Source organism: Mytilus edulis, chromosome 7 (assembly GCF_963676685.1).
Source record: "Mytilus edulis chromosome 7, xbMytEdul2.2, whole genome shotgun sequence".
NCBI classification, from domain to species: domain Eukaryota; kingdom Metazoa; phylum Mollusca; class Bivalvia; order Mytilida; family Mytilidae; genus Mytilus; species Mytilus edulis.
The window spans coordinates 65,061,025-65,133,113 of NC_092350.1; the positions used below are offsets into that span (position 1 = coordinate 65,061,025).

General features: G+C 32.6%; 3 protein-coding genes across 3 annotated transcripts; all 3 read left to right on the plus strand.

Annotated features, from left to right (window-relative positions):
- Nucleotides 1-31,215: 31,215 nt before the first annotated feature.
- LOC139481996 (uncharacterized) lies at nt 31,216-38,042 on the plus strand. Its single transcript, XM_071265625.1, has 2 exons — nt 31,216-31,282; nt 31,689-38,042. The coding sequence occupies exon 2, from the start codon at nt 35,492-35,494 to the stop codon at nt 36,596-36,598; it is 1,107 nt and encodes a 368-aa protein (XP_071121726.1). The 5' UTR covers nt 31,216-31,282; nt 31,689-35,491; the 3' UTR covers nt 36,599-38,042.
- Nucleotides 34,884-35,456, plus strand: LOC139483329 (uncharacterized). Its single transcript, XM_071267354.1, has one exon. The coding sequence runs from the start codon at nt 34,884-34,886 to the stop codon at nt 35,454-35,456; it is 573 nt and encodes a 190-aa protein (XP_071123455.1).
- On the plus strand, nt 37,028-38,002 carry LOC139483330 (uncharacterized). The gene has a single exon (XM_071267355.1). The coding sequence runs from the start codon at nt 37,028-37,030 to the stop codon at nt 38,000-38,002; it is 975 nt and encodes a 324-aa protein (XP_071123456.1).
- Nucleotides 38,043-72,089: the final 34,047 nt, after the last annotated feature.

Here is a 72,089-nt window from a genome sequence, read left to right on the forward strand (position 1 = left end):
CAGTTTTTTTTATATACAACAGGCTTGCTTTGTACTCTTTTCATAAGTGTTATTTTTGTTAGAGTAAACTTAATGTGTTATTGTTTTCGCTCAATCGATTTATGACTATTGGACAGCGGTATACTACTGTTGTCTTTATTTATTGAGTGTGATGTTCAAATCTCTTTAAATGTATTTGCAGGCCATTTTTGGCGTTTTAGCATACGCCTGGTGTCCTGAAGTAATTTCGATGCAGATGTCTGGATATCAGGAGCAGCTGTATCCCTTAGACATGTTAGAGTTCTTTTCTCCGGAAAACACGACGACTGGAAACATTACCGATTTAACAGCTTCAGGCAAATTCGTTGAAGATTATTCTGATTTACCGGTACCAAATAGAACAGTTCCCGCAGACAGATATGCAGATGGCTATGTAGATATGGTGAACAAGTATTGCGACTCGATGTTTCAAAGTGAATACCACAAAATTGCTTACATAGTAATGTATATTTCCTTCAGTATGCTTATATGTATTGGTAACATATTGGTTTTAATCTTACCTTCGATTTCGAAAGCATTTAGGTCTCCAATGTTTTCCACACTTTTAAGTTTTTCTGTCATATCAATGATTCGTGGAATCGACCTGTTATTCTACAGTCTGGCGCATTGTTCGCTGATGTTTAGTTTCATTTTAAAGTCAGCATTTGAGTGCATTATATTTAGCTGTGTTAAGGGATTTATTGCAAATGTAATTAGCTTACATCTATGTCTACTGGCTTGTCAACGTATCTATATATCTCTATTTCCCCTCAAGGCACATGTACATCACACAAAGACAAATGTTCGTCGATGCATTTTCTGTATTTACATTTCATGTGTTTTAATTGAACTGTTTATGGGAGTTCAAGGTTCACGGAATTGCGTTGTCAGTAGCTATGGTAATGATGTGTCAACTATTTTTAAGACCAGTGCAGATTTCATTGTTTTTAACCTGATAGTAGTAGTTTTATTATCAGCCGGTATGCTATTAGGGATAGTGCAGAGGTATGTATCGCCAAGATTAACACAGTCTGCATCACAAAGAACTCAATCTCGAATAGCTTCAATAGTTATAGTTTTATATCTCAGTTTCTACTGTCCATTTAAGATTGTGGGTCTGGTTCTACAGTTCACATGTGCAGATCCGACGTACGTAGGACCAATTGCATTTACTGCTTCTGCGGCACAATTCCTGATCGGTGCATTAAATCCTATTATGTTGTGTCTTAGGGTTCCAGAAGCAAAAAAGGCTTTGAAGGACAAATGTTGTAGTTGCATCGCTAATCATCAAAAGAATCGGACGTAGAAATGTTTTTTCCTACTTATGGAAAACAATATTGCAAAAACAGTTGTCTATAATAAAATATTTAAAATTCAGCTGCCGAAATATGCTGTTTATGTAAGCAATTAGTAAACAACAGTTCTCTAAGAAAGTTGCTTATATATACTTCTAGCAACCTGAATTGAATATCCCTTGGTATTTTCTGGAACATGTACAAGCTGGTGTATTAATACAGGTTTTGTTGTAATCTCTTATCAGAATGGCTTTTTATTTAAATTTCTGCAATACAAATTAGACATGGTTTATCGTATTACCTGCAAAACCAATCAGACCTGTAGTTAGTCACCACTTCGGTTTTATCATGTATATCTATTATATAGTCATTTTATAAAATTTACTGTTTGCAAAAGTATGAATTATTCTAAATGATAAGGATTTTCTTATCCCAGGCAGAAAACCCTAGCCGTATTGGGCACAATTTTTTGGAACTTTTGGTCCTCAGTGCTCTTCAACTTTGTACTTGTTTTTGGGTTTCGAACTTTTTTCATCTGAGCGTCACTGATTAGTCTTGTCTGGACGAAACGCGCGTCTGGCGTATTGAAATTTAAACCTTGTGCCTTTTGTTAGCTATTATTCGTGTGTTTCTCTGTCCTATATGTTCTCCCATTTATTTGTATTGTAGTCCTGTCATGTAATGTTGTCATTTTAATGTTATATTTAACATTGCTATAAAAGCAGGAAGTTTGGCATGCCACAAAACCAGGTTTTCCCTCAGTTTTAGTTTGTAACCCGGATTTGTTTTTTTTTTTCTCAATCGATTCATGAGTTTCGAACAGCGGTATACTACTGTTGCCTTTATAGAATAGACTGCATAACCAATCACACATGACATTGATCATCATATACCACAATGTACTAATAACCATACCATGCATTACATAGCCTTCATAACCAATCAAACCAGACATAACAGTTAAGCATATTTTTCTACAAGTTGTATGTTCTTTATGTTTGGAAATAAGGACTAAAATTGAAAAAAAGAACCTGCACAAGGTGGTGTACTGATACAAGTCATGTTGTAATTATTTTTGTTTAAAAGAGATGCGAGTTAGACAGCTCAGCATACTTTGCTATAAATGTATGCTCTTTAGTTTTGGAAATTATGATAAAAAATATCGCAGAGCAAAAAAAAACTGTACAAACCCGGGTATTGACACATGTTTTGTTGTAATTTTGTTTTGTTTCATATCGTGTTTTTTTTTTGTTCTGTATAGAATCGTGCTACAATGTCACCTTTTCCTATATAAATGTAAAATCAACCACTTAAGGTGGTACCCAACACTTTCACTAAAATTAATTTGGCTCGTTTAATTTTCATAAAATTTTGTCAAAGTATTTACTTTAACCCTTTAACAAAAATATGAAAATTTAAAAAATTTTGAACCAACCGTTTTGTCTGAAAAATTACACTGGTTATATAGCAGTTTGACAAAGACCAATTTTGATCATTGAGAAGCTTAATATTCCTTTTACAACACAACGTAATTAAAACGTTTAGCTGACTTTACAGAGTTATCTCCCTGTAGTGTTAGGTACCACCTTAAGATAATTGATCTGATACACTGATACAAGTATAATTATTATGACTATTATTCTTCAAAAACTCAATTTTAATCATTTAATGCATACATGTAAATAGTGACTTTTTCATGTGCATTCCAACATACTTACTATAAATAGTTTTATATATCGTGACTTTTTTTGTGACTTTTTTATTGTGACTTTTTTCCTGTAACTTTTTTTCCTGTGACTTTTTTTCCTGTGACCCTATTCCTGTGACTTTTTTCCGATTACCTTATGTACATTGATTATAACTTTATATGATCAGAAACTTGGAATCGATACTGATACGCAGTAGATACAATCATGAAATGAGTGTGAGCTTCTTGCTAAAATCGATTCACTTTAAAATTTCCTTTTACATTTAAGCCACTTGTGATATTTTGTTTTAATTTTGGAAGTGTTTTTTACAAAGACTATCATTGCATGAACTAACCACACATTTTGAATAGTCATCATGGTTTTGCATTGATATAGTCTGCCTGCCAGATATGCAACTTGCATAAACATGCATATTGGGGAGGGGCATCAGTCCCGATATGCGGACAGCTTTAGTTTCGATTCATAACTAACTAGCTTATTAAGGTCACCTTTGATAATGGGACGAATACTTTTATCCATTAGGGACAAAATGACATTGATATTAAAAAAGATAGTAAAAATCGGAAATGTGACTAGATATATTTAGACACAGCGTTTGTTACCTTTTCATGATTAATTTTTTTATGGGAAAATATTCTTTCATATTTCAACTTATTTAGAGTCTTCTAACTCGTATCAATACATTTTAACAATAACGGGAATTATATGTTGCCCCTCTATCCTTATTTTTCGTCTGTGTGGGAAGTTATACAATGCTAGTTGTTTCAGACTTTGCGTAAAATATAAGAAAGAAGTGTAAGATATTCCCTTAATTTAAACACGAATCATATAAATCTCCCCATAAATTATAAGCATAGACTTAATCTTGTTGTTAAAGGTAAAATTGCTTTATATTTTTAAAAGATACGAACCCCGATCAACATTTGTGTAATATGTACTTGTCGTTTACACATTTTCAAGAATTACGTTCAAACAAATAAACTTTGGCATATCAATTTTGTCACTTATTTTACCTTCGATCTTGTTTCAGTGTTATTTCAACTGAAATGTGTGCAACGTGTATATATGCAATTAATGCAAAAACAAAATTCGTATTTGAATTATAAAAAAAGGACATACGATTCTAGTACAAATGAAAGCTGTAAATTTTTATGACAAGATAGGAGATACATGAGACATCGAATGAGTGATAGTTCGATAACCTATTTTGGTTTGCCATGGAAGTTTTATATCTAAATCAACAGAATCAAGACAATTTATATATCATAAAGAAATGATTTGTTATGTTGATGGATAGTGATACTAGCTGAGGTCTTATATTGATATTTTCGGACCAGCTGTTTCTGAAAAAGGGGAAAATTGTTACACTTAACTGCTTATAAACCCCGTCGATCGTAGGAGGGGTGACATCCCGTTGATGGAATTACATAATCTATCAATTCTGTTTGATTTCATTTGTAAATTGTGTGTCAATTATGACACGTGACTCACTGGTTCTTTGCTAGTAATTTTTATTTTGCACACACAAGCATGTTTTTGCAGAGGACACTTCACGAAGAACACCGAGTTCAACATCTCTTGACTGGACTTAACGGATAAGGAAAACAAATATTCGTCAATAGATTACAACGTTAATATATGTGTGCAATCTAGCCGATTCTTTAAAAAAAACAAACGCTCAAAATATGTTTTGTGTCAAATATTTTGTGGCAACCAATCTACCATGTCTACCGATGAACAAATATTTCTTGACTATTCCAGAAACTTAAACTTTTAAAAACGTGAGAAACCGCTCGATTACCTTCGGAAAGCTATCGATTTAAAATGTTGATACTGAGGCGGCATAATAAGTCTGGCTTAGGCTTTGTATATGTGTATTGTTTCTATCAGTAATACATAATACTTATTGTAGTATATGTTTCTTTTTCTATATATACATTCTATTCACAGAATGAATTATGACTCGTGCATTTCAAAAATGAGATACTCAAACTGAACGATCGTTTCCTGATATGCATATTATACATCATAACTGCATAACTGTGTATAGGAAACATTTCATGAATATAAAACATTGATGGAAAAATAATTTCACGCAGTACATCAAACAAAGAAGAGGTCAAAAACAGATTGTATTGAACCGAAACAGATTTCTATTAAAACGAAATTATTAAAATATAGTAATATTACCAATATGCCAAACCCACTCCCAAAAGCAGTTGTATTTGTTGTATAATAGCTTGACCAGTAAAGCTATTGAAATATTTGTCCATATAATCTGCACCTTTCAAATTTATCAGCAAATTAAAAGCAAAAATAAATATTTACCACACATTTCTAGCTGTCTGAAATACATTTTTTTTAATCATGTCTTTGCATATACATGTATATTCAAAGTTTCATATGCCCAACATATTTATACATATTATTGATTTGATCATTTGACCACATTTATCAATTAAGCAAATTGTCTGCAATTCTATGTATTTAACATTCATTTAGGAATATGTACAAAGCTTATGATATGTTCTGATTTGACATACATTTCAGCAAACCTGAACGATTGACAAAAATATTCCTTTACAATACACAGGTTTTGAGATTGTCATAAATATATGTAAATTCTAAACTTTTAAAAGGTTTGATTAGACGTTAAAATATTTTATAAACATCGGTCTCTCATAACCGACCATACGAGGGTGAAGCAAAAAAAATGTTGATTTTTACTACATGTACAAACAAGATAAACTATAGGCAGCGGTTTGTTAATATATGTAAATGTCGGTCTCTGAGACCATTCACATAACATTTGCATACCTCCTTAAAACTGAGATTTAGTGTAGTGAAGGTAGTTGTAATATGCAATATGATACTAAAATTAACATGCTGTAGGACACAGAAATCCATTACAATTTCAAACACACATTTGTATTACAATTAAACGTTTTTTGGTTGTTTGTCCATCGTTCTGTTGTTATTCATTCACGTTTTACAAAATGATCCTAGTATTCGTAAAAAAAAACCAAACAGATCGTTATTCCGGACTTTTAAAAATCTGTTGAATCACACTTACAACCAATATTTAAACATATGTATACATGTATGTTTGTCCTACTTCTGTATTATTTATAGTTTCAACGTAAGACTGTGCCATATTGTATTGTAAACGCTTGAGTTTTAATCCATATTTTGAAAGAAGACCTGAAACTACACCACCAGGTACAAATGAAGTATTTTATTTCCACTAACGTTATCTGTGAAGAAGAGAAGCAATGATAGTTAATTGTCTAATAAGTTTATCTCCTTGTGGGTTGAACTATCATTGGTTGGACATTATACATTGGCTAGAGGCATAGGGGGATGGTTGAGATCTCATTAAACATTTTTAATCCCGCGCATGTGTGCGCCTGTCCCAAGTCAGGAGCCTCTGGCCTTTGTAAGTCTTGTAGGTTTTGTTAATTCTAGTTCATTTATATGTTTTTGAGTATGACGTCCATTTTCACTGAACAAGCACACATTTTTGTGTAGGGGCCAACTGAAGCACGCCTCTTGGTGCGCAGATTTTCTAGCTGTGTGTTGAAGACCATTGGTGGCCCTCGGCTGTTTTCTGCTGATTGATCGGGTTGTTGTCTCTTTGACACATTCCCCATTACCATTCTCATTTTTACTTGGTACTTAAAATAAAAAAAAAAAAAAACATAAACAAAAATTACTATATTATTCCCTGAGTCAAAATTGAAAGTGAAAATGTTCGTTGCGTGTGAGATATGATATATGTATATGGAAGTGTTAGTAAACAATGTTTTAATTGTCATATTGTAATAAATAATGTAAATTTGTGTTGTATAATATATGTTATAATAATATCTGCATAATCAATACTAGTATTCCATTTACTAGATATAGGAAGATGTGGTGTGAGTGCCAATGAGACAACTCTCCATACAAATAACAATTTAAAAAGTAAACCATTATAGGTTAAAGTACGGTCTTCAACACGGAGCCTTGGCTCACACCGAACAACAACTGCACATTAAATATCTAACAGTTCTTTAACCATTGTATTTGTTAAATAAAAAAATTTCAGGTTTTTCAGTCTTTCCCTTTTTTAACCACATTTCAGAGTCGTCTTCAACGAATTTTACATGGCAGGTGCAGATACAGGATTTTTTATTCAAGGCATATAACTTGTATGAATGGTATTGTCAATCGTGTTTATTTTTTAGTAAAACCTATTTTAGCCTAATATTTATGATAAGTAACTTTACTGGGTCGATTTCACTGTTGGTTAATGTTAACCTCACGATGGTATCCCTAGTCCAGTGGTCAGTAGTTTTATGTTGGCATTACTTAGCGTTGATAATGTTCTACGTATCAATTGACTGTTAACGAAACTAGGCCAAGGATTTTCTACTCCAGGAACAGATTACCTATTCTGTATTTGACAATACCTTTTTGGATTATGGATCTTCAATGCTCTTCAATGTTGTACTTTGTTTGGCCTTTATCAGTTTTCATTCAGTGTCACTGATGATATAAATAAGAAGATGTGGTATGAATGCCAATGAGACAACTCTCCATCCATGTCACAATGTATAAAAAGTTCACTATTATAAGTCAAAGTAAGGCCTTCAACACGGAGCCTTGGCTCCCACCAAACAGCAAGCTATAGAGGGCCTCAAAAATACAAGTGTAAAAAAGAAAAAAACAACGGTCTATATAAAAACAAGAAACGAGAACAAAACCAACAAACGGCAACCACTGAAAACAGGTTCCTGACTTAGAATAGGTGCAAACAAATGCAGCGGGTTTAAATGATTTAACAGGTGCCAACATTCACCCTATCTTGAGACAGTAGTGTGACATTACAACATAAAAAAAAAACACATTACAAAATATCAATTGAAATGGCTTATTAATAACTCAAAAGTAAAAATTTAAACAGAAAACAAGTAGGCTAGAGGTATAGGGGGAGGGTTGAGATCTCACAAACATGTTTAACCCCGCCGCATTTTTGCGCCTGTCCCAAGTTAGGAGCCTCTGGCCTTTGTTAGTCTTGTATTATTTTAATTTTAGTTTCTTGTGTACAATTTGGAAATTATTATGGCGTTCATTATCACTGAACTAGTATATATTTGTTTAGGAGCCAGCTGAAGGACGCCTCCGGGGGCGGGAGTTTCTCGCTACATTGGAGACCTGTTGGTGACCTTCTGCTGTTGTTTTTTTTCTATGGTCGGGTTGTTGTCTCTTTGACACATTCCCCATTTCCATTCTCAATTATAAACATACACTGAACGAATAAGCTTGATCTATGACACAATATACAAACAAAAATAAAACATAATTGCCTTGATAACGCAGACGTAGGTGATAAAAAAAAATGAACGAAAAGTATCAAAAAGACAACTCTTACCTGGGACTAAATAAATAGATAAATGTGTTGTTGTACAGATGTGAAAATGTATCTTCATACTATTATGACTTATTACTCATCAAAGCTAGTACACATTCAAAATAGTTTGACGAAATACAACACAGAAAAAGTCAACATTGGATTACAAAAATGGATTACAAATTGTGTCAACAGGTCAAATTAACACGAAGTACTATTTGAAAGTACTCGCAGTTACAAGGTTTTACCCAATATTTTCTACTTAAAAAAAATGCTTGTACCAAGTCGGGAATATGACAGTTGTTGTCCATTCGTTTTGGTGTGTTTGAGCTTTTGATTTTGCCATTTGATTACGGACATTTTGTTTTGAATTTTCCTCGGAGTTCGGTATTTTTATTATTTTGATACTGATAGCTTGTTAAAAGCTAAATACAATTAACAATAAAAAATCATGCACCAGAGACTATTGCCAATCAAAACACATTTCAAATATTTAGTGGTTTAACGTCATGGACAGTCAAAAAAGACATGACTTGTGCAATGCCAAAAATATATCGACAGGCAGTAGGATCGTTAGGATTTTAATAAATATGTATCATGTTATATATGGATAAAGCAATATCTAAGTAGAAAATAAACGTGGATGTGTATTTATACATCCCTAAAACCATTCGAAAAGAATACAAATTTAGTCATGTTTTAATTTGTTGATGAACAAATCGATGTTAGTTCCAATGTAAACAATATTCAAAGATCTTCTTACAATTTTTACAAGTTTTTTAAAGGTGGGTGAGTCTATTGTAGACGAAAGGACGTCTGACTTACACAATTTTAATCCTGGTATTCATGGTATATATGATGTGTTTATTCAAATGGTTTATAAAGAAGTCCCCTATTCCCAATTGATTGGAAACCGAATAAACATTTTTCTGTTGCTGATCAAAGTTTTGGTAAGCTTAAACATTGAAAAGAATGTTTAAGCCCATCCTGGAAACATCCCTACCACACTTGCTGTATTAACTTTTCACAACCTGACTTGGAACGTACACAAGTAAGTCAAGTGCAATTTTTATCATCGAGGTTTCAATATATAGCTGTGTAAAACGTATTTCTTATACAACACAAGTTAAAGTACAAGCTAACAAACATGGAAATAAAAACATTCGGAATTGAATAAGTGAGACCAGTTAACTCAATAAAGTAAACATATCATGCTAGGCAGCATTTTCCATACGATGCCATAATCATACAATATATATCAGAATAATGCTAGATTCCTAACATTCTTAATTAGAAACTCCTTTATGAAATATGTTTCATATGATTAGCGGAACAAGCTGGCATAAAGAGGAGAAAAGTTGGTTTGCGTAGGATTCCCGATTGTCTGGTGAAAACACGTCCTCCAACCCAAAATGCAATGTTATAAAAATTTCAGACTTTACTTATGCATTAATAACATAAACGGTACCATTTTTTTCTGCACCAGATGCGCATCTCGACAATCAATGTCTCTTCAGTGATTATCGAGGCCAATATATTTGAAAATCCAAAGCTTATTTAAAGGATGAAGAGCTATCAACTAAAAAGAACAAAAAGTATAGCCAAAGCCGGGCAAGGAATCAGAGCTTTGCATGAGGGAGATACATTCCTTAATTTTGAATAATTTCAAAAATTAACAGATCATACCAAACAGATCATACGAACATCAACAGATCATACGAAAAAATCAAATTAAACATGATGCGATAAGGGCCTTACTTTAAAGTAAAATCTGAACATTTAGTTGATGTTGTACTTGTCTATTAAAAAGTGAGGCAACATCTACCAAAAGGGACATTCTAACTCAGAAGTCAAATAAAATAATTACAACGCCATGGCAATAACAGAAAATGACTTAAAGACAAACAACAGTATACAAAACACAAGTAAGAACACTTAACAACACGAACCAGACTAAAAACTTGGTCTCTCTTCACATGTTAATTATAACAAATAATCCACTGGACGTTAAGCAACCAACAATCAATCAATAACAAATAATGTAATTAGTATAATTCAGTAAGTCACATTCGGGGAAAAGGGGTTCGGATTGTTGTTACTACAATTGAAACATATCCGTCTTCATCTGTGAAACAGATATTCGATAACGGTACCTGCCTCGTCATGGCATCCGTAAACACGGCGAAATAATGATTTACAATGTACTAGTTGGAACACTTGGTTTAATAGCTTCCGTGTGAGGAGCAACCCTTTATCTAGAAAATCGTTATAGAAAATATAAGCCCTGCACAAGTATTAATTTCTTGGAAAATTAAACAAGCATATTATTTTTACAATGATGGCGCAACACATGTTAAGTAGACGTCATGAAAAACTACGTGTTAACGAGTTCACAGACATAGATTTACCCCGCATTAGCAGCAATATATCAACGTCACCTGATTATAGAGTACATCTCAACTCATACGTTATTCAAGAACCGACAATTACTACACACTTTGTAAAACGTCATTGATGTTTGAAAAAAAAACACACATAAGCCAGGATTTTGTCAAAAAACGTATCGTCCTCCTTCATAAACATTCTTCGGAAAGTACCAAGACCTGATTGATAAATATTCAGTTTCTACATGTATCAACCAACCGAAAGAATGGAAAACTTCTGTCCTATATCTGACTTTTTACAGGCATTTGTAAAGAATACGGTGAATAGAAAAAGAGGCGAAGATACCAAAGGAATAGTAAAACTCATAGTCGCACATAAATTGACAACACAACAAAAAAAGAAGAAAATAACTGTACACGAAACATAACATGCATAACAAAGAGAACTACAGACTGAGCAACACAAACTCTTACAAAACAACAAAAAAAGAAGAAAATAACTGTACACGAAACATAACATACATAACAAAGAGAACTACAGACTGAGCAACACCAACTCTTACAAAAACAGGAGGTGATCTCATGTCCTCCGGAAGTGTATGCAGGTCCTTCTACTCATGTATAGCTAAACCACCGACATGTAAGGCAGTTGTTTATAGCTCCGTTATATTGGTAAATTGTATAATCTACCTGAACATACATAACAGGTGCATGTAACAAAAAAGTGTAAATACACATTTCTTGTATACAACACAACTGACTAAAACCAACAAACGACTAAATCTAACTAAGACGACAACTAGTACGTTTTGTAGTTGGTCATATATACAGTATAGACATGTACTGTACACTTTTCAGCGTTTAAGTTTTACAAAAACTTGAAAACCAAGCTTCTTATTAATGCGTTATTCGTGTGTGAAGATACTCTGCTATTAAAAACGAGTTTTATAAAGTGACATTTGCGTGCATAGGAACATGTTGATGTGCCTTGTGGCATTTACGTGCATGTTGAAATGTTAAAGTTCCTTACAAATAATTTGCTATCTGTTTGTTTTCCAATCAGATTGTGAATATTTCTTTACTTTATAAACCATATTCATAAACATATGAATACCAGAATTCAAAATTGTGTCTGCCAGACGTCCTTTTCGTCTACAATAGATAAGTTCATGCCAACACAAAACTACTGATTACTAAACTATGAATATCATCTTGAAGAAACAATTAACCAGAAGTTGCATCGACCCAGTAAAATTACTCATCATAAATACCTGGCTAACAGAGGTTTTTATAAAAACTAAACGCAATTGACAATACCATTGATAAACGTTTTTTGCCATGGATAAAAAGACCTGTATCTTCGCATGCTACCAGTATAGTTTGGTGAAGACAATCTTAAATGTGTGTTAAAAAGACGAATAGACTTGAGCCTGGAATTTTTTTTTTTTTTTTTTGTATAATTAACAAATACAATGATTAAAGAATTGTAACATATTTAAGGAACAGTAAATGCAATATTGATTATTCAAATTTTATTATAATATATATTATACAACGCAAATTTTACAATATTTATAACAATATGACATTCAAAACATTGTTTACTCACACTTAAATATACATATATAGCATACAGTATCACACACGCAACGAACATGTTCACTTAAAGTTTTGACGCAGGGTATTAAATGTTGTTTTTTTTTTTAATTTCGACTAGATGTTTCAGAGCAAAGTAATGTCGAAACAATGATAATTCCATTGCATGCAATGAGTTCAACAAAAAAGGGGGTTGACGCAGTAGAAAATTTACTATACGTGCTTCTTGTCTTCATATACATTGTTAGCAGAACTGAAATACTTGCTGCTGAGGTTTCAGGTCTTCATTCAAAATATAGATGAACACATCAGTGTCGACAATTTAATATGACACAGCCTTACTACGAAACTATAATACAGAAGACAAACAGACATACTTGTATACACCTTTTAATATATTAATTTGAAGTATGATTCAACAGATTTTTAAAAACTCTAATATCGATCTGTTTGGTTTTTCGTTATGAATGCTAATATCAATTTGTAAAACATGATACAATAACAACGAAACGACGGAAAAACAACCAAAACATAGAAGAAACCGATAATTGTTCTTTAAATTTGTGTTTGATATTGTTATTGATTTCTGTGTGCTTACTTTAGTAATATAATGCATATCAGGAGTTTTCCTTCTTGATTACATAAGTTAGTTTGAAATACGTATGATGCAGTATGCTTTTAAAACAACCTTTGTTGGTGAAACCATGATTGGTTTTCTTGTGTGAAGAGATAAACTCATCATAGATACAATGATTTGATTATTGTACACACGACACGAGTATCGTCTTTAAAAAGTCATGAATGACGCTCGAGCAAAAAAATGAAAATGCCAAATAAAGTTAAGGAGCATGAGGACCTAAAATTATATCATACAATAATGTACGATCTGATATTGTGTCTCAGGCACAATACTCGATACAGTTTTTATGACTTATTAAGAAGGGATATAATTACGATACTGTTGTCAAGTCATTAAAGATTGCATATTTTGGCGTTAGTATTGAGTCATTGATAAGGTCTTTGCATCGGAACTAAACACATTTATTCTAAAAACAGTTGTTGGCATGACACGAGTTATGTTCTTCTCATATATGTTATGATGGTATGATACTAAACCCCTAACGGGAAGGATTGTGCCTGATGTTCATATGATGAAATCATAATCTTTCAGTCAGTTTAGTTGCAGTCTGGAGCTGGCATGTCAGTTAACTGCTAGTAGTCTGTTGTTATTTATGTATTATTGTCATTTTGTTTATTTTCTTTGGTTACATCTTCTGACATCAGACTCGGATTTCTCTTGAACTGAATTTTAATGTGCGTATTGTTATGCGTTTACTTTACTACATTGGTTAGAGGTATAGGGGGAGGGTTGAGATCTCACAAACATGTTTAACCCCGCCGCATTTTTGCGCCTGTCCCAAGTCAGGATTATGTCTTGTATTATTCTAATTTTAGTTTCTTGTGTACAATTTGGAAATTAGTATGGCGTTCATTATCACTGGACTAGTATATATTTGTTTAGGGGCCAGCTGAAGGACGCCTCCGGGTGCGGGAATTTCTCGCTACATTGAAGACCTGTTGGTGACCCTCTGCTGTTGTTTTTTTATTTGGGCGGGTTGTTGTCTCTTTGACACATTCCCCATTTCCATTCTCAATTTTATTTATGACACATTTACTAATGGCTATTTGTAGTATCTGGTCTGATTGGTTATGAAGGCTAAGTAATGTATCGTATGATTAGTAGTACAGGATAAGTTATGTCATGTGTTATTGGTTATGAAGGCTACGTCATGCATGGTATGATTAGTAGTACAGGATAAGTTATGTCCTGTGTTATTGATTATGAAGGCTACGTCATGCATGGTATGATTAGTAGTACAGAATAAGTTATGTCATGTGTTATTGGTTATGAAGGCTACGTCATGCATGGTGTGATTAGTAGTACAGGATAAGTTATGTCCTGTGTTATTGATTATGAAGGCTACGTCATGCATGGTATGATTAGTAGTACAGAATAAGTTATGTCATGTGTTATTGGTTATGAAGGCTACGTCATGCATGGTATGATTAGTAGTACAGGATAAGTTATGTCATGTGTTATTGGTTATGAAGGCTACGTCATGCATGGTATGATTAGTAGTACAGGATAAGCTATGTCATGTGTTATTGGTTATGAAGGCTAAGTCATGCATGGTATGATTAGTAGTACAGGATAATTTATGTCCTGTGTTATTGGTTATGAAGGCTAAGTCATGCATGGTATGATTAGTAGTATAGGATAAGTTATGCCATGTGTTATTGGTTATGAAGGCTAAGTCATGCATGGTATGATTAGTAGTACGGGATAACTTATGTCCTGTGTTATTGGTTATGAAGCCTACGTCATGCATGGTATGATTAGTAGTACAGGATAAGTTATGTCATGTGTTATTGGTTGTGAAGTCTAAGTCATGCATGGTATGATTAGTAGTACGGGATAACTTATGTCCTGTGTTATTGGTTATGAAGCCTACGTCATGCATGGTATGATTAGTAGTACAGGATAAGTTATGTCATGTGTTATTGGTTATGAAGGCTAAGTAATGTCATGTCTGATTTGTTTTGCAGGCTATGTAATGTCAGGTCAGATTGGTTATGCAGTCTATGTGATGTCAGGTCTGATTGGTTATGCAGTCTATGTAATGTCAGGTATGAATGGTTTTGCAGGCTATATAATGTCAGGTATGATTGGTTATGCAGTATACGATATAACACGTCTGATAATTAATGCAGAAATTTATTTAAATTGTCATTCTGATAAAAGATTTTAAAGGTAAAAATCAAAATGATTTGGAAATAAATCTAATGTCGTTAAAAAGACACATTGCGCAATGTATAAATTGTCCTTTTTCGAGAGTATGTGAGTCAGTACTTTGATAGTTAACTACATGAAAGAAATAGAGGCGGAAGATACCAAAGGGATATTCAATTCAATTTGCTGGAAGTATACTTCTGATTTTTTTTTGTGATTGGCGATGCAACTACAACATCTGTCCTTCAAGGCCTTTTTTGCTTCTGGAACCCTTAGACACAACATGATAGGATTTAATGCACCGAGCATAAATTGTGCCGTAGATGCAGTAAACGCAATTGGTACTACGTACGACGGATCAAAACATGTGAAGTGTAGAGCAATACCCATAATCTTAAGTGGACAGTAGAAACTGAGATATAAAACTATAACTATAGAAGCAATGCGAGATTGTGTTCTTTGAGTGACAGACTGAGTAAGTCTTGACGATGCATACCTCTGAACTATCCCTGATAGCATACCGGCTGATAATAAAACAACTGCTATAAGATTGAAAACAATGAAATCTGCATATGTCTTGAAAATAGTTGACAAATCATTACCTAATCTACTGGCAGCGCAATCCCGTAAACCTTGAACCCCCATAATCATTTCAATTAAAACACATGAAATGTAAATACAGAAAATACATCGACGAACATTTGTCTTTGTGTGATTTACATGTGCCTTGAGGGGAAATAGAGATATATAGATACGTTGACAAGCCAGTAGACATAAATGTAAGCTAATTACATTTGCAATAAATCCCTTAACACAGCTGACTAGCATGCACTCTAATGCTGAATTGAATCTGTAACTAAACACCAGCGAACATTGTACCAGACTATTTAATAACAGGTCGATTCCACGAATCAACGATATGAGAGAAAAACTTAAAAGTGTGGAAAATATTGGTGACCTAAATGCTTTCGAAGTTGAAGGTAAAATTAAAACCAATATGTTACCAATAAATAAAAGCATACTGAAGAAAATAGACATTCCTATGTAAGCATTTTCGTGGTATATGCTTCGAAACATCGATTTGCAATACTTGTTATTCATGTTTACATAAGACTTAACAAGACTTTGTGGGGGAATTGTTCTATTTGGTAACGGTAAATCATCATAATAATCTCCAAAGAATGTGCCCGAAACTATTAAATCGGTACTGTTCCCAGTCATGTTACCAACAGAAAAACTCTTAAAAAGGTCTAGCAAATCCATAGGTATTGGAAGTCTTTCAGGACACCAGGCGTATGCTAAAAAACCGGAAATTGCCTGCAAAGACATTAAAATAGAATTGGACATCACTATGAACAACATATTTTTTTAACTCTAATAAAAAAAACTCATATGAACACAGTAAAAATTAAACTATATATACTGTATATACAAAAATGTGGTTCTGCTTAACAGACTAGATAGACATGGTTTATTTCACAGATTTATAATGCCAACAAATGAACGTGTGTTATCTTGGTATTTTTCTGTTTAACTCCTCTATATACCATTATTTTTGCTCTTCTTATAGTTATTATCACTATCATTATCATTATCTTATTTTATAATATTAAAAGTTTTAATTTCATTATTCTTCTTTATTTACCTTTCAGTATTAGCATGGTTTTTATTATTGTATTTTTTGTTCTATATTTTTTTTATTTGAATATTATTGTTGTGGTATTAAATTCAAAACAAGTGGATAACTATTCCCGGTATGCGCGTAATCTGCATAGTTTTTTTTTTTAAATCCGTAATTATCCATGTAATGTACTAGTACTTCAAACAAAAAGTTAATGATAAATATGTTTCTAATGCGCGGCCTTTAGTTACAGTAGTTATCAAAGGTACCAGGCTTATAGTTTAATACGCCAGACGCTCGTTTCGTCTACATAAAAGTCATTAATAACGCTCAAATCATAATAGTTATAAGGCGAAACAAGTACAAAATTGAAGAGCATTGAGGATCCGAAATTCTAAAAAGTTGTGCCAAATACGACTAAGGTAATATATGCCTGGGATAAGAAAATCCTTCGTATTTTGAAAAAAATCAAACTTTTGTAACCAGGAAATTTATAAAAAAAAATGACCATATAATTGATATTCATGTCAACACCGAAGTGCTGACTACTGGACTGGTGATACCCTCGGGGACGAAACGTCCACCAGCAGTGGCATCGACAGAACAGATATATCATTTTCTGAATTAGTCTTTTTTGCAAATATTCCTCGTAAAATGACATATCTGTTTATTTCAATATTTATGCACAAACAATGACGGAATTGAGACTAAACAATTGGAATAACTATTTAAGGATATATGTGACACCAACATTTCAGAATGATACTGAATTTATTCCGATGGGTAAGTTAACAAAAAATTACGGAAATGTTAACACGACTTCTCTAAATTTTGTGCTATTTTCACATTTCTTAATCGGTGTGAGACAAATGTTTCTCCTCACTGGTGAAATATCTGTTCTCGGCAAATGATTGGTCGAAATTTAATTGTGACGACAAATTTTCTTGTTTTCTTGTTTTCGTTTGAATTTTCCTATTGTGACGTCATGAAAAAAAGCGACCATGCCTGATGACGTCACATAAAAAGTACACAACTTTCTTCAAATCTTTGAAAAGGGAAAATAAAAATCATGAGAGAAACAGATTTCTCCACTATAACTCATGTATTACGATATTTCTTATCTCAAAAGTTAAATTTTAATTATTTAAAAAGCTTGGCAAGCAATTTAAATTTAACTGTCTCGAGTGTAGAAATATCGTTACACACTTACTGCAGAGGTGGAATCTATATTTAATCATTTGTTGTTCGGACTTTTTTTAAATCATGGTGAGGTGCATCAGCGGTATAATTGTCCTCAGATAAAATTTTCTGGCATTTTGAAAAAAAAGTATATGTTATTATGTTTTTTTTTAATTTAAAACATGATAAAAAATATGGGTTGTCGTGCTATTTTTCAAGCTACAAGTCTTGAAAAAATGCCAAATTTGCATAGATAATTCATGGAAAAGCGTGTCATTTGTGAATAGCAAGAAATCTATGAGATTTAAATTTTAAAATAAAGTATGAGAACATATGTTTTATATAATGATTTAAGATAATTACAAAAATGGTGTCATCGATTTTATTTTCTTGCTAAATGTAATTTTCAAATGTAACGTTGACTAGCCAAAAGATAAATGGCATTGTAAATCTGTTTACTGTTATATGGCATATGTTCTTGGTAAACGCAATATTTTTCGAGTATGAAAACAGACGATCACACAATTTGTGTATTCCATTTTGACCTAAATCCTGATTTGCAAGAGTGCTGAAAAAAGTATATTATACGGTGTGTGCATGTGTGTGTGTTACGCTTGAATACCCGAAATTATATAAATACCATAGAATATGAGGCAAAATGCTTTAAGTTGCTTTTTTCATCAAACATGTCAAAAGGGTTATTATCCATCATACCTTGATCAGTAAAATTCATGACTGGAATATAAAAAACAAATACAAGATATTACAAAACAATTAACTGACGATCGATCATTACATATATTGTAACTTCTCCTGTGTTTCATAGTGTATGCAATGGTATAAGATTATCAAAACATTGGTTTGATTTATAAAACAAATGTCCAATAGATCTGTTGAATGCTTTTAACAATCATGTTCTTTTCTAAAAATATTAATTTACAGTCATTCATTAATTCATTTACACTAATATTGTACATTTTGTTTTTTCTTAAAGGTAGGTATCCCAAACATTACACACATGTCAATCATGACTGTGTAGCGTAAACAATGTGTACTGACAAATACATTTGTCGTAAAAGGAAGGTAGGATTAGTATAGGGCACATTTTTAATACGAAATCTCACTAACGAGGGTTTGATCAAATGAAAATAATCAAAAATAACGGATAAAAATACATTCCACACAATACGATGAAAAAGAAACAAAAGAACACCGCACACGAAACATAAAATGGTAATGTGTACGCCAAAGTATGCATAAAACACAGCACTGTATGTGATATCCGTTATTTCAAGTTAAATAATACTGTTGCAATCAAACATAATACCTAAATAGTGATACATCAAGTAAATAAAAACAAAGACTTCAATGCATTGAACAACCAAATAACGTATCACAAATATTTTAACGACAAAAAAGACTAATATGCCCTGCAAACTTTTCCTTTACAACAAAATGCTAAGGTTGATTGCATATTAAATTATGTCAATTATTGTGAGTCGAACTCTATTTGCATTCGTTAGTTCCTGTTATTAGTTTTACTAGAAACAAAATGCACTAATCCATATATTCTGAGCATACAAACCCAGCTGAGGCCCACTTCCGGTTGCGGGATTTTTTGCTGCGTTGAAGGCCCATTGGTGGCCTTCGGCTGTTATCTGATCTTTGGTCTCTTTGACAGATTCCCCATTTCCATTCTCAATGTAATCGTTTATCCAAAAGGAATGTCGGATATATTCTTTTCGGTCGTATTGCTATGGTACATATGTAAATATGTTGAACGATAACTCCACAGTTTTATATGATTACTAGTAGAGATTTTCATGAATATTATGTACATAGGTTGTTTCAGTTAATATACATACATCAATAAGGTATCTAGTCCTATGTTTGCTTCCAATTTTGTCTTGCTTCTGTTCTAATCAGTAATCTTCAAAGACGTATTAATGAATATTTAGCACAAAAAATAAATTAACATGAATTTTAAATACATCTATGAACTACCAGGATAAATAGACACTTTTAATTGTACAAATAACGATAAATTCTTGAAACAACTTTATGTTTTAATTTTCCGATTGAACTCACTGACAATGCCTAGTTGCAATGTTAATCATTGTTAATGATGGATAATGAATGAATCAATGTGTGACAAGGGCACACTCTGGAATTCATATACAACTAAAGAACTAAGTTTTGACCAATGCTCTAGGTACCTTAAGAGAAAATCAGAGCTCGGTTAATTGTTCCATATAATAAAGCCTCAACCTCACGGTACTTTAAATGAACGAAGTCATATATTTTAGAAGAAGTAGGAAATCAACTTGACTAGTTGAACTAAACAAGAAAATTGAAAGACAAAACATATTTTTTCTCTTTTATTTTCTAAAATATATCCGAATTAATCTTATTTAAAAAGATGCACATATGCATATCAAGCACATTAACACGGCAATTCAACATTCTTACATTTGTGGTAAAATCACCAAGTATTCAATAACCAATTCAAAAGTTTTTTAGTATAATTATTTTTTTGTATACATTAGTGTCTGTTGTAATAATGTAAAATAGAAATATTGTCACTGCCGTAATTTTTCGGTATATATCATCAAACATATGTTCTAAGTGAAAGAATTACAACAGAACGGCAAAATAAACATAACGTCACCGCTATGTAAGCCTCAAATCTTACATGATTTACATTTTTCACTACCATTTAGCATATTGCCACCATAAACAAAGTCGGTGACCTGTATCAACCAAACGCAAATTTGTGTAATAATATTTTATCGATTCTAAAAAAAAATAATTGCATTTTCAATAAGAAATTATGTTATTTAGGAGTAAGGTTTCGACAATTTAATATGCTTTCTTTTCAAATTTGCACACGTATCTAAGGAATTTATTGGTAAAGTGTCAGAGAAAAAAACAATCAGCGCACTATTTTTTAGCAAACATTTCAAGTTAAACATACAAAAGCTTTATGCTATATTTCATTGAAAAATTCAGTGACATGACCAATTCACTAGAACTTGAATATTTTTGATAAGATTTTGAAAAGTTTCAAATATTGTTGCCTGAATTTTGTAAAAACTGATATGAATCATTGTAGACGTTAAAGTAGTTTAATAATTGAAGCTGAAACACGTTGAGTAATATGATATAAAAACTTACGTTGGTGTAATTTTTCTTTTACATTTGCAAGGATTCCTTTTTGGTAAACGCCGTACTACATATCCTTTTATGCAATGGCCTTAGCGAAGAAAAATAATGCTGACTTCTTATTCGTCTTTAGTTTTTAATAATTATAGACATAATATCTGTGTACTTTTCCATAATATGTTTGACTGAGGAATAAACTCAGCTATACACGTTTCTTATTGAGTCAAAACATCGTAATACAACGATTGATCGTAAATAATACTGACATATTTGGTGTTTTTGTAAAAAAAAAATATATTCATGAAATTATGAAAATCTACACGTCTTCTGGTAAGAACCATTCACAACTTACTAAATGGAATAACATTGAAAGCTTATATAAAACAAAACACAAAACAAGTAGTTCCTAATTTTTTTTACAGGAACACATGAAACAAAATCAACGCAATCACTTTCGTTATATTTTCTTTTTCCCAAATAAAAGAAATCACCCAAACCTAACATTAAAGAGTCAATTATAAATCTTAAACATTTTAGTACATATGTCTTCTTTTTCACAACTTTAACTAATACGATGCATGCATGGTATTCAGTGCGTGAAAAAAACCTGACGTGTTTTATGCACATGTACTCATTAGTTTTCTAATTACATAGATTGAAATACTTTTATCAATACTCTTCAATAATATTTATAAAACTAGTAACGCAAAAGATGGAGAAAAATATGTATGGCAAGAATAAAGTGCGAACTTTACAGGATTTAAAATGCTACACTGCAAGCACTCCATGCAAATGATAACAACATCTATTGATATAATGAAAGTTGGTATCGAACTATAATCGATGACAAGTTGATTTTTGATTGCCCAAAATCAAAATTAGGTTTACTGTGATATTCAAAAAAGATTCACCAGTACTGAAATTACAGGAATTGTTGTTTATTTTCATATGATTAAGACAAATTATTTCAATCAGTTCTGGAGCTGAAATGTGAGTAACTGCTTGTAGTGCTTTGATAATATATGTTTATCATTGTCAGTTTGCTTAGTGTTGTATGTTACTTATTCTTACACCGGAATTGGACTTTATTATGATGAGTTTTACTGTGCGATTTACTGTATGTTTGTGTATTCAAAATTAGCCAGAAGCCAGAAGGGAGGTTTAAGACTTCATAAAACATATTTAACCTCGCCGTATTTTTGCGCCTGCTTTTAGCCAGGAATCTCTTGCATGTCTAGTTAGTTCGGTAAGGGCTGCATTTGAGTCTGATTATCAAGATGAAAAATGGTATAAATTGATAAAAAAACATGTAAAGTTAAATATAACTATTTTCTAAGTTTTATTGCAAGCCTTTGATTAATAAATAAAAAAAAGACCAAACATAGCAGTTTCGGAGTTTAACCAAAATTAGGTCTATGAAACATACCACAAAATCGTGGACAAACTTACTCATTTGTTAATATTCAAGCGATATGTTTTAAATGTTATAACACACACTACACAAACTATGCTCAATTGTTAACACATACACCTAAATTTAAAAAAAATAATAATAGAAAATTTACCCGTTTTCATAAAAATCAATTTGAGTGCTTTTTGGGAAGTCGTGCATATAACGCGAGTACATATTTCTAGAAAAAATACAATACTATATGTAAGATTTTTGTGTTTGTATTTGCTGATAAAACAATCAGTAATGTTTATTGCTTTTAAGTTAAACCGGTTTAAACATGAAAAACATTCTACAATACTCAACATTGAAATTATAATTTCGAATACGCTCATAACTATCTAACATTTTTTTCGAGATGAATACGTTCAACTACAACTGAACAGAAATCTGCTACCTCATTCCTGATGGATAGAAAACTTTAACGCATTTTCGCATACCTTAATAGCGATATCAACTTTTTCTTGTACAGTTTGGAAGTATTTGGATACGATAATCCCATTTAAGAATCAACTTGTCTTCGTTGCAATTTATGATTTTTTTTTTAATTTGTATAGTTTATGCGATCCCTATAAAAAATATCTGACAATGTACGGTTTACATTTAGGTAACATATTCGTTGTTACTTATTGTATATTTGATTACGTAGTTTGAATTACACTTATTATTGGATTTTCAAGCAGTCTTTCGATCAATGTGTTTACTTATCGATTGCAGTAAATTTTTATGCTTTCAGTTATCTCGCTTGAAATTAAAATACTATTCAGAAGCTTTTCAGACTATTCAGTATGTATCATATGTGAACAGGTATATTTCACCTATCAAACAGTCTTTTCATAGTCTAAACTAATCTCGATTGACTGGTCAGTACTGAATTAACCGCAGTGGATAAATCTGAATATTGACTGAAAGATTAAAAAGAGTTTATGATTTATTGCAGTTCAACATGACCATTTCAGATCAAATTTGGTTTCCAAATATAAAGAATGCATAGAAGTCTATCAACAAATTTGAAATAGCTATAATTTATATCTTACATATTAACAATCCTGGTTTCTCAGGTTATATCAATGTGTGTGACTTGCTTGGTCCCTTTTTTAATAGACGTACATAACTATCCCACAAATACTTATGTGTATGCACTAAGCCAAGCATAACAGAGGGCCAGATACTAAAGATACTAATGTAATATTCAAAGTCCATGACAAACTGTAAACGCAATAGCTTAAAAGAAATTAAAATATAAAAAAACACCAGTATACAAAATACTACCAAGACAACTAATATACAACTGGGGTGACCTCAGATACTCTGAAAGGATTTGCAGCTCCACTTGAGACATGTGACACCTGCAGTTGTCCAGAATGTTTTACATTAGTTAGTCAACTAACGAAAAAATATTCGGAAATAATTAGCAGGGTGTGCTGCCAGACGTACAATGCCCAAGCAGAGTTTTAAGGTAGAGAGACTGAAATCCACATAACATTAGTTTGACAGACACTTTCACAAACTGGTTGACCAGTAGGAAGCCTTTTCGTGACATATGCTTGCGGTTTTCGATCTTATATAACAATACCGTAATCTGATCAGTAATTTTACCGAATGTGTCTTAATATTTTTACTGCATGCAAGTTCGCAGTGTGTGATGCATGCATAGTAGGAGACACATGTAAAATGTCATGTTGATGCACCAGGTCTCGCTCTTTTTGGAGTGCTTGCGAGTCTCTCCGTTTTTTGTTTGATACTTTGATGTTTTCTTGTTTTAACTAGTTTACGATACTTGAAATTTGGTCAGCTATTGTGTCTCAATTGAAAAGGGTAAGATAACATGATGGATAGTATTATTTTGTAATCAACCTAAAATTGGAATTCGAAACATTTAAGCATCATTGCAGTTTAAGTCTTAACGAATATAGTAAATTCTTCAGACTGGTTAAATTTGTATTGTCAGTGTCACCTCAACAAGACTTTTATTTATGAAAAATATACATTTATCGCTTCTTACAAAAAGACAGTATTGAATAGTTAAAAAACAAAACTTCAAAATGAAAGTCCAGAAGAACTGACATTATCAACCTCTATCAATCAAAGGAATAATTGAGAAATACTTTATCGAAGAAAATGGTGACTTACACCTGATGTAAGGGCTAGTTTAGCCTCCTGCTTGTAAGGACTTTGCTTATAACTTCGTTAAATTCGTTAATTAATAAAATTGGGAAGACACACATACATATAACACATAACTGACTAAAATAGTCAAACAAAATGACAATTTAACAAAGAAAGACGCCAAACCAAATGTATAAGGAAAGTTCACTTGTTTGAATATCTATACGGTCATTATATGATCTATGTAATACCATTCTTACAAATATTTTTCTTTAAATCTATTAATTATTCGCTGAAAAAAACACCAAACATATTATTATCACTCAAATTATCCTAATGACAGCCGTCTTTTAATTGCACATTGTCAGTATGACTAACTTTTAATTGCTAATAATATTTTTGTTTGTCGAAGAAATCTTTTATCTTTCTGTTTTTTAATTGCTAGTATCGTATTGATAATAATAGAAAAAGATGCTAAATAGCAGGTCAATCTCCGTGCAAACATTTAATTACAAGGTATAACAATCAATCTTCGATTACTTTGATACAATTAGAAATAAATCCTTTTTTTCTGCTTATCAATATCCCCAACATACACAAGAATCGAAAAAATCAGACTTACAATAAAAGGACTTGTTCCTTCTTACCCACAATTCTAATTTGCACCATCTCGTTATAGTTAAGAAATGAAAAAAAAAACTACTTTTTAGTGAAGGTGTAAAAAGAAATAAAAACATCATTCAAGATTATTTGTTTTTCATTTTTTAAATAATATTTACATTTCATACTTCAGCGTACAGTGTTTTTTAAATATAAGTTTCATTAAAATAAATCGTTACACCAATGAAGATGTTGACAAATGACGCAGATACACATTTAATTGCACCCACAGTAAATTCATGAATTAAAAAATTTAAAGAAATATACAGCACGTACTTGTAATCAAAGGGGATCTAAATGTTTGTTATATGTGTTATAGATCAATTAGTTTACTAGTTTGAAATACACTAAAAAGAATGTATTTGTCAGTAAGGTTTGCGCCTGTAGTGTCTATTAAGAATGATGATATTTTTTTATCAATCATATTTAAATATTACATGTTTATGTGATTTTGTTATGAATTGTAAATATGTACTCATAAAGGTTTATAAAAAGGCGGAAGATACCAACGCAACATTCAAATTTGTTCAGTAAAAGAGGAACTGAAATTGCCATGGTATTAAAGGAAAAACGAAAAGACAAGTAAGTCCACGCATCGTAATATAGAATACCCGAAATTGAAGCAACGCGAATATCGCCAAAAATATACGACATACAATTGAGAAGGTAAATGGGGAATGTGTCAGAGAGACAGCAACCCGACCAACGTGCAGAAAACATCCGAAGGCCATCAATGCACAAGAAACAATATCACACGTGAATGAAGAACAAGATTTAGACACATAATTAACATCTGGAAAATAATGAAATAATGAAAAACAGCGATATAGTATTGAAAGATCAGTTAATGAAAGTTATTCATTTGATGTTCGATAGCGAAATATATAATTGTTCGAACAACATTGGCAACTTTGGTTCGACTAAAACAGTTACATACACTAATTTTGTCTGACTATTCAATGTGTATGGCAATAATGTTTATAGTGCAAAATCAAATTATGTGTCAGTCAAAACATAATCTTGATGACGATTTAACTAGTTAATCTTTTTCAGCTTACGATTCGAAGCTGATGTACTGAACGACAAACTAGTCAGCAGCAATTTTTCACAAATCGAAGTCTGGCTATCGATAGGTTGCTTACAATCATACCAGTTTGTTCCTGTTTGTATCCATTCAATTCGAGATTCATTTTGATATGTTACTACGACTGTATCAGCTAATTGTTAAATAAAATGAGTAACAACCAAAGATCAATGTATCAGGAACAGACTCTGTGGGTTTTAACTTGCAATTGTCTTCAAAGCTTGGTGGTTAATGTAAACGAGAACTCTTAAAATTAGCGTCACATATATGACATGCTCATATTAGAATAAGATAGCCGTAAAAAGCGACATGACTTGCAAAGTCTGTCAGTACACGTAAACTTGTATATTAGATTAATAAACTAATTTAATTGAAAGCAAATGGGTTGGTGTTTTTTGAAACAAAGTAGAAAAAGGCCAAGCTTGATGTCGAGTTTCATATATTAACCAGAGGGACAACAAAACCTATCGGTTTGGTTTTGAATTTATTTCTGGTTAATACATTCATGACATTGGTTAACCTTGGTGGAAGTAATTTCCCAAAATCAGTCGATATTCTTACAGAAAACAACATAAGTGCAGTACCTATCACCGTTACAAATAAAGCTCACCAGTTTTCCGATGTATGTTATGCTCACAAGAGAAATAATAATCACACTAAACAAGTGGTTCGGCCTAATAGATATAATGATATGGGTTTATATTGCACAAATCTTGAACAAACTATTATTTTTGCATTGCCAAATAAAATAAATAAGTATGGTTTCATAAATAGAGTACTGTACCTGCACTAAACACGTATCATGAATAATGAAATGCATCTATAAACAATATGAATTGTTTTGCATATGGCACATGTCTCTGGAATATCCTGTCTTTGTAATGTTTGCATTTTCTATGGAATAAAGTTTTGGTAGTTACGTGTAATGTGGGCTGTTCGGCTGTTCCATAATTTCAGTTTTCATTGTTGTTTATACAAAAAAAAAGAAGATGTGGTATAATTGCCAATTTGACAACTGTTCACAAGAGACCACATGACACAGAAATTATTTAACTATATGTCACCGTACGGTCTTCAACATTGATCAAAGCCAATACCACATAGTCTGTTATAAAAGGCTCCGAATATTTTAACAAGAAGAAAAGAAATGTACACATGTGAAAACCTAATATAGCCAATACATTTATTTCTCTGGTACCTTTGATACTTAACTATTCTGAAAATGTTCACACGTACATGTAAAAAGAAAACATAATTCATTGTTTCTGGTTTAGTTATGTCTCTTAACAGGAGAAAGTTTGTTTAGCCATATTACATGTATACGTAATGTTTCAAAAACTTTCAGCATGTGTTTATCTATATTCTGTCTACGTATATATACTTAACATAAATATAATGTAATTAGTATTGCAGAGGAGATATAGTCAGAGTAAAACCAATATGAATACCTTAGAACACAAATGAAACAAAAGGTGACTAACACCTGCAAGAAAATCCAAAGGAAGGTGATACACAGAAAACAGCAACAAGATTTGCTTTTATAGGACAAATGCATGTTTGAAAACGACTGTTGCTCCACTTTCAAATGTTTTAGATATAGTCAAATTTATAATGTACCAGTAATAAAGCAATGATCATAACTGATCAAGTTATAATATTTTTGTGTAACTCTGATTGATGGTTCGTATCTTCGACAAGTAAACATGATTTCTGTCAAGGTAAAAGTCATCACATACCTTATACGTAACAAAAACAAAATAGAAATTAGAAAAATTGAAGAAAAAAAATAGTAAGGCCACACCGTTTTTTGTAAATATTATAAAAAGATATAAACATTTGTCTTTAGATCAAAGTCTTTTAAACCTGTATATAACGATTTTAAACCTATTAGCACCCCACCACACTGTACATATCTGTGAAACCAATTAATCCCAAGTTCGAGTGCTCCGAAATATAACAGCGGAGATACCTATACAGAACAAAACATAGGTTTCTTTCCCCTTTACTTATATTCCCTATCACAAAATGTTCGTTGTTAAAATAAAATACAAGGAACTTCTGAAAGAATTGCCTTCAACTGTAATTATATTGTATGCTGGCGAAACAAAACTATCCATAGCCGCTGTATGTTTATGCACCTGTCCTGATGGATTCAGGGACCTGCAGAGGCGGATCCAGCCATTTTAAAAAGGGGGGTTCCTAACCCAGGACAAAGGGGGTTTCCAATTAATATTACATGTCCCCATTCAAATGCATTGATCGTCCAAAAAAAAGGGGGTTCCAACCTCTGGAACCCCCCCCCCCCTTCTGGATCCGCGCCTAACCTTCGTTCAGCAGTTGTCGTTTGTTGATGTGGTGCATTGGTATTTCCCCGTTTGGATGAATAAATTAGATCGTTGGTTTTCCTGTTCGAATTGTGTACACTAATGATTTCGGGGTCCCTTATAGCTTGCTGTTTGGTATTGATCAAAGCCCTGTGTAAAAGGCCGTACTTTGACCTGTGTTTGTTATTATCAGGTTGGGAACAATACCCCCCCCCCCTCCTTTTTTCAGACAAGGGGTCATTTTACTGTTGTAGAAAATAAAATAGAAATACCAAGGATTTGTAAAGTGCTACTATACAAAACCTTTGATAACTTAGAATTTTTTACTCAAAAAGAGGTTAAATACTACATATTTTTCACAACTTTTCTAAAAGAGGGGTCCACTTATTTTGAATAATATTAAACTGTTAAAGTAAATGTGTTAACATGGTTAAAGTCCAGAAATATTACAAAATTCTTGGACTATTTAATACCAGATAGATATATAGTTCTTTGGGAAAATATGAGCCCTTTGTACTAAAAAGTGTATTTTACAAAAAAATATATTATAAAGTTATATTGCCCCTCCCCCCCCCCCCCCATTTCAAAGGGATATTTATAACATTAAGGGGTTGTTCCCAACCTGATTATGACTTGGGTGGAGAATTGTCTCATTGTCAGTCACACATACAAAGACCAGATTTAAATATATTATTGAACTGATTTTTTTCATTGACTGTTACTTTACATTAAGAAAAATATGGAACAAAATTTAAGAAAATGAAACAGCTTAAATGTAATTGACGGGTGCATGCAAGTTAAATATGACTTTTAATAAGACAAAACTGAGATGAGGTTTTTCCTAAGACTACATTTTACGCGTCATCAGTATACAATGATAATATATCAATACCACCTTTTCGACTAAACAATTCAGTTAAAATTTTGTAATCATATAGTATTGGATATTTTTCTGACAGATCCCTTCTCGAAATAAGAAAAATAAAATACTGTTCAGTGTGCATCTTTTATCAAAACGACATGTTTGACAACCTAATCATCAGGCATATTGTTTCTTTTTCATCAAATTCCCCTAAAAATGCATCTTGGGGGTCAACCATTTGTCAATCGTACCAATGCTTGATCAAGATATCTTTTTATAAAATTGATAATCTATTTTTTGGTCATTTTTCTGCGGATGTATAATGAACAAATTTATAATCTTCTCAGCATATTTTCTGTAACTAACATTAACCATGCTGTGGTATTGTATTACAAGAGTGGGGACACTGGTACAAACGTGTATATCGTTTCCGATTTTCGTATAGATTCACATTGATCTCGGCAATCACATGCTTCTACAATGAAGTCAGATTTATTTCATATTATTTAAATTCAACAGGATCATAAGCATGAAAATATTTACACACGTTTGTTCAGTATTTCCTTTTAAATTATCAAATAAAAATTATAAAATAATAAAGATGATCTCCTTAAAAGAAGATAAAGCGGTCGAACAATTAAAAAGGGGATATATATAGTCAATCTCGTTAAAGTGTATTTGTAACCTGTCACATATTAATTCAAATATGAAGACATTCATATAAACAAAACAATAGTGTTGGGGCAATGACCTATTTGATTTATCTAAAACAAAAGATGTGTCCTTACTTTAACCTTGAACATGCACTGGTTATAAGACAGATATGTTCAAAATTTGTAATTGCACTTTCAAATTTTATTTTGTTTTATTTACTACATTCGTCACTGTAACATGATCGCTTGATGTCCTGTCAAGTGTCAAAAATGACACTACCTATTTAAAAAAGAAATCTATGAATATTCATTACAATTTTTTTTTTCTTTTCTGTAATTACTATCATGTTGTTTTAAATAGAAAAGTGTACATTGATAAATTTAAATACGCTAAAACATTAACACACATATCAAGCTATTGTCAAATTGTTAATTACGAATAAACAATACAAGTATACAACCTCATTCTGGGAACGACAAAATTGAATAGAAAAACGAAAACAAATGAATAAAAAGGGACACCTTTAGAGATTAAGGTTGACAAGTTAAAAATTGTATTCATCACTGATTTACCAAATGAATACGATATGTGTCTCAACTCACGTGAAACATATTTTCACGATCTTCATTCTTCATAAACATGTTCTAATACAGTCAATTCATATAAAATTTATCCCATTGTGTCCTATTCCCGATTGTGACATTTTGACTAATTAGAAATTCACATGCGGTAGATGCATGCATAACAGTAGAGCTTTGTTCAGCCAACGCAACCGGCAACACTCAGTTTGTGCTTGATAGTTATCTGCTTATCGATTTATAAGACATACACATCGGTAAAATGATGTTGCTTTTGTTCTGTTTCCATTGTTAAACGTGCTGACCGTACTGCGAATTACTTGAACATTTGGAGTTGTCTCCCATTTACTAACTTTCGTTTTTGTTTACATCATGGACACCGCATGGAAATTTGTTGCTATATGTCAGCACAGTGTAAGTAATATACGACATCATACATTTATTTGAACTTCTATTATATGGACAACATCGGTCATATGCATAATCGTTATAAATTATGCTTCCTATGGACCAGGCAACCGAAATGCTACCGTTTAGCAGCCGACCTACTATGAACCTACAAAAACTTACCACAAACTATTACCGGAGCATACTTACCTTATAAACAGTCGTACATATTGATTTATTATACTTACCTGAACTATTTACCCGATTTTTTGTGAAATATTGTGACACAGTGGAACTCTGTTGAAAAAACAATCTATGGAACGCCTATTTAACACTAACAGTTTAAAAAATATAGACATTTGCTTTATTGTGTGTTTTATAAATGGAAACAAGTCTTTTATGTTTACTTATGAGGTTCTTTCATATTTTGTAGCTTTTTACCATAAAGTTTGAGGAATAAAGCATTTAAACTCAACTGGTTAGCTTACTGTTATTGCAAGCGACTTTGTGACAGACAGTACAGTAAAAAGACTTTTACACATATAACAAGGCACCAGGTCAGGAATACTATACAGGAAGGGACTATTTGTCAAGCCTACACAGTGTTTTTGGAAATTCTAAATGTCGGATTCAGGAGACAAAAACACTAAAGATATTGAAGAGAAAAGTATTCGTAACTTAACAGAAAAAGGTCAAGAAATGGTTCAAGAGAACAAAATGGCACATAAAGACAAGTTACAGAAACTATGGAATCAGGTTGAACAAATTGTCAGTGAAGTAGATAAACCTTATGACTTACAAGGTATGAGACAGCATCATGATGCATTGCTCGATGTGTACTACAAATACAACACAGCATCACATGTTTTCAATGAATTTCTTCGACGTGCAAATACTCAAGACAGTCTTTTGGAGATGGAATCACATCTTTCGATACAGAAGGCACACAAGATGGTAGTTGACGGTGCATTAGCCCGCTTAAAATCGCCGCCTAGACGTTCAGGAAGTAGACATTCTTCAAATCATTCAGTTGATTCGAAAAGGAGTTCTGTCATTGCCAGAAAACGAGCCGAAGTTGAGGCAGCAAAGGCAAAAATGAAATATGCTGAACAGGAAGCTATGATACTAAAACAACAGGCTCTTTTGGAGGAACAACAAGATGTTTCTAATTCTAATGTAACACGTCAGAAGGCAGACTTAGGGCTTATTGCACAACAGAAGGAAGCAGCTGGGGCAAAAGCGGAACTAGCACTCTCGAATTTAAAGAAAGCGAAGGAAGTCAGAGAGACCTGCAGCTTGCAGAATATAATGTGGTTCAGGTTGTAGACACAACTGAACGTACAAAACAGAACATACACTCTCTTCCTAATGCAGAAAATCAGATCAAGGAAACACAAAATGGGATTGAACAAATGGCCGATAAACAAGAATCTACGCACATACCACAGCCACATAAATTTCCAAATTTGAAGCCTACTCCACGAGGACCTCCTTTGAGTGCATTCATTAAAAATGACAATAATGAACCACCTGGGTTCACATTTCAACAGCCTGATCTAAATGTCAAAGCTACACCATTCACACCATTGAAACTTGAGATTGAAGATAAAACAGTCAATAATAGTGCATTTGCAGGTATTGGACAGTCTCTCACATCAGAGTTTACCAGATTTTGACTCAAGAAGGATCTACTACTGACCCGTCTTAGTAGTTATTACGACAGACCAGAGTTTTACACACTATGGATTTCTACATTTCTTAGTATTATGCAAGAGCTTGGTGTTACCACAAGTGAGGAACTAGATCTATTGATAAAGTGGTGAGGACCGGAATCCAGTAAAAATGCAACAAGTATTAGAGCATCAAATCACAGTGATCCACAAAGAGGACTCACAAGAATCTGGGAGCGCTTAGACGAAAGATATGGGAGTCCAGAATTAGTCGAATCTACACTAAAGTCTAAGTTGAAGAACTTTCCTAAATTAACAAACAAAGACCATAAAAGACTTTTTGAATTAGCAGATATTTTGGGTGAAATTGAATCTACTAAATGCAATGAAAAGTACAGCTCATCATTAGCTTACTTCGATTCTTCTACAGGAGTTCTGCCAATCGTTAACAAGCTGCCTTATGGGATTCAAGAGAAGTGGACCAATCATGCAGTGATATATAAAAAGAAGAATGAAGTCACCTTTCCACCTTCTGTGTATTTGTGGAATTCATCAGAGACATGAGCAGGATTAAAAATGACCCTTCTTTCTTCTACGAGACGACAAATCAGCATGATAAAACAAGTGGGACGTTGCAAAGGAGCACAGCTGACAGGTCTTTTATTTCAACTAGAAAAACAGATGTCTTACCGAACTAAGATTTGAACAACAACAGTATTGAGAAGAAATGCTCATTTCATAAAACGGGCGGTCATACACTGAACAATTGTCGGGCATTTAAAGCCATGCATATAAGTGAACGTAGGAAGCTATTAAAGGAGAACGGGATATGTTTCAGGTGCTGTGGCACGAGCAATCACATGAAGAAAGATTGTAAGGAGAGTATAAAATGCTCGGACTGTGGAAGTGAAAGACACGCAACAGCATTATATATAGAAAAAGGAACACAATTTTCTTCTCCTGTTTCCAATCACGAAGGGGAGATTGAAAAAACAGATGTGTCATCAAGATGTACGCAAATATGTGGTGAGGGTTTCAGTGGAAAATCTTGCGCTAAGACCTTGCTTGTAGATGTTTACCCAGATGGTAAGCCAGAAAATGCCATACGGACATATGCAATTCTAGACGACCAAAGTAACAGGTCGCTAGCAAGGTCTACATTTTTTGACATTTTCGGATTGAGCGGAAGTTCTTTGGAATACACTTTATCTACATGTTCAGGAAGTACTGTCAACTCAGGAAGGAGAGCTTGTAACTTTATTGTGCAGTCATTATATAGACAATCAAATTTAGAACTCCCAACATTGATAGAATGCAACCAAATACCTGATCAGAAGGACGAAATTGCTACAAAGGAGGTAGCACAGTCATACTCTCATTTAAATGATATGTGTGGATTTATTCCGAGTTTGGATGAAACTGTATCAACTCTTCTGCTGATTGGAAGAGATTTACCAGAAGCGTATCACGCGTTGGATCAACGCATTGGTCATAGGAAGTCTCCGTACGCCCATAAATTACCATTAGGATGGGTAATTGTTGGCGAGGCATGCTTGGGGAAAGTGCATGCTCCAGAAGTAGTTAATGTCAACAAAACATTCGTATCTGGAACCGGCAGGTAGTCGATCTTCACGGCTTCTCCAAACAACTTTAAAGTTATGGAAGAAACACCAAACGACCTCGTTTTGAACGACAAAGATGATTCATTTGCAGTGACCATATTTGAAAGAACAAAGGAAGACAACGAAACAGGGACGTCAGTAGAAGACAGAAAGTTTTTAGAAATAATGAACAAAGATATGCACAAGGATAAGAATGATAATTGGATAGCACCACTTCCTTTTCGATCTCCACGACCTAATTTACAGAATAATCGTGCACATGCTTTATTCAGAGCATGAAACCTAGATAGAACACTACAAAGGGACGTTCTTAAGAAATAACAGTTCACTGAATTCATGCAAGGAATACTAGAACAAGGACATGCAGAGTTAGCGCCACCTATAACAGAAGAGTGCTGGTATCTTCCAGTTTTTGGTGTATATCACCCGAGAAAAAAGGACAAAGTGCGCATAGTTTTTGATTCTTCATCGAAGAACAAGGGAATATCATTAAACGATGTACTCCTCACAGGTCCGGATCTTACAAACAACTTGTTGGGTGTACTTTTTCGTTTTAGAAAGGAGCATATTGCCATTACTGCAGATATACAGCAAATGTTTTATTGCTTCCGAGTGACACATAGAAATTTCTTGCGATTCATATGGTACAAGGATAATGGTCCCGATCAGGAACTGATAGACTATCGAATGACGGTACATGTGTTCGGCAATTCGCCATCTCCAGCAGTTGCCACATTTGGGCTGCGAAGAACTGCTGAGATCTCTGAAACTGAATTTGGGAAAGATGTGAAAGATTATATTGTTCGGAACTTCTACGCAGACGCCGGGTTAAATTCACTACCAACTAGTTCTGAGGCTATTGACCTTCTGAGGCGAACACAAGAGGCACTCAAGACGACGGCGGCCTGAGGTTGCATAAAATTGCCTCAAACGACGTCACAGTTATGTCTGCATTCTCTTATGATGACTTGGCTAAAGATTTGATGGACATCAAATTAGAACCGGAAAACTTACCTGTACAAAGAAGTCTAGGCCTATGCTGGAATCTGGCCTCTGACACATTCTCGTTTGATGTATCAACCGATGAAAAACCCTACACAAGACGAGGAATATTATCTGTTGTAAACAGCTTGTTTGATCCTATAGGATTTTTGGCACCAATAACTGTACAAGGGAAAATGTTTCTGCGTAAGCTTATTTCAGGAATTAAGGATTGGGATGAGTCGTTACCGGAAGAACATCGTACAGAATGGGAAACATGGCGAGACTCATTAAAAGATCTTCGATGTTTACAAATTCCGCGTTCATATGCAACGGAAGGATTGTCAGCAGCTATAAAGAAAGAGCTACACATTTATTGCGATGCATCTGAGCAAGTTATAGCTGCAGTTGTATATTTGAGAACAGAGTCTAGTAGTACAGTCACGGAAGTCAAGTTTGTCATTGGAAAGGCTAAAGTGTCACCGATACACAGCCATACTATTCCCCGACTAGAATTGTGTGCGGCTGTTCTAGCGACTGAACTGTATGCAATAGTTAAGAATCAGCTAGACACATATATCGACAAAGCTGTATTCTATTCGGATAGTAAAGTGGAATTGGGATATATTCACAACCAAAGTAGAAGATTTTTCAAGTACGTCAGTAATAGAGTGGAACGGATCAGGAGTGTGTCGACGCCTGATCAATGGACTTATATTCTCACGGACTTAAACCCTGCAGACTATGCTACTAGGCCTTCACATGCCTCGCAGATCAAGAACAGTTCCTGGCTGATGGGACCAGATTTTTTGACAAGGAAGGATGTAGATAAAAGAACCTCATCACAGCACATTATACCAGATTTTCCGTTGGAAAATACAGACACTGATAAAGAGATAAGACCATTAGTTACAGTTAGCAAAACGAATGTAAATGACATTGCAAAACTAGGATCAAATCGCTTCGAAAGATTTTCATCATTGATGGCATTAGTCAGAGCAATCGCAAGACTGAAGCACTTTTTTCAACCGTTTTCTCAGGAACCTTTCATGGATGGCATAGTTGTTTAGACTGCAAATTCGTTCATAGCTTTGAAGAAGCTCAGAAATTCATTATCCGTGTCGTTCAACGTGAAGTATACGATAGTGAACTTTCTTGTCTAAAGGAAAATGTGTGTGTGTCTAAGACTAGTTCAATAGTTACCTTGAATCATGTACTTGACAATGATGGATTACTTCGTGTAGGAGGCAGACTGAGTAGAGCTGATATTAGTTCTTACTAATGAAAAGAATCCAATTATTATACCAGGAAAGCACTATCTTGCTACGCTTATAGTTAGATATTGCCATGAGTTGGTCTTCTATCAAGGGAGACACTTTACCGAAGGTGCTGCCCGAAGCGCTGGATTTTGGATAGTTGGAGGAAAGCGAGTCATATCGTCTGTGATTTATCAATGTTTCAAATGCCGAAAACTTCGAGCAAGAGTGCAAATTCAACAAATGTCAGACTTACCTGTGGACCGTCTCACGCCAGCTTCTCTGTTTACGTTTGTTGGCTTGGATGTATTTGGCCCTTGGAGTGAAGTTGCAAGACGAACAAGAGGAGGCTTATCTCATAATAAATATTCGGCGGTCCTTTTCACCTGTTTAACCATACGAGCTATACATATAGAAGTGATTAATGACATGAGTTCCTCTTCGTTCATAAATGCGCTGAGGAGATTTATTGCTCTTCGTGGACATGTCAAGGTATTTCGCTCGGACAATGGGACGAATTTTGTCGGATCCACAAATAGTTTGAAAAAAGATGTCTTAAACAGTGAGCATGGCCCAGTGAAAGATTTCCTGCTTACAAAGGGAAGTGTTTGGATTTTCAACCCACCACACTCCTCACACATGGGAGGAGTGTGGGAAAGGATGATAGGGACAACTAGAAGAATCTTGGATTCAATAATGTTGGAAACAAAAGCAAAGGATATAACCATAGAAGTTATAACTACTCGGATGGCTGAAGTATGTAGCATTGTTAACGCTCGCCCGATTGTTTCAGTTTCAAGTGATCCCAAGTCTCCAGAAATCTTGTCACCATCAGCTCTATTGACTCACAAGACGGAATCGGCGTATGACTCCTTCAACAACCTTGACATCGACGACATGTACAAGGCCCAATGGAAACAGGTTCAAGTGATGGCTGAAATGTTCTGGAATAAGTGGCGACGGGAGTATCTACAGACACTACAAACTAGGCGCAAATGGCAAGCTGCTACTCCGAATCTTTCAGAAAACGATGTTGTCCTTCTTAAGGATAAAAGCGCCCACAGAAATGAATGGCCAGTCGGAATAGTAACGCACATCTTTCCAAGTGAAGATAAGATGGTAAGAAAAACTGAAGTTCGAATTATGAAGGATGGAAAACAAACGACTTACCTGCGTCCGATTACGGAATTGGTGTTACTGCATTCTACATCTCAGTGAAACGTACATTCAGGCATAGGATTAAAGGACAAGTGTATATATTCTTGTCCATTCGTTTTTGATGCGTTTTGTTATTTGATTTTGCCATGTGATTATGGACTTTCCGAATTGATTTTCCTCTGAGTTCAGTATTTTTGTGATTTTACTTTTTTCTTTATCTTTTCTTTGAATAGTGATATATGGATGATATCAGAAGGGGAGTGTTCTTTCTCCGTTGTTAAATGTGCTGACCATACTACGAATTACTTGAACATTTGGAGTTGTCTCCCATTTACTTACTTTCGTTTTTGTTTACATCATGGACACTGCATGGAAATGTGTTGCTATATGTCAGCACAGTGTAAGTAATATATACGACATCATAGATTTATTTGAACTTCTATTATATGGACAACATCGGTCATATATATTATACTTACCTGAACTATTTACCCGATTTTTTGTGAAATATTGTGACACAGTGGAACTCTGTTGAAGAAAATCTATGGAACGCCTATTTAACACTAACAGTTTACAAAATATAGACATTTGCTTGATTGTGTGTTTTATAAATGAAAACAAGTCTTTTATGTTTACTTGTGAGGTTTTTTTTTATATTTTGTAGCTTTTTAACATAAAGTTTGAGGAATAAAGCATTTAAACTCAACTGGTTAGCTTACTGTTATTGCAAGCGACTTTGTGACAGACAGTACAGCTTTAACTAACATCTATGAATAGTATTAATATATGAACCTTCAATCGGTTCATAGATTAACATAATATTTTCGGTTAAATAACAAGATATCAGACTTAAGGTGGTATGGGTGTCTTTCGCCATCTTGGATTGTAAAAAACAGAGAACCTAAGGTCCAAATTTTCAAGCAAGTTGGCAAAATTTGATGCAGGAATGCAGATAGTTAATGTGAATTTGCATTTAACATGTTTAAAAGAACACATTTATAAGATAATAACTTATAAATATTAATATTAGTACAAGTGTTGATTAGTTCTGTTTGAATTTGAATTTTTTTAAATTGGCATTTTAAGGGGAGGTAACTCTGAAATAGTGCATTTTCTGAAGGAATCTACATGAAATTTTGCTATTTTGTAATTTAGCCGAAAAAAAACGCACGGTGACCGTATCTTTTCTTTTGATATTCTAAAAGCATTTTAGAAAAGCTATCTTCTCGTATTTTATTTTACAATTCTATCATTTATTTTAGCTTCTAATCACATAATGGGGATTTTCCCTGTATAATCCATACAAAATGTGCCATTTTGTCACGACCTGTAGCTTGAGAAAATGCACGGTGACCTCTCAATTTTATGATATTTTTGAACATATAACAATATATACTACGTTTTGGCAAAGTATGAACTAATTCTATCATTTTTAATTTAGACTCCCATACCCCCTTAACTTGACATGTTTAGCCTTTGACGTAATTTCTGCATTTACATGTGTAATACAGGTCAGGTTTTGAATTGTATTTTATTATGTATTTTTTTCTTAATTGTTCAATCTTGTAGTACAAATTATTAATAACATGAACTATTTATCAACCTCTCAATGTTCCGCAGACACATCAAAAAAGATTTAAATATCATTGAAATAAACAAAAACAAAATATAAGGAGATAACTTGGAAGGTCAACGTCGCAGTATAAAAAAAAATAGTTGAAAGGAAATGGATAACACCATGATCAAACGAAACGCAGCGAAAAGAAAATAAAAGTAATTGACATGTATTCTTCATTGTTCTTCTCAGCCAATTCATTTGCTGGCAGCATTACCCTAACCAGGAACCGATATTAAGCCATTAATAAACATTCCTTTACTTGCTTAAAAAGAAGGACGCAAATCATAACTATTTGATGGGGTTCACATGGTTTAAAAAGTTATCATATGTGAAACGGAAACCTTTTTTTCTGTAATTGGCTGTTACAATGACATTTCAATTACTTTTTTCAACAAATATTCAACTGCAACCAGGTTTGGGTAGTATGACGTTTGATACAAAAACACAATAACAAATGGTTTATTGTGAATAAAAATTATGACGACTAATTCGTTAATTGTCGTTTACATGTTTGCATTTATTTTTGCAATTTTTGAGAGAAAAAAATCTGCTATAGATTTCGCAACACCTGAGATCATCTTCAGTTTTTGGTGGGGTTCCTGTTGCTTATTGTATAGTTTTCTATGTTGTGTCTTGTGTAGTATTATTTGCCTATTTATCTTTTTTGTTTTGCGCTTGTAGCAATGGCGTTGTAAGTTTGTTTTCGATCTATGAGTTTGGTTGTTCCTCTGGTATATTTCTCCACTCTGGAAAAATGGTAGAAAATGCAAGATTAATTATTGCTATTTTCGAAACGTAGTTGTATGTATCGAATATGAGAATGAAAGTTCTTGATATTGCAGTACTCACACACATTGTTAGAAAACAGAAATCATATATAGCTTCGTCGTTTTGTTGGTACTATTTTCCTTAATTAGGACTGCAAAGTAGACACAAACAGCTGTGAAACATTTTTCTTTTAGTAATTCGAACATAACTCCTACCAAGTTTAATCCACCATTTTCTACATAAGAAAATGCCTGTACCAAGTCAGTCATATGACAGTTGTTATCAATTTGTTTGATGTGTTTGAACTTTAGATTTTGCCATTTGATTGGGGACTTTCCCTTTCGAAAATTTCCTCGGAGTTCACCATTTTTGTGATTTTACTTTTTACTTCAAGCAGCAGATGTAGGATAACAGTAGAATATATATATTACAATGTTGCTTAAACATATAATTTGACTTGGTATACATTGTTCATTTCCAGGCCTTTTAAAACATTCTGTGGTTTGATGTTGCTTAGTTTTGAAGACAACAAAACAACCTATATATATGTCTTCATGTATTTATAGTCACTAACATTCAGCCATGTCCAAAACAAATTATTTGCAATTATACCGAACTCTTAGAAATTTGAAAAGAGGGCAATTCATTAAACATTACAAATATATAAGGCCAATCCTATTTACATGGTAGGTATCAAATAGTATACAAACTAAGTCATGTACTTATCAAGTATGTACGTACTAACGACAAGGGTACCAACGACTGTTCCCTCGTATTTACAAACTTCAAGATGATAATACGTTAACAAAGGTTTAGTTTTCGTTTAAGACTCCTATGTGTATTCATTCATTTTTAATAAGATTACAACCAACTTGTGTGTTGACAAGTGTGCATTGAGATTAGAGACACATGAATAGTTTTGCTATTTAAGACGCCTTAAAAAGAATGCTCATTCGTAATTATCCTCAAAGTTACTTATTACTTGTCAGTTCCTTGATTCAGCTATGGTTTATACTTCCCAATTCATTCATTTATAGATGTGATAAATATGTAGCAGTAAGGTTACTTAACTTAATTGAATGCTTTAAATATATTCATGAAATACAAAACCGACTAATTTAAGTTAAAATTAGTACACTGCATTAATTTGAAAGAAAGAAATAATTCCAACTTCATTTTTTTTTTTATGAGAATCAATATTTCATTAATGGATGAAAATAGCATCCGGATTAAAAAATAAGCTAAGAATTGACCCATTTTATGCTAACGCGTTGCAAAGTATTCCTTTTTCTTCATACTGTACCAGACCAGTGAATATCTTCGATTCTTCAATTGTCTCTTTTTGTTAAATTTTAAAAAAAAATCCCCCTTTTCGGAATTTGTAAAACTGAAAGTTTTCTGCGGTACTTTCATACCATATATTTATTGTAAATGCATCAGTATTTGAAAACACCACTACCGGCAAACTTCTTTTTTTATTTGGTGGTACATTCCTAACAATTTTAAAATCAAGTAAAATTTTTTATCATGGCGATACTTTTGATTGTTTAACTCTGTATGATAACATTGCCCATGTGACATTTTAGAGTTGTTTGTATAAACATTGAACGGCAAAAATATGTGACGTATAAATTTCCCTTTACAGTTGTAACACGATGATGACTGTTATACCCATATTTTGAGTATTTTATTTATTATGTCTGTTTAGTTCACACATCATTGTAAATGTAACGGAATTTGATGACACTGTCGTACAAAGTGAGAGGTTTGTCACTATAAAACCAGGTTTTATCCACCATTTTCTACATTTGAAAATGCCTGTACCAAGTCAGGAATATGACAGTTGTTGTCCATTCGTTTTTTATGTGTTTTGTCATTGAATTTTGCCATGTGATTAGGGACTTTCCGATTTTATTTTCCCCTGAGTTCAGTATTTTTGTAATTTTACTTGTTACACATTCATAAAATTAATATCAAAATAATTGAAAGCTAAATACAAGTTGTTTCTACTTCCAAATGCAATGTTCATAACAACATCATCAATGTATTAAAGTATAGAATTTTAAGGAATAGATTTAAATAACACGAGATATGATTGGTAATGAGACAAATCTCCATAATAGACCAAATATCATAGAACTATGTGTCACATTACGGCCTTCAGCAGCGAGCGAGCTCATACTGCTTTGTTAGCTATACATATACTCTTAAATGACAAATGTAAAACAATGCAAACGGGTATCTAAAAGCCCAATTAATATAAAATAAATCGAGCAAAAACCAATATGAAGCTCAATAAAAAACAACCACCTAGGCATTACAGGCTCCTGACTTTTGACAAACATTGGTGGGATTAAACATGTTAGCAGGATCCCAATCCCCCCCTTTTACCAGCAAAAGTGTTGTAACAGTGTAATATAAGAACGAACTATGAAAATCAGTTTAATAATGCTGAACTCATCAGGTGGATACAAATTGAAAAACATCAAACACAAACACGAAGTTGACATGAGAATGAGTAATGTCCCTTGATATGTCAAGACGTATCTCACAATACTCCGTATAAAAAGTGATCAATTTCGTAGTTGAAGCTGAAAATTAACGCAGTAGTGGAAGCGTTGTGTAAGAAAATGACCCATGATCGCCTTTTCAGGCTTATAGAAGGTCTAAAAGGTACAGAACCATATACAATTAATAAAAAAAGCGACCGTTCATCAACATGTAAACAATGAAAAAATGGCGACCTATGCCGAAGTAACTTCAGATACTCATTTAAGTCTGTTAAGAGTAACACACAGTCTGAGCAATCTAACATTGAAAAAAGCACTCACTACAGTAAACAAAAGCAATCAAGTGACCCTAGTGATCATGTAAAGCCATTTTTTTTTAAAAGATCAAGATGTGCATGGCTCGGTTAAACCTCTTCGGGTGCAATGGCTAACAAATGTTGAAATTTTCAAATCAATTGGAGCCAAAGTCTCTAAACAGTGTATAAAGGGAATACAGAGAATCAGAGAGATGTGGCGAATGTATATGTTTCTGGAAAGATTCGTGGTGCTCAGATTTCAGTTTTTTTATGTTGTGCTATGTGGAATTGTTTGTATTTTTTTTTCTTATATGCTATGGTTTTGTCAGTTTTTTTTTAAAAACTATATTTGTTACTCTGTTTGAATTTAACCAGCTTTAGACAAAACTGATACCATATCAATTAATGACGGCTCTAACGCAGCAGCACCAATGAAGGTTCGTGTGCCTGTTTTCGAGGTTGAAAGCCATTGTAAATTTTGCGGAAAATTAATATTTCTCTTTATTTCTCAAAACCTTCAACATGTGCAACTGTTTTCATTCAAACTTATGTAAACCACAATGATCCTGAATCATTTTTTATGAAATCATGAAAGAAAGTCGGGGTTAGCGGGCAAAATTTATAATGATTATGCATGTATAAAACAAGAGAATACTGAACATCTTACCAAATGTAAAAAAACAAGTGATGCGAACATTCTTAACACATTTGAGTCATTGGTATCAACCGCCTTTTTTATATATATAAATGAACAATTTCAGTGTCATTTTGTTCTTGTGGAGAATTGTCTCATTGGCAATCATACCACGTATACTTTTTTTTATATAAGCATGCACAAATCATAACAAACTAAGATGCAATATTTAAAAATCATTGTTACAATATATATCTTTTTTCTTAATATATACTTCAGGCGCAAACCATTCACAATTTACTAAATGGAATAACATTGAAAGCTTATATAAACATGATAAAACCAAACACAAAACAAGTAGTTCCTACAAAAGATTTGCAGGAACACATGAAACAAAATCAACGCAATCACTTTCGTTATATTTTATTTTTTCCCAAATAAAAGAAGTCACCCAAACCTAACATTAAAGAGTCAATTATAAATCTTAAACATCTTAGAACATCTGTCTTTTTTTTACAACTTTAACTAATACGGTGCATGCATGGTATTCAGTGCGTGAACAAAACCTGACGTGTTTTATGCACATGTACCCATTGATACCCTAATTGCTTCCGAACACTTGTAAAAATAAACGTTTAGTTTTCTTACATAGATTGAAATACTATTATCAATAGTCTTCAATAATATTTATGAAACTAGTAACGCAAAAGATGGACAAAAAAAAATTGATGTGAAGAATTTAAAATGCTACACTGCAAGCACTCCATGTAAATGATAACAACATCTATTGATATAATGAAATTGGTAACGAACAAGAAAAACTATAATTGATGACAAGTTGATTTTTTGTTGCCCAAAACATTTTTTCAAAATCAAAATTAGGTTAACTGTGATATTCAAAAAACGATTCACTAGTACTGAAATTACCGGAATTGTTGCTTATTTTCATATGATTAAGACAAATTATTTCAATCAGTTCTGGAGCTGGAATGTGAGTAACTGCTTGTAGTGCTTTAGTAATATATGTTTGTCATTGTCAGTTTGCTTAGTGTCGTATGTTACTTATTCTTACACCGGGATTGAACTTTTTTTATAATGAGTTTTATTGTGCAATTTACTTTGTTTGTGTATTCAAAATTAGCCAGAAGCCAGAAGGGAGGTTTAAGACTTCATAAAACATGTTTAACCTCGTCGTATTTTTGCGCCTGGAACCTCTTTCATGTCTAGTTAGTTCAGTAAGGGCCGCATTTGGTCCGATTATCAATTTTAATGTTTCAAGATGAAAACTGGTTTAAATTGATAAAAAGACATGTAAAGTTAAATATGACTATTTCTAAGTTTTACTGTCAGCCCTTGATTTTTAAATCCAAAAAAAGCCAAACAATGCAGTTTCGGATTTTAACCAAATTTAGGTCTATGAAACATACAACAAAATCGTGGACAAACTTACTCATTTGTTAATATTCAAGCGATATGTTTTAAATGTTATAACACACACTATGCTTAATTGTTAACACGTTCACCTAATGTTCCAATTTAAAAAAAAAATAATAGAAAATGTACCCGTTTTCTTTTAATTTTCATAACAATCAATTTGACTACTTTTTGGGAAGTCGTGCATATAACGCGAGTACATGTATTTCCAAAAAAAAAAATACAATACTATATGTAAGATTTTTGTGTTTGTATCTGCTAATAAAACAATCAATAATGTTTATTGCTTTTAAGTTAAAACGGTATAAACATGAAAAACATGCTACAATACTAAACATTTAAATTACAAATTCGAATACGCTCATAACTATCTTTTTTTTCAAGATGAATACATTCAACTACAACTGAACAGAAACCTGCTACCTAACATCCGATTAATAGAAAACTTTAACGCATTTTCGCATACATGTACAGCGGTATCAACTGTTTCTTGTACAGTTTGGAAATATTTGGATACGATACTTCCATTTGAGAATCAACTTGTCTTCCTTGCAATTTATGATTAAATTATGATTTTTGTAAAGTTTATGCGATCCCTATAAAAATATCTGGCAATGTTTCTATTTAAAAGGTTAACTGCGTGTAACTTTATCTGTTGTAGACATTGATATTAACAGGTGTTTTGTCTCAGTATATGATGTTATATTTTATTTTGGCAACATTAATAACAAAAAAGATCGATTTTTCTGTCACTATATTTGTTTCTTCATTTTTTGTAATTGTGACGTACCTGTAGAGTTTTTTATTGCGTGTACATATCTCAGTATACACGTGTTGGCTGTGACTTTTTCTATTTTAGTGAACCATGTGAACGTTAGGATGCTGTTTTTTTAATAATTTTACAGCAGAGATGAAGTCATCTTGCAACTGTTCCTAGATGATTTAAAAAGTATCAAAAGTATGAACAATTTTCAGGAATTTAACAACACACTTTACCAGCTTCTATGCATGTATGATAATCTTTTATCCTTTGTTTGTTTTTTCTTTTCTTATTGGATGAAAAGATTAAGTCGATGATTATAATTTTAAGCAATCAATGTGTCGTATTTAATCAGCATCATTTCGTTAATTATTAATTGATAACTTTTGAAAAATAACGTTTAACGAGTTACATTTAGGTAACATATTCGTTGTTATTAAATATATATTTGATAACGTAGTTTGACTTACACTTATTATTGGATTTTCAAGTAGTCTTTCGATCAATGTGTTTACCTATCGATTGCAGTAAATTTAGATGTTTTCAGTTATCCCTCTTGAAGTCAACATACTGTTCAGAAGCTTTTATGTATGAAATGTGAACAGGTAAATTTCACCTATCAAACAGTCTTTTAATAGTCTAAACCAATATTGATTGACTATCTGATCAGTACTGAATTAACCACAGTGGATAAGTCTGAACATTGACTGAAAGAAAAGAGTTTATGATTTTTTGCAGTTCGAAATGGCCATTTCAGATCAAAACTGGTTTCCAAGTGTAAAGTATGCATACAAGTCCATCAACAAATTTGAAGTTAGTTGAAACTATAATATATATCTTACATATTTACAATCATGCTTTGTCAGGCTTTCTCAATGTGTGTGACTTGGTTGGCCCCTGGTTATAGTTCCCTTTTTTAGATATACGAACATAGCTATCTCACAAATACTTATGTGTTTACACTAAGCCAAGCAAAACAGAGGGCAAGATACCAAGGTTATATTTAAAGTCCATGACAAATTGAAAACGCTATAGCTCAAAAGAAATTAAAATACCAAAAAACAAACACCAGTATACAAAATAATACAAAGACAACTAATAGAAAACTAGAGTGATCTCAGATACTCTGAAAGGATTTGCAGCTCCACATGAACCATGTGACACTTGCAGTTGTCCAGAATGTTTTGCATCACTTAGTCAACTAACGAAAGAATATTCGGAATCAATTAGCAGGGTGTGCTCCCAAAACAGCACAATGCCCCGGCAGAGTTTTAAAGACGAAAAAACTGAAATCCACACTACATAAATTTGACGGTCACTCTCACAAATTTTTTTTTTTTTTTTTTTTAACGATAACAAATATTTTATTCAATCATTTTCTGCTATATAAATACCTAAGTAGTCCAGGTCGCATACTTAGGGGCCCCTGTATTTTAACAGCCTCACTTGACCAGGGAAAATATCAAATGAGTTTATACAATAGTTTTACATACATAATTATATTTAAATAACCAATACAATTGATTTTCACACCTGATCAGCATCACTGTATAAAATCACTATCGTATATCCGGTTCACTGAACAAACATGTGTTGATTTAAACTGGAAAGACTTTAAAATTTGATTGCAAAAATAAGTTATAGTTTGACTTGAAGAATTTTGATGTGATTGAACAGAATTTGAAAGTATTCTTTAATATATATTTATGGATTATAAAAAAAGGATAAAGCACATGTGGTGAGTACAAATGTATTACGAAGCATAATATATGTGGTAATTTACTAAAATAAATGTAACTAATATGCACAGACATAGATTTAAATAATAATTACAATACAAAATATTGTTTTTTCTTTCTGTTATAATAACATATTGTTCACTACTTTATACACAAGATACAATAAGATAAGTATATATATATGTAATCGAACACACCTTTCGTTTAGAGCAGTAGAACTAAGTACATCTTCCTAAAATTTTTCGATAAAGAGTTTAATTTTCGTTTTGCATATATACTTTATATCCGAGCGTAGCAGAAGAAATTTTAATTCGTTTTTCATGTGCAGTTTTAGCAAAGCCTGTATAGACTGTACATTCAGTTGAATTTTATCGAATTTGCATTTATTACGTATTTTCCAAATAGCCCATTTGAAATAAAGTATTATTGCATTAACAATGGAATTATTCGAATTCTCTGTACAAGTTCCTAATAAAATATCTTTTTCAACGAGAACCTCGTCGCTTATAAGGTTACAAAGTTGTAAATTTCTAACAACCGTTTCTATTAATGGTTTAACATTGATACATTGATAAAATAAATGCTCAAGAGTTTCAATATTATTAATTTCATCACATAAGTGACATTTTCCATTTGACATGTGCATTATTTTCAGTCTGTTTTCAGTATATATAATCCTGTGTATACATTTCCATTGAAATTTTTTAGCTTTTCTATTAATATCCATTTTACTTAGATTTAGCCAAATTTTTTCCCAATTTATATACTCCCTATACAAATTTTCCCATTTTGTTTGACACTTAGGGGTCTCAGTTATGTTAATGTTTAATTGAACATATTTTAATGTCAAATCCTTGATTTTAATAATTTTATTGTCTGGATTTAAAAATTCAAGGTTTTCAGACATTTTTATTTTGTTGCTTTTTAAAGCAGGTTGATCATCGTTATTTTTTAAAATCTGCATGAATGTTTGTGGTATGGAACTTTTAATTCGTGAATATTCCGAAATACAATTACGTTTATCTATTAATTGTCTATATATTTAATTGCACGATTTAAAATCTTTGGTATTATCGTCCCATATATCACCAATAGTTTTGATATGACTTTTTGAAAAGGAAGAATAAAATAAAGATTTGCCCTGAAATAAAATATTTGAGTTTCCAAATAATCGCTGTTTCTTTACTTCCATTTCGTTAAATATACCCTGTGTGATCTTTGTCAATTTTGACCACGATTGTAAAGCGCTTTTGTAATAATATGGTAGGTTTTTTATCTCAAGACCTGAAAGGTCAGAACATTTACACAGAAAAAGTTCATCCTCAAATTTCTTATCACATTTTTTTAACCAAAATTTACCCATTGCATTCCAACTAGATAATGGCTTATGTAATATCGAATATAAAGATTTGATATATTTACTTTCTATCCAACTATCTAAATTTACCATCCCCATGCCCCCCTTTTTAACATCTAAACAACAAACCTTCCGGTCTACTTGATTCACTTTCCCATCCCAAATAAAATTCCATATTATCTTATTCAATTCTTTTTTTGTATTTTTCGGGTATACCTCTTATTTCTAACTCATATCCACACACTGATATAATTAAATTTTTAATAATAAGGACTTTTCCAGAGTAAGTCAATTTTCGACTTTTCCAGACGTGTACACAATATTGTACTTTTTCTAATATTAATTTCCAAATTTTGTCATTGTCAATGTTATAACCATGGTGAATACCTAGTGTTTTTATGTTATCTGTTGTCCAACTTATCTTTTTAAAAGTAGGTCGTCTGCGTTTATTTGCGCCAATATTTATTCCCTTAGTCTTTTCGTAATTAATTTTAGAACCCGATGCCTTTTCATATTTGTTTAATATTTCAAAAGATTTTTTGACAGAACTTTCATTTTTATTAAATAATTGCGTGTCGTCTGCAAACATATTTAATTTGGTTTCTATTCGCTCCCCATTTTCTTCCCCAGGCAATATAATGCCTTGAATTTCCTTTTCTGCCCTTATTGCACAGGCCAAGGGCTCTGCCTGTAATATATATAAAAAGGGGGCTATAGGACACCCCTGCCTGGCTGATCTAGAAATTGAAAAATATTTTGAGACGTAGCCATTTGTTTTAATACACGTCTTTGCACTTTTTAATAGCATTTGAACCCAACCACGAAAATTATCCCCAAAATTGAATTCCTTCATAACGAAATCTAGCCATCCCCATTCCATCCTATCAAAGGCCTTTTGTTGGTCTAAAAAAACAATTATACCCTCTTCATCTTCATCATCAATATATTTTATGATATCCTGTATCATTCTATTCGCTTCCGTTATATGTCTGCCTTTTACAAACCCTTTTTGGTCGGGATGTATAAGCTTAGGAAGGACTATTTTTAATCTTTCTGCTAGTATTTTAGCTATAATTTTATAATCGCAATTCAGTAGAGTAAGAGGGCGCCAGTTTCGTATATTTTCCCGTTCCCCGCCCTTAAATAATAATGTTAAAACTCCTTTATATTGCGAGTCGGACAATGTTTTGTCATTAAATATTTCTTGCAATAACGTACAAAATTCTTCTTGTATGATATTCCAAAATAATACATAAAATTCAGATATGATCCCGTCCTCCCCTGGGGATTTATTTGTTTTTATAATTTTTAGAACTTTCATTATTTCCTCCGCTGTAATATCACGGTCAAGTAATTTTTTGTCGTCATCGTTTAGTTTATTTTCGATGTGACTTGTTAAATCTTTAGCACTTTCCAAATTCCATCCCTCGGAGCTAAATAAATTTGAGTAGAATTTAACTTGTTCATTTAGTATTTCGTCTATATTGTATTTAAAATGTCCATTATCTGTTTTAATTCGACTCCATAATTTATTTTTTCCGTTTTGCTTTTCGAGGTTGAAGAAGTAGCTCGACGATTTTTCCCCTTCTTCCGCCCATTTTACACGCGCCCTTATTTTAGACGCCTCGGATTTGTTCTCATAGTAATTTTTAATTAGTAATTCTATTTCTGATATCTTATTTTCAATCGCCCCAGAAGTAGTACTATTTAATTTGAGCTTTTCTAATTTCTTTTCAAGGTTGATAATATAACTTTTTTGAGAATTTTTGTTTAATATTTTACTTACTTCCATTGTTAACTTTTTTATTTGTGATTTTGTTACATCCCACCAATCTTGAATTTTTTCGAACCTACTTTTTTCAATTTTCCAGGTTTCCCACCAAATTTTAAATGCGTTATTAAATTCTTCACTTTTTATAGTATTTATATTCATTATCCATATACCCGGACCTCTTTGTATTTCATCAAGTTTTAATTTGAATGACACAAGATCATAATCGCTAAAAGGACAATGCGCGATACCAACATTGTAAACTTTATTTGACAGACTTTTATCACAAAAGATAAAGTCTATTCTAGACTTTGAATTTCCTCTCTGAAACGTATACCGTTTATCTTTTGGATATCTGTCCCTCCAAATATCTGTTAGATCAAATTGTGACAATAAAAAAAGTAATTCCTTTGTACCAATGTCATCACGATTATGAGAGGGATTTCTATCAATTGTTTTGTCAAGAGTACAGTTAAAATCCCCTACCAAAATATTGTAATGGTCTACACTATCGTCTGTAAAATTACCAAAAAAATTATGAAATGATTCAAAAAGCCGTTTCCTCTCGACGCCACTATTGTTGGCATATATATTTGAAATATGATAAATCGCACTTTCCGTTTTGATGCTACATTTTAATATTCGACCGTTTTGCGGGTTACTATTATCAAAAACAATTTCGCCAGGACAATTTTTTGTTTGTAAAATAGAGACACCACGAGAATCACTGGTTCCGCAATTCCAAACACTTTTATTGCCCCCATTTAACTTCCATTCATTTTGCCATTGGGCTATATCATTCACTGTGCAATGTGTTTCTTGTAGACAAATTAAATCATATTTTTTGTTGGCTAACCAATTGAAAACTAAATTACGTTTCTTTTTATCACGTAAGCCGTTTACATTCAAAGTTATGATTTGGATCGACATTCTTCAGTAGTTTTTTTTTAAGTTCACGATTTGATTTACATTTTAACACCGCTATGCCTCGTTGATTTAATTGAAAGTTCACGGTCAAAGCCACCGTTTTAAGTTTACTTGCAATTTTACGAGTCATTGACCATGTTGACCAATTATAACAATACACATTTGGTGAACACATTTCAAATTGTCCACCTAAAATAATAACAATACAGATACATCGATACAGTTTGAAGTACAATAGATAGAAAAATAATCTAAAATAATAATTCAAAAGCTGCAAATCAATAGAATAAAACATATGTACATATAACATTTTGGATTGATTTGTTTTTATTGTTTTACATAAAAAGAAGCAAATAGCAAATTTCGGTTTGTGTATTATTACTCAAAATCATCTGGGTAACCTGATTTACTTTGTTTACTGTCTTTCTCTGCAGACATTGGCGTCAGCGATATGTCGCTCAGTTTGCGCTTGGTGTCACAAGGACGAGGAGTGTTCTGGATTGGTGACGTCTTAGGGTGAAGAAATTCACGAAGTTTGACACGAATTGTTTGGGCTCCTTCAATTGTGATGTGAACTCCACTAGCATCTGTTTTTTCGTAAAACGCCTTAACCACGTTACCATTTTTTATGAAGATATTGTCTACATCAATATAGGTCAGCACTTCATCTTTGAGACACAATTTTTCCAAGAATTTATTAACATGTGTAGCTGTTTCATTTACTGTGTGAATGTGGTTACTGTTACCTTTTCTCGGAATAATACCACACACACCAATATCTGCATTCGGAAAAGCTTGTTTAACTTTTACAATAGCTTGTGTTGCGTACACATTCACCTGACCGCTGTCGTGCTTGTTTTTACTCAAGTCATTAGTACCTAAGCTTATGATGACCTTGCCTACATTTGAGCCATTGCTTTTCACACTCTCACAAATTGGTTGACCGTTAGGATGTGTTGGTGTCTAAACCCACTAGTGACATGTTTGCGATTTTCGATTTTTATATAAAAATATCGTAATCTGATCAGTACTTTTACCGAGTGTGTCTTAATATTTATACTGCGTATACATTCTCTTTGCGTGTAATGTATTCATAGTAGGAGATACATTTTACCTGTCGATGCACTCGCTCTTTTTGGAGTGCCTGCGAGTTCCTTAGTTTCTGTTTGATACCTTAATGTCTTCTTGTTCTAAATAATTTACGATACGTTAAATTTCTTAAGTCTCTTGCTTGTATGGCATTTGTTTATATAACTTATATTCGTTAATTTACATTTTGTCAACAACCGGAACAGAAATAATAGGTTATTGTGAAAAGTATTGGTATTCAGCAGCCAAAACTGAATAACACACACAGACATACAACTGAACTGACTAAAATATTCAAACAAAATAACAATTTAACAAAGAACGACGCCAAGAAAAGGATATAAAGAAAATTATCTCGGTCAGATATCTATACGGTCGTTATATGTTTTTTTGTACTACCATTCTTACAAAAGTTATTATATTTATTAGGTTGAATGAATAGTATCTGTCTCTAAATCTTTTTATTATTAGCTGAAAAAAAACACCAAACGGATTATTATCACTCACATTTTCTTAATGGCATCCGTCTTGTAATTTTTTCCAGACTAACTTTCAATTGCTATTAATATTGTTTGTTTTGTCCAAGAAATGTATTATCTTTCAGTTTTTTAATAGCAAGTGTCGTATTGGTGATAATAGAAAAAGATGCGAAATAACAGGCCAATCTCAGAGGAAATATTTAATAACAAGGTATAACAATCAATCATTGGTTACTTGGATACAAAGCGAAATAAATCTGGTTCTGCTTATAAATATATACAACATACAGAAAAATCGAAAATAAACAGACTAACAAGAAGAGGACTTGTTCCTTCTTACCAACGATTCTAATTTTCATCATATCGTAATTGTTAAAAAATTAAAATAAAAAACAAAAACAAAACTTTTTAGTGAAGGTGTAAAATGGAAAAAAAACTATCATTCAAGATTATTTTTTTTTCTCCATTTTTAAATAATTTTAACATGAATTACAATTCATACTCGGACGTACAGTGTTATTTTAAATCTAATTAGCATTAAAATAAATCGTTACATCAATGAATATGTTAAAAAATTACGCAGATACACATTTTAAACATCAGAATAATGATAGCTTCCTGACAATCTTAATTAGAACCTGCTTTATGAAATCTGACTCATATGAACAAGATGCATGGTGGAACAAGCTGGCAAACAGAAGAGCAAAGTTGGTTTCCGTAGGAATCCCAATTTTCTGCTGAAAACACGTCATCCAACAAAAATTTAAATGTCACAGGTATATCAAAAGCTAGAAGTTACATATTTCAAAGACAGGTATTTATTGTTTGATATTGATATTGTTATTTGGCAGTCAATGATATTGACATCTCATGAAGATTACATAGATACCATGGATACAATGGATGTCTAGAATTATTATAAGGACGAATAAGAAGTGACCAATAACTTTCATAGATAATGCCAATGTATAAAAGGATACAAAGTACGTAGTTTTCCTCCTAAGAGGAATCCTTGCATAAGTAAAGAGGAAAATTAAATCACCGTAAGTTCTTATATCATATTTGTTAATGAGTTTACTTTAAAAGAAATATAATGATGCAAATGTTCTTCCATTATTAAACTACTTTATCGGAAACAATCATGTTTACTTCAATTGCTATAAACAATATTTGTGAAACATGCTTATAACATGAATGGGCGTAGTCCTATAATGTACAGCAAGTTAAATTGCTGATCTGATCAAAGTTAACCTGCAACAGATATAAGAAATGGTCCGACCGCTCCTTTGACCACAATCAACTTAGAAAAAATACATTGCACTGAAAATTTGTGTCTCGTCAGTCATACTGATGGTCAACATCTCTAAAAAAATTTACATTAAACAAAGGTAAATAGTCAAGTAATAGTAAAATGGCCATGTCAATGATTTTTTTTTTATAAAATATAGCAAAAAGCTGTTGTATGTTAAACTTAAACTGTAAATTTAAAAGTAATGCATTTATGTGGGTTTTTTTGAAATATTATTAAAAAAAATTAAAAGTGTGCAAATTTGAAAAAAAAAAAACATAAAATCGTCTAAACCTTGTCAGAAAATAATCAAATTTCTTATTGCAAATGAATAGATTTTTCTTAAAATTGATATGATTTGATACATAAATTTGCGTTTGATTGATAAAGGTCACCGACTTCGTTTCTGGTGGCTCTATGTTGCCTACCTGGATTAGGAAAAAGTGAACTATCGACGATTTAATGCTCTTATAGCGATGTCGTTATCTTTATTTTGCCGTTCTTTCCTATCGCAGGTCGGTGTTTTTTCTCCGGACACCCCGGCTTCCTCCACCAACAAAAAACTGGCCGCCACGAAATAGCCCAAAAGCGATGCTTAAAATTGGCGTTAAAAACACAAAAAATCAAATCAAATATCTTGCCGTTCTGCTGTATTTGGCTCACTTAGAACACATTTTGAATGATATGTACCGTAAAAAAGAAGTCAGTGACAATATTTTTTTTTTGCATTATTTCAACGACAAACTGATCATGCTGATGTATAAAACAAAATATTAATTATACAAACAAAAATTTAAATTGGATATTGGATATTTGGTGCTATTTAGACAAATGTAACAATGTTTTATTGCCGTTTTATTGCGCTTTATATACGTATGTGAATCTGTTTAAAAAGAATTAATTCAGTAATATTTAAAAAAATCAGAGAGACAGATGTATTTTTTTTTTCATTTTCTTGTATAGTTCAACTAGTCAAAGTTGAGATTCTAATCTTACAAAAAGCTATGACTTCGCCAATTTACAATCGAACAATTACCCGAGCCTTGATTTTCTCTTATCACATGCTTATGGTAGCTATGACATGAGTCTCGACGTAGTCTTTTTGTTGTGTATATATTCCAATGTGTGTCCTTGTTGTACATTGTTCACCATTAACATTGCAAACGTGCATTGACAGTGTGTTCAATTGGAAAATTGTAACATAAACTTGTTTTTGTAAATTTATCGTTATTTTTTTTATTTGATTTTTCCATTAATCCTAGTAGTTCGGAGATGTATTATAATTCCATGTTAATTTCATTTGTTTTTGTGCTATATATTTATTTATTCATCTTTGAAGGCTACTGATTAGAACAGAAGCAAGAAATTAGTTGGACGCAGATATATATAGGACAATATACCTTATTGAGGTATGTATTTAAACTGAAACAACTTCGGTGGACAGTTGTCTCGTTGACAATCATAACTCAAGTTCAGTATTTTTGTGATTTTACTTTTTAACATATTTAAAGCATGTACTATAGCAAAAGGTTCGAAAACAATAACTCCGACTCTCCTTTTCATTAATAATAGATATGAATGGTTGTGATATGAGTGCCAGTGAGACAACTCTCCGTCAAAGTCACAATTTATAAAAGTAAACCATTATAGGTCAAAGTACGGTCTTCAACACGGAGCCTTCACTAGTAGCACGATTTCAGTCTGAAACGGTCATTTTGGTCTGATCATATCTTAATTGACTGGATTTACCGCTAGAGTAAAATGTCGAGACTTTTTAGACCGTTAATACTCCGTAACGATCGATAGTCTCATATAGTCAATAAGTCCGTTAAGGCATGCCAAGATTAACAAGACTGAATCTCCTAGCGAGCTGTTAAGATCCGTTACGACTGTGTCAGACCAAAACAGTCCATGGATACAAAATAACGTTAAGATGTTGTCTGACCGTGTTCAGTCGTGTTCCGATTTTAATAATTTGGACATAAAACGGGTAAAACTTTCTTATTGTTTATCAGGGGTTGCTCCCCTTTTAAGAATAAAATAAAAATTAAAAAGAAGACGGTCAGAGATTTACAAGCATTTTATATAGCGACTTGTGTTTTCCGGAACGTCCTATTTTCAACATTTCACAGACTTTTACAATAATATTAAACCTTTATTTTTTAACGAATGCTTCTCAATCTGGTATGTAAGAAAGTTATAAAGGGCTTTTGGTTTATAGACACAATAAAAAAAAAAATATGGAAAATCAAATGCACAAGTCTGGCAAAAATGAATGGACAATGCTATGACAATAAACGGAAAACGACAAAAGACATATATAGTTAAAGTTTTTCCCTGTCTCAAGTTTACAATAACTCAAATGAAATTTATATAGAAAACATGAAAAGTTAAATGATAATGCATATTCATTTACAATATTAAAAAAAAGTAACATCAACAATATAATTAAACATATTTAGATTACGTTTTCAAGTGTTCATCCCGACATCCGTAATGTTTAAGAGTATAATGATTATTAGTAACGTCAAGTTGACACATTTTTCACCACGGCACCAGTCTGTAATTGCATAAATATTTATTAAGAATCACTTGTAAACCATTACATATAAAGTTGTTGATGCTTAATTTATATTCAATGAATAAATATTATTTCGGCAATCTGTTGATTCTTAACTCAAATGAAAGTCTACCATGTCCACTTAATTAAATAAAAAAAATAATCAATTCTAATTCATTCCTCTTCCTATTTAATTATTTAGCATTTTTTATATTAAAAAAAAACATAAGTAGTTTAGAGTCATACTGCTGCGCAGACCGCGGCGAATTGAGTTAAGAATCAACAGATTGCCGAAATAATATTTATTCATTGAATAGAAATTAAGCATATTTAACCTTTGCTTCTTATCCTTAGTGCAGTATTTATAAGTTCGTCAAGCTTCATTGGATTCAATCAACAATGTGACAACTGGACACATTACACAAAATCGGCGCGTGCCATATAAAATGTTAATCACTCTTTTATTCCTGAATATATTTACACAAAAATTTAAATATATGCTCTTTATTAAAAGTTATTATCATTTTTAACGTGACACGCGCTCTACTTGTGTAATGTCTGATTACCTTGATACTTGATTTAATTAATTCTGAGGGATTATCTTTCTGAGGGATTATCTTTTAACTAGTAAATTATTTTCTATGTTCCTAATTAGTAATGATAAAAGGGCTGTTGATCTTTTCTTTGATGCTTTGTTAAAAACAAATATTTGGAAAAAGTGTTTGTTTGCGCTTTTCGAGATAAAAGATTTGCAGTTTTATGAGCTTAGTGCACACAGGCGGCCTAGGTGGTGTTTAGACGCACCCGGAAAGTCCCTGAATCAACAAAATTGATCGGAATATCTTTATTGTTGTTTATGAATTGTGTTGTTAGTACTGTGTTACGTTTAAAATTAATAACATGATGTTATTAAGTTTTGTGAAAGTTGCAGTGTAGAGACTGAAAATTATTTTCTTATGGAATGCACCATTTATGACGATATTCGATATAACCTTTTTCTTGATGTTCAAAATTTATTCAAGATTTTTACAGGATTGATATAAATAACAAATTTATTAAAATTATGAACTGGTCCTATATTTTCAATGACAAAATTTAACCTTGATAAGACAGATCAGTATTTATTTATAAGATTTGCTAAGTCTAATATCTTGGCTGCGTACGTGCTGTCTTTGGTCTTTTCCTTTGGTTTGGTTTACGAGCAAGTTTCTGGTGTTTTGGCTCTTCAAGTTCTGTGCACGAAGACTTAGTAGTGGTTTGAACGGATAACGTTTACTTACAAATTATTCAGAACTAATACCCAAATATGATAATTTTCAGAAAACGGAGACAAATTACTTTTTCAGAATTTTTGTTCACATTGGAATTCGCGGTTCAAGGCTTGTATTTCAGTTAGACAAGAACAACTTTAATGAGAAAATACATCTTTCTAAATGCGGATTTGTAAAACATTCGTATTACTCAAGAATGAAATTACTAGAGAAGAACGATACAAATAAGTAAGAACACTAAGGGACGACACCAAATGATTGATGTAGGATAAAACACTTGAGTCGAATAGTTTTGGGGTGGGGGTTAAAGTTTTGTTTATCCAAAATCGATTTTACAGATATCCGTATTGGTCAATCATTTTAATTCAAATTAAGTTAAGAAAAGTGGGGGTGGGGTGTCAGTGAACAAACTATGCAAATTAAGTTTTTATTATACATTGAACCTTTGATGTCGTCCCTAACTATATGAGATTTGATTATTTGAAAAGCATATTTTGGTAAGTACGGCTTCTACAGTTAAGAATTGGTTCCATTTACAAAACTAAATCTTAATTCATGAAAAGTATGACAAATTTATTACTGGACAAGAACATGTTTCAAGAGGGGAATAAATCTAACTAAATGAAATTTTGATTGAATCGTTATATTAAACATACACAGCTTCTTATTGGTCAAAAAGTGTTAATTATTTGAATGAATCTCAAAGACAAGAAAATAGAACAAAATACTGTACACACACGATTATATAAATAAGAATTAAAACGCAATGTTACTAATATTTTTTTTTTAATTCAACGCTATTTGCGCACAAAATAGAAAAAAAAACTACAATACCATAAAACGTTATTTTAAAAGCAATACAGCTTATAGGGTTCATACACATAATTTTACATGCACAAATATAAGAATTTTAACATATTTAGATATGCACACCAATAAGTTATAGAACCAACACTGTCACACAAGTTTCCAATATGATTATTATTCCAAAACCTCAATCTCAATTCTATAAACGCACAATAGAATCTTTAACAAATATTGAAAAAAAAAAATTGGTTAAGTAGTTTAATTCTTATAATAGTATTATTGTTTGATATTGTATTAGTAAATTTATCTTTGAGTTTATGCCATGATAATTGTAGTTTTAGTTTCGTTTAAAGGGGCACTAGCTGTCAAATTCATTGTTACCGATTTGACTCAAATTCTCATATTTGGTTTATAACAAGGTAAAACATTTATCCAAACTATCAAAAGTCTAAAATAAACAGTTTACAGAGCATGGGGTAGATAATATATAGGTTCGTTTCGTGTGCATTTTAGTCCAGACGCCATCTAATTAACTATCGATTTGACCTCAGATGAACATATAAGCGATGTAAACAAAAATAAAGATACGAATAGATTAAATAGATTAAAAAAAGATGTTTCTCATTGTTTTTAACCATATACGAATGATTTTATGTGCATCGAATTAGTAATCAAATGATTTACCGTAGTTTCACTTTCATTGTTGACATTCTTTTTCTTTAAATAACCAGTACACGTACAATGCATGCGTTGTCAATCTCTAGCTAGGGGTTAACTTGAAGTTCACATGAATACCGGTTAGAATGGTGATGACGTTTTCACTTGCAAGTGAATCAGTCAAAAATTATGTTTAATAGCTTATTTCAACAAAATTAAAGGAAATTGATTGCTAAAAGCAAATTATTATTTGATTATTCCAATTTGATTAATGATTGATCTAAAAAAAATCATACTTTATTTTTTTTATATATATCGTAGCTAGTGCTCCTTTAAGGACACCGAAACTTTTCGGACTATCATAAGACACCTCTATATATATCCCAACTTAAGGACAATGTTTAGGACATATTTTATTTTAGGAGACTTTCGTAAACCTGACTTAGGACTAAGACGTGTCCTCAGACAATCCTTAGACATGTCTTCGTCCTTGGAAAGCTTCGTTGACACGCCCCTGTATTGGTTGCATTTACTTTTGGAGCTACCATTTTATTTTTAGAGGGAAAGGGGGAACGTATGATGACCCTTTTTGTCCCGTTGTTTCTATTATCATCGCTGTCCTTCCTTTCTATGTTTCCCTCTAATCGATCCTGCCTTTTTTGTTAGTTTATATTGACATTTTTTCAAAAATATTGTCTTCGTGCCGTTATTTAGCAAAGTTACTCATCCTGTTCCTATTTCACTCCGAACTCCCCGAATTACCCGATATATATTATGATTGATGATGACACGGAGATTTCAGGTATTTGTCCGCAGGACAGCAACGAAACGACAGTTAAAACACAATTATACCTTTAAGACAAACTTATACTAGTTGAAAGCTATCCATCGGTGCTAATATTTACGAGAACAGCAACTTTCATGAAGATAGTTAAGAAAATAAGGGATCCTTGAATTTTGTGTTTGTAAAAAAAGGAAAAGATTTAGAGTGTGTCAAATCTCTGTTGGGGTTACTCAAATTTCACCGTTCTTCACAAAATTGATCTTTATGATATTGTACCTTTTTATAATGTAACAATTAATTTAAATCGAGGAAAAAGAATTTATTTATTAATTTCTCTATATAGGAAACAACAATGTATAATCATCAAGCGGGGCAATTTATAGTGTATGTGTGACAAGGACGTGAACTCTGACATGTGTTGCGAAAATCGCAGCGTTGGATCTAAAGCTATCATATATATATACATATTTCTTTTATTTATTAGATATTTTGTCTTCTCATTTTGTATATAAATTATGCCGTGTTTTGTATTTTTTGGTTTAAATTGTTTTACACTAGTAAGGTTTGGTCCCTTTATAGTTTTCAGCGTTGAAATTATGACTGCTTACTTTAACAGATTGTGTCTTGAGTGTTCTTGAAACAATCTTTACAATAGTATACATGCAAGTTTCCCGAAGTATAAGCACCGTTGAGGATGAGCTCCAGAGAAAGCAGACTAGTAGCATTTCGTTAGTTTGTTTGTTGGGAAAGGAGAGGACATGCAACCACCTGTAATCACCATACAAGCTTTTATAGTCAACACAATCAGAAAAAGTTCCCATCGTCGGACGGGGAATATGAAGGCTTCCAAGAATGAACAAGTGACATGCCTGACTCTGAACAGTTGGTAAACGGAATTAACAATGATCTATAGACATCGAACGCATGTTCTTGATATTTGAAACTGCATGCATATACGTATACGTTTATGAGAGTGATGAGTTATTGTGTCTGACGAATACTAAATTCCTGCATGGTTATATCTTGCCATACGTTTTTTTTTTTGGTTTGGTAGGTGATTACTCAAAATCGTTCTTTAAAAATCCTGTTTGTGAGATGTAGATGCACTTCAATACCGAAATGTCGTCTATATATTTCACGAGTGTATAACACGGAAAAGCTCTCTAGGTGCATTACTCCCATTTTGTTTGGGTGTGAACCATCGCTGTTTACAGCAATATCAAAGATTAAGATGATTCTTTTTTCTGGTATTGAATACCAAGAAAGAAGATAAATCCCGAAATTTATTTGAAACTTTGATACTCAATAGTTTTCCATCAAAATATTCACATTCCTTGAGGATAATTAGTGTACGTCCAGTGGCATATATATAAAATGCATGTCGGAACAGGAAATTTGGCATAAAGTACTTTCAGAACCATGTTCACATTATTATACCTTATACCAAACAATTGTGATTATGACGAATTCCTTCCTTTGTTCGAGAACAATCTTATTGAAATAGAAATCTGTGATTTTACTATGTCCATAACTTCGATGAACCAAAACAAGTTGAATATCGACATGTATTTAATTCAAATTGGTTCTCTTCTTCTTCTTTTAGTATATAATAGTCCATCGACATCCCGTGATTACATACTGTTGGCAAACGAGGACTAGTCTATTTACAAAACTTTTACCCCCAAATTAAACAAAATGTATGTTTCTTTTTTAGGTTCAATTTAAAAATGTATATAATTTTAAATTGCAACTATCTATAGTGCCGTTACGTTCTATCCAGGAGTATAAAGTTTTATCTCATTATATAAAGGATTGCATTTATACACACCAGCAATGCATACCTGCAGTTTCAACGAAATAAAAGGGTGTATAGCTTGCTACATGGTATATATGCTCATTGTTGAAGGCTGTTCACCCATATTTGCTAATTGCTACGATATTGGATGTCTGGTGGAGATTTGTATAAATGGTAATCATACATATACCACATCTTTAATATAAATTAGCTGGCCATTTAGTTATTGAAGATGAGAGACATACATTGTCATTGTACATGTTGTAAGGCCTAAAATTAAGATTTATTTAGAGTTTGATAATACAGGACTACTGAAGATAGATGTAGGGTTGTCATTGAGGGAAAGAATTGCAATGACCATAGTCCGAGCGATTTACATGTGTTTGTAACTATAGAAAGATGAACAAAAGGTGTATACAAGACAGATAATACAAAACTGCATGTATGACATTATTAGTATAACACGTACGGGCCCCGCTTGTAAAAACTGTCTGATAGTAGTCTTAGTTCGTAGCACAAATCCAAATTCGGTAGTCAGGGACTGTTTTACACCGGGAACGGTGAAATCGATGACATCCAAAACCTGTGACTTTAAAAACTAAGAACAAATATAGGAATTAGCCTTGCAATTAGCCAAATATTGTACAACTAAATAAAGTGTTTGGTTTATTTTTACCTATAATGGTTTACTTTTACAAATTGTGACTTTGATGGAGAGTTGTCTCATTGGCACTCATACCACATGTTCTAAAATCTATCTATACTGTTACTTCGCTTCCATATTACGAAAACGGCAGTGTGAATATTTTGTGTGTGACAAATGGTTCGATGACATACTTATCAGCCTTTGGTAGTTGTTAGTGTACATGTTTAATGCAGGTTATAATCTTCAAAAATTTCTTTCTTTATCTTTCATGCATCAAATAAAAAGTAGTAAACATGTTTGAAAATTTCGGTGCATTACGTTTGCGCGCATTACCATTACAATTGCGCGCAAAAATAATTACGTTTGCGCGTAGCTTTTCATTACAATTGCGCGCATTTATTTGACAGGTAAACTCAGGTAAGCTTTCCGGTATAAGTCGGTTGCAATTTATTCTATCAATCCGGAAATTTTAATACTCATCACATACTTTTTCTCCCCCGAATTTGCTATTAAAAAAAAAATTCAAATGTTCGTTACTTGACAAAACTTTACAATCTAACTTACAATAGACTATTTACAAGAGATCACTATTCGGGGTACTTGATCACCCTGAAAAATTCGCAATGAAGTTACATGTATGCCTTAAGCCTCGGTCACACGAACGGACGCCTAACGGATGAAAATAAAAGTTGTCCGTTGACAAAATTGTTATCCGTTGGAAGTCCGTTGATGTACTGACCGAAAAAAACGGACGTGTAACGGGTGCATAACGGACACACACCGGATATGCAACGTACGAGAAACGGACACGTACCGGACAGAACGGATGTCGAACGTACATCCAACGGACGAGTAACGCATAAAAAGGACACCTAACGAAAGCGTACCGGATAAAACGGATGAACAAGAGCATGAAGATATACGGAATAATCAAAAGAGACAATGATAATACATGTAAATTGCATAAATATTCAAAATGTTTCTTTGTAACTGGTTTTGGTTTATTCTTCAAAATTCCGCCAAAGGGCAGTGTCTGGTCTGAATAAGAACTGCCTGATTGTGAAGACGTGCCAATACTCTAAGATCGATTACGAATAATAAGAATTCATGAACCGTAAGAAATCTGACATACCAATAATTGGCATTTCTGACGCGAAATTTTCAATTGGCATTTATCCGTTTCAGATCCGTTCATCGTCCGTTTTATCCGTTATACGACGGTAGAAGTCCGCTTTTTATCTGTTCAACATACTTTTTATCCGTTAAACGTCCGGTAAAAGTTCGTTGGTGAATTTATTTTCCAGACCTTCAACGGATGTATAACGGACACGTAACGGATACAAAACGGAAACGAAACGGACGAGTTCCGTACAAAACGGACGCTTTACGGACGTTCAACGACATTTTATCCGTTGGACGTCCGTTCAAAGTTTTGAACATGCTAAAAATTTTCCACCGGACAAAACGGACGTCGACGGATAAAACGTACGCTTAGCGGACATGCAACGGATATGAACGGATGTCTAACTGATAAGAGAACGGACGTCTAACGGACATGAACAGATTGAAAAAAAAGTTATCCGTTAGGCGTCCGTTCAGGCTATCCGTTAAGGTGTGACCGAGACTTTAAGTTATATCAAAATTTATCCATGCACACTTTATATTTTGATTTAGAATACAATATGAACAATATATGATTAAAATATATTTTCAAAGTTAATGACATTTTATATTATTCGTATTTAATTATATACCCTTTTTACCTGAGCTTACCTGTAAGATAAATGCGCGCAAATGTAATCAAAAGCTGAGCGCAAACGTAAAACATTGTAATCCCAAAATGCGCGCAAACATAGTGCGCCCGAAAATTTAGGTGCTGAAATGTCAGGTAAAGTAGTGTTTTAGTCCAAATAACAACGGTAAAACACTTGTATGATTAAAACTTTCAAACTAAATTGTAGACCCCAACCCCCTACATAGAATGGTTCACATTTTGTGTTAGACTGCTCTATAATTTGATCTAATTTGTTTCAAGAGTAGTACCCGGCACTGTGAGGTTTTTTTAGGTAATCACGCGCGATTTTATAATTTAAAAGAAATGCTATACGAAATAACTAAGATCAGTTCATTTGTACTTGCTACACGATAAACGGAAAAAAAGTCACAGGAAAAAAAGTCTTAAATCTTAGACTACACATACTATATACTATGAAACTCTAGATCGAGGGGCTTGCTAAAGACTAATAGTTTACGTATACACAAATTCATTAATTTTTTCTTAACTTTTAGCCCTACGGCACCTTTTTATTGTATGTTGTAAAAAAGTCATTCGCTTCTTGCGTTCTGGATCATTGATTTTGTCACCTGTTGACCCCGTTGATTACTAGCACGTGTCATTGAACTCAAGCATTTTGATTGAAAAGCCATATACATGTACTACATGTACTATAGAGGCGGATCCAGATTTTTTTTTTAGAAATGTATATATGCAACTACGTGTGAGTTTTTTTTAGGGGAGGGGAGTTCAGATCATCATTTCTATATTTCTATATTTTTTTTATTTTTTTACCACTTATCTTTATAGTAAATATTTGCCTGCCTTAAATACATCAAATATTTGCCACTGAATGTTAAAAAACGAACACTCAATCAATATGTTTTTTTTTTATATTTCATCAACTCTATATATTCATTTATCCATATTTTTTTACTCGCTTCCAGACTTACTTTTTTGCACATTATTATTATATCTATGATATCCGTGAAACACCTTTATATGATTTCTTTATAAATGGTGACCTATTCTTATCCTCATACATGTACTTGGTAATTGAGACAAGAAAATACACAAATTTTAGAACTGTATGCTTGGGCTTTTAGAGAAATGTATAAGTCCGAGATGCTGCTCCAAAGTAGGTCTTGTGAAAAAAGCACTTTATTAATGTCCATTCATTTTCCTGGAACGGAGGAAAAAGGGAGAGGGGGTTAAACAAATTGTCGATTTCCCTTGAAAATAAGAGGGGAAGGAAATACGACATTCCGTTTAAAAAACAAATCTTGTATGGTATTCAAAAATAGATAGCCAGTATAATTTGTTGATGAATAAATTCACAAAAAAACGTCCAAGAAAAAAAAGAATACTCATCCGCAAGATATGTAATTGTGAGTACTGAATTTAGGAAAGAAGTGATATCCAAATATAAATGTGACTACCATTATCGACAGTAAACATATATTTGTACCTTTTTTTTAAAACACAGATCAGAAGTTTCACCTGATAATCGATCTTACTCTGTATTGTATTATAAACCAATATAAATTCGTACTGTTAAAATCAACGTGCATGTAAAGGTATTTTACATTAAAACTTTTGCAAAGCGACATTACACACAGATGTCAATATTTAGGTAAGGACAACAATATTTACACACCCATCGATAAGTTGTCTTTAATTACGCATGTGGACGTTGACATTAATTAACGGCGTGTTTAAGAAGTCAAACCAAGCTGACTGTGATTAATTTCCGCTCTAGACAAGAAGACAATGGCCATAAAATTATGTAATAATTTTTTTTTTGGTGACCTGAACAGGGTGAGGGGTGAGAGGGCATAAAACAAAAATGTGTTTATTTGCCTCCGGTTCATATCTGTGGATTGTCTCATTGGCAATTATATCACATCTCCTTTTTTTTAGGTTACGTTTAAGATTTTTCTTCACAATTTTTGAAACACGAAACATTTTTCACAAAGGGTTCACAATATTTTAAGGTTTAATGTATGGCAAACATTTTTGTGTGTATACGATTAACATAGTCCTTGCATTCAATAATAAATATAAATAAATAAACTAACATTAATTAAAAGATAAGCAACATGTATGGACGAACAATTTTATTAGGTCATCAACAAAACAACAACATAAATAAAGAATCAACAGAGGATTAAATCTTTTAATTAATTACTTTTTTTATTATTATTTATTCGAGAGATATAATACTTAAACTTCTAATAAATAAATTGTTAATCTAAAATGCACTAATCAAGCAGACGGGGCGTAACTCATAGAAACATACCAGCATACTGAACGGATCTGAACAGGGTCTGACAATTTTGAACGTTAATTTTGAGATTTGATCTGTTTTGGTCTGACACCGTTGTAACGGATCTAAACAGCTCGCTGGAAGACTCAGTCTTGTCTATCTTGACATGCCTTAACGGACTGCTTTACCTAATGAGACTACCGATCGAAACGGCGTCTTAACGGTCTAAAAAGTCTCTACGTTTTACTCTAGCGGTAAATCCAGTCAATTAAGATATGATCAGACCAAAATGACCGTTTCAGACTGAAATCTTGCTGCTAGTGCTTGGCTCACACCGAACAGCAAGCTATACATGCTATAAGGGGCTCTAGCTTTGTATATTAAGAAAACATGGAACAGTAAATTTTGTTTCTGGTAAAACATTTCTTTGCGTGAACTAGCGAAAGCAAAAAATGTTCAACTGACAAAAAAATTGTATTATTAAGCATGCAATCAACCTCAAACATTTGTTATTGCATTTACAGGGCATATTACTCGTTTTTGTTGTTACAATCTGTGTGATACGTTAGTCGGTTGTTCATTGCAACCCAGTCGTTGTTTGCATTCACTATATACCTCAAGATTTAGTTATTATATTGATTGCATCCGTATTATTTAACTCGAAATAACGGATATCACATATAGTGCTGTGTTTACTGCATACTTTGGCGTATGCGTTTCTTCTAGACAGTATTGTGTGGGATGGTTTGTTATGTTTCTCTTATCTGTTATCGTTGATTCGTGGTCCCAGACAAATTTCCTTTGATCAAACACACGTAATGTCAGTAAGAGTTTTTATAAACTATTTGCCCTATACAAATCCTACATCTTTATACAACAAACGTGTTCCTCAATACACATATTGTTAACGCAACAAATTAAAGTTAATTAAAAAATAAATGATTGATATGTGTGCTATTAATTATGGGTTACAGACATTGACGAAAATACAATTTGGTGTAAATGAAATGATTTACTGTAAAACCATTATTTTTAAAAAGAACATGGTTGTTCACAGCATTCAAAAGATGTATTTGAAATGAGTTCGTAAATTAAATGAGTATCTCGGCAAACTTATACCATTTCATCAATTTGGAGAAATTACAATGTATGTAATGATTGATCGTCAGTTGATTGTTTTGTTATATCTTGTATTTTTTATATTGCAGTCATGAATTTTAAGGATCACGTTGCGATGGATCAGAAACCTTTTGCATGTAAGTCATATTCTATCGAATTTATTAAATTTCGGGTATTTCAGGCGTAACACACATACACTTACACAAACACTATCTTGTACACACACAGTGAGATATAAATAGTTCAGCGCTCTTGTCATTCAGGATTTTCTGTTAATATAGAATATACAAAACTTGTGATTTGTCTGTGTTTATACTCAAGACATATTGTGTTTACCCAGAACATATTACATGTACGCATAACTGTTTACTGTTAACACTTATAGAATGACATTTATCTACTAAAATTGTCTACTGTTACAAAAAATGAGGAGTCTAGAAAAGATATCGCAATCACTTTTAAGGTTCTATAGCTTTGTTTTTGACAAAGAAGTTTCCAGTTTAATTTTGCGGTCAAAATAGGAAGTTGTTCTTTTTTATTTGGTTATAAAAATCTGGTTCTCCTTCGTTTTGCATTTGCTTCAAAGGATCTTCGTTTTGTTTGGACCAATATTTTGGAGTTTATTTACATATCTTACCTGTTTCCGAATCAACAATTTTCTAAATGGAGTATTTTGTTTTTACAAATCTGACGACTCTTCTAGAAATGAATTTCCAAACTCGTTCATTATTTTACAAAGCCTTTAAAGCTGTTTAAAGAAATATTTTCGCGTTTTCGTAGGGTCTTCATTATGTCGTTCGTCTGTTGAAGAATGACCCAAACCACTAGATCTTTCAAATTCATCTTCTATTATACTGACTCCTGGTCCAGCTACCATCCATTTGTTTAAACGGGATCTTCGGTTAATCCTATTGCACCAACATCGCCCTTCACAATTACAGTATACTGTTTATGTGCCTGATCAATTGTGTTATAAGAAAGACATTTGTTGGTCTTACGGACAGTGAAATTATCATTTTGAAATTCCATTGACACCTGTGGGTTATGTTCGGGTAGGGAAGTCATATCTCGGAGACAGATCGGTAACGACCGAGCATAATTTACACGATCAAGACCTAAAACAATACGCTATCATGCTTTATATGGACTGTTTGAAAAGTATGAAATCTCACTCATGAAATGAGCATAAAACCAAAATCAGAAGAAGTTCTTAATTTATAATTGAACGCCAGGAATTAACCTGTCGTCGGGATGACTCTATTTCCTTACACTAGTCTTTTAAATCACTGAACGCCATAGAGTCATGACATAATTATATATTCTGAGTTTAGCTTTCATAATCCGAAATTAACAATTCAAGAAAAATGCATGCGGTTGTTCGATGCGCCTGTTTAGTTCTAGGTACATTTGAACATTCATAAAACGAATCTGCGTTCTTGGTGTTGCAATATTGGCTTCAATAAGACAACATGTCCATCCCCTATCACGCAATATATCACACAGAGTTTTATAACAAGTCAGTTCAATGTGCAATCCACCAAACATGACGAAACACTTATCTTTTCCTTACAAATCAGGCCATTCCCACTGAATTTGATTAGGTATTTCCAAAAGTGGCTGACCTGCAGTTACAATTCATGTTTCTCCGGGATTAACCACATTTTCGCCTTAACCGTCGAATATCTGAGAATTGCCTGGTAGTGCATACAAATCTCTCTAGATGTCTTTAAATAGTTTCACATGCGTAAAAGTGTGTATCATAATCTTGACAAATGTTATTAAACCAATTTATAATACATTTTTTTTTATCTAGGAAATAAAAAAAAACACTAAATATATGGTAAATAGTTCAAATGTTTTTGAAAGAACTTTGTTAATACTGGATATGTCAAATATTCATTTTTTTTATAAATATGTGATGTAAGGAAGTTATCCACCACACCTGGTAATTGATTTTACTAAAAAAAATTCAAAGATAAGTTTTCCAGAAAAATCAGTATTTTCAAACTGAAGAAAACAGCCATTTTCAAATTGAAGAAAACAGCCATTTTCAAATTGAAGAAAACAGCCATCTTGAAAAAAATATGTTTTTTAATGGCCAGCAGTTATTTCTTAAAAAGTATATAATAATGATGCTTTGTGGTAATTTTTATGCTTATATCATCATTTGCACAATTCCCTCGATTTTGCTGGCTAATATCTTCCACTATATTGTGTGGGATGGTTTTTTATGTGTCTCTTATCTGTTGTCTTTGACTCTTGGTCCGAGACAAATTTCCTTTGTTCAAACACATGTAATGTCAGTAAGAGTTCTTATAAACTATTTGACCTATACAAATCCTTCATCCTTATACAACAAACGTGTTCGTCAATACACATTGTTTACGCTACAAAGTTAATTAAAAAAGAAACTATTGATATGTGTGCTATTTTTGGGTTACATACATTGACTAAAATACAATTTGGTGTTGATGAAATGAATGACTGTAAAACTGTTATTTTTTAAAAATAACATGATTGTTCTTAGCTTTTAAAACATTTGTAAAAGATGTATTGGAAATGTGTTCGTAAATTAAATAAGTATCTGGGCAAACTTATACCATTGCATACCTTTAGGAGAAGTCACAACATATGTAATGATCGATCGTAAGCTAATTGTTCTATTATATCTTGTGTTTTTTTTATATTCCAGTCATGAATTTGACGGCTCCAGTTCCGATGGGTCTGACACCTTTTGAAAGCATGTCATATTCACTGGTATTTATTAAATTTTTGGTATTACAAGAGTAACACACACACACACACACACACACACACACACACATGCGCGCGTGTTCAAACACTATCTTGTACACACATAATGACATATAAATATTTCTGCGCTCTAGCCATTCAGAATTGTTTGTTAAAATGAAATATACAAAACTTGTGATCGTTTGTGTTTATATTCGTTACCAGAAACATATTACGCATAACTGTAAACACTTATACAATGGCATTTATCTATTGTCTAGCCTAGGCTACATTTTGTCACATTCTAATTGTAATTTCGGTCGAACAATGTTTTGTTCTAATCAATATGTATGTCGCCTGTTCAGTAGGATTAAGACTTGTTACTGTATGGACCTGATTGTCTGTACTGTTCACTGTCTAGTATCTCATTTTGTATCGGGCCCTTTAATAACCCATTATACGGTATCGTTTTGAATAAATTGAAAGGTGTACACACATTTAATCATCAACTCTCTATATGTAGTACAAAGATAAAATAATAATCAAGAACTTGTGTTTTCTGCCATGGTCTTCTTGATATATTATTGTGACTTAAAGGAAAGACATTGAATCAGACTAAGTTAATGAATTTGAGTTATCATAAGTTAGTTTGATTTTTACCTGATTTGAAAAGTCTGAACACATATTTTTAATATAAACTAAAGGTTAGTGGTTCGATTGTTTATAAGACAACTATCCACCAAAGATCAAATGAAGTGGATGTAAGTAATTATAAGAACCGTACGGTCTTTAACAATGAGAAAAACCAATACCGTATAGTCGGCTATAAAAGGCCCTATTATGAAATACATGAAACAATACAATTGAGCAAATCAACGGCCTAATTTATAACAAAACAATAGACGATAAAGCAAATATGACAGACATGAACCGAATACAACCACTGAACTACAGGCTCCTGACTTGGGGCAGGCTAATACAGAATGTGGCCGGATTAAACATGTTTGTTAGCGCTCAACTCTCCCCTTACCTCACATTATATTTCTGTAAAATAACCTTGTCTAG

What these genes read in the sequence shown, in the direction of transcription:
- LOC139483329 (XM_071267354.1), top strand. Translation starts at nt 34,884, where the DNA reads ATGCAAGGAATACTAGAACAAGGACATGCAGAGTTAGCGCCACCTATA.
- LOC139481996 (XM_071265625.1), top strand. Translation starts at nt 35,492, where the DNA reads ATGTCTGCATTCTCTTATGATGACTTGGCTAAAGATTTGATGGACATC.
- LOC139483330 (XM_071267355.1), top strand. Translation starts at nt 37,028, where the DNA reads ATGTCAGACTTACCTGTGGACCGTCTCACGCCAGCTTCTCTGTTTACG.